At 42.4% G+C, this 72,089-nt stretch overlaps 1 protein-coding gene across 1 annotated transcript; it reads right to left on the bottom strand.

The window, feature by feature from the left end:
- Positions 1 to 13,965: 13,965 nt before the first annotated feature.
- On the bottom strand, positions 13,966 to 55,991 carry dipk1c (divergent protein kinase domain 1C). Its single transcript, XM_078540057.1, has 4 exons — positions 55,450 to 55,991; positions 31,042 to 31,737; positions 26,634 to 26,798; positions 13,966 to 14,909 (listed from the first exon to the last, which is right to left on the bottom strand). Exons 1-4 carry the CDS (start codon positions 55,633 to 55,635, stop codon positions 14,706 to 14,708), a joined length of 1,251 nt encoding a protein of 416 aa, XP_078396183.1. The 5' UTR covers positions 55,636 to 55,991; the 3' UTR covers positions 13,966 to 14,705.
- Between the last annotated feature and the right edge of the window lie 16,098 nt (positions 55,992 to 72,089).

Below are 72,089 nucleotides of genomic sequence, written 5' to 3'. Positions count from 1 at the left end.
TTTTAACGCAAGGAGTCTTACAAGTGAGGCAGATGAATTGAGGGTGTTGATTAACACATGGGAATATGATATTGTTGCTATCACGGAGACATGGTTGAGGGAAGGGTAAGACTGGTAGCTCAATATTCCAGGGTATAGAACTTTCAGGCATGACAGGGGGAGGGGGAGGGTGTAAAAGTGGAGGTGGCATTGCCCTATTGATCACGGAGTCAATTACTGCAGTAAGGAGGGATGGTATTTTAGAAGGTTCCTCAAATGAGGCCATATGGGTAGAATTTAAAAACAAAAAGGGGGAAATCACTTTGCTGGGAGTGTACTATAGGCCTCCTAAAAGTCAAGGAGAGATAGAGGAGCAGATATGTAGGCAAACCTCAGAGAAGTGTAAAAATAATAGGGTAATAATGGTAGGGAATTTCAACTTCCCCAATGTTAATTGGGATAATCTTAGTGTGAAGGGTTTAGAGGGGGTAGAATTCTTAAAGTGCATCCAGGAGAGCTTTTTTAGCCAGCATGTAGAAACTCCTATGAGAGAAGGGGTGCTACTGGACCTAATCTTAGGGAATGAAGCCAGGCAAGTGGTAGAAGTGTCAGCGGGGGAGCATTTCGGGGATAGCGACCATAACTTTGTGAGATTTAAGGTAGTTATGGAAAAGGACAAAAATGGACCGGAAATAAAGGCTCTGAATTGAGGGAAGACCGATTTCAATATGATAAGACAGGATCTGGCCAAAGTGGACTGGGAGGGGCTACTTGTAGGAAAGTCTACATCAGACCAGTGGGAGTCATTCAGAAAGGAAATAGGGAGAGTTCAGGACCAACATGTTCCTGTAAAGGTGAAGGTTAGGACCAACAAGCCCAGGGAACTCTGAGTGTCAAGGGGTATAGAGGATTGGATAAGGAATAAAGGAGGCTTATAGCAGATACAATGGAACAATGGAAGCCCTAGAGGAGTATAGAAAGTGTAGGGGGGTACTTAAAAGAGTAATTAGGAAAGTGAAGAGGGGGCATGAAAAAACACTGGCTGGCAAGGAAAAGGAAATCCCAAGGCATTTGATAAATATATTAAGGGCAAGAGGATAACCAGGGAAAGAGTCAGGCCAATTAAGGACCAACATTGCAAGCTGTGCATGAAGCCGGAGGATATAGGTGGGGTTTTAAATTATTACTTTTCATCTGTATTCACTATGGAGAAGGACTATGTAGGTGTAGATATCAGGGAGGGGACTGTGATATACTTCAACAAATTAGCATTGAAAGGGAGGAGGTATTAGCGGTTTTAGTGGGATTAAAAGTGGATAAATCCCCATACCCAGATGAGATGTATCCCAGGCTGCTATGTGAGGCAAGGGAGGAGATTACAGGGGTTCTGACACTAATTTTCAAATCCTCTCTGGCCACAGGAGAGGTGCCAGAGGACTAGAGGACAGAGCATGTGGTACCATTATTCAAGAAGGGTAGTAGGGATGAACCAAGTAATTACAGGCCAGTGAGTCTAACATCAGTGGCAGGGAAACTATTGGAAAAAATTTTGAGGGACAGGATTAATCTCCACTTGGAGAAGTAGGGATTAATCAGGGATAGTCGGCATGGCTTTGTCAGGGGGAGATCATGTCTGACAAATTTGATTGAATTTTTCGAGGAGGTGACTAGTTTAGATGAGGGTAGTGCAATTGATGTAGTCTACATGGACTTCAGTCCGGCTTTTGACAAGGTTCCACATGGGAGAATGGTCAAAAAGGTAAGAGCCCATAGGATCAAGAGCAATTTGGTAAATTGGATCCAAAATTGGTTTCGTGGCAGGAGGCAGAGGGCGATGGTCGAAGGTTGTTGTGCAATTGGAAGCCTGTGACAAGCAGTGTACCACAGGGATTGGTGCTGGGACTCTTGCTGTTTGTAGTGTACAGTAATGATTTAGATGTGAATATAGGAGGTATGATCAGTAAGTTTGCAGATGACATGAAAATTGGTGGTGTCGTAAATAGTGAGGAGGAAAGCCTTAGATTACAGGATGATATAGATGGGCTGGTAAAATGTGAAGAGCAGTGGCAAATGGAATTTAATCCTGAGAAGTGTGAGGTGATGCATTTTGGGAGGGCTAACACGGCAAGGGAATACACAATGAATGGTAGGACCCTAGGAAGTACAGAGGATAAGAGAGACCAAGGTGTACATGCCCATAGATCTCTGAAGACAGCAGCACAGGTTAAAAAGGCATATGGGTTACGTGCCTTTATTAGCCAAGGCATAAAATATAAGAGCAGGGATGTTATGTTGGAACTGTATAAAATACTAGTTAGGCCACAGCTGGAGAACTGTGTGCAGTTCTGGTCGCCACACAATAGGAAGGATGTGATTGCACTGGGCAGGGTGCAGAGGAGATTCAAAGAACAAAGAACAGAGAAAAGTACAGCACAGGAACAGGCCCTTCAGCCCTCTAAGCCTGCGCCGATCATATTGCCCATCAACTAAAACGTTTTGCACTTCCGGGGTCCGTATCCCTCTATTCCCATCCTATTCATGTATTTGTCAAGCTGCCTCTTAAACACCACTATCGTACCTGGTTCTACCACTTCTCTGGCAGTGAATTCCAAACACTCACTACCCTTTGCGTAAAGAACTTGCCCCGCACATCTCCTCTAAAGTTTTCTCCTCTCACCTTAAATCTATGTCCCCAAGTAATTGACTCTTCCACCCTGGGAAAAAGCTTCTGACTATCTACTCTGTCCATGCCATTCATAATTTTGTAAACTTCTATCAAGTCGCCCCTCAATCTCCATCGCTCTAGAAAGAACAATCCAAGTTTCTCCAACCTCTCCTCATAGCTCCAGACCAGGCAGCATCCTGGTAAACCTCCTCTGCACCCTCTCCAATGCCTTCATATCCTTCTGGATATTCACGCAATATTCCAAGGCCTAACCAAGGTTCTATACAGCTGCAGCCTGACTTCCCAGCTTTTATACTCAATACCCCTGCCGATGAAGTCAAGCATGCCATATGCCTTCCTGACTGCCTTATCCACCTGCGTTGCCACTTTCAGTGACCTGTGGACCTGTACACCCAGATCCCTCTGCCCGTCAATGCACTTAAGGGTTCTGCCATTTACTGTATAATTCCTACCTGTATTAGACTTTACCTGCATTACCTCGCATTTGTCCGGATTAAACTCCATCTGCCATTTCTCTGCCCAAGTCTCCAACTGATCTATATCCCGGTGTATCCTTTGACAATCATCTTCACTATCTGCAACTCCTCCAACCTTAGTGTTGTCTGCAAACTTACTAATTAGCCCAGTTACATTTTCCTCCAAATCAATTATATATACTACAAACAGCAAAGGTCCCAGCACTGATCCCTGCGGAACTCCACTAGTCACAGCTCTCCATTCAGAAAAGCACCCTTCCACTGCTACCCTCTGTCTTCTATGACCAAACCAATTCTGTATGCATCTTGCCAGCTCACCTCTGAACCCGTGCGACTTTACCTTCTGTACCAGTATGCCATGAGGGACCTTGTCAAAGGCCTTACTGAAATCCATGTAGATAACATCCACTGCCCTTCCATCGTCGATCATCTTTGTCACTTCCTCGAAAAACTCGATCAAGCTAGTGAAACACGACCTCCTCTTCACAAAATCATGCTGCCTCTCACTAATACGCCCATTTGCTTCCAAATGGTAATAAATCCTGTCACGAAGAATCTTCTCCAATAATTTCCTAGCACTGACGTAAGGCTCACCGGCCTGTAATTTCCTGGATTATCCCTGCTACCCTTCTTAAATAATGGAACAACATTGGCCATTCTCCAGTCCTCTGGGACCTCAACGTAGCCAGTGAGGATACAAAGATTTCTGTCAAGGCCCCAGAAATCTCCTCCCTTGCCTCCCTCAGTACTCTGGGGTGGATCACATCTGTCCCTGGGGATTTATCCACCTTAATATTCTTCAAGACGCCTAACACCTCCTTTTTTTTGATCTCCCCATGATCCAGGCAATCTACACATTCTTCCCTAGACAAATCAACTGCTAAGTCCTTCTCTTTGGTGAATACTGATGAGAAGTACTCATTTAGTATCTCTCCCATTTCTTCTGGCTCCACACACAGATTCCCACCTCTGTCCCTGCGTGGGCCTACCCTTTCCCTGGCTACTCTCTTGCTTTTTACATATGTATATAAGGCCTTGGGATTTTCCTTAATCCTGGTTGCCAATGACTTTTCATGACCCCTTTTAGCCCTCCTGACTCCTTGCTTAAGTTTCTTCCTACTTTCTTTATATTCTCCACGGGCTTCATCTGTTCCCAGCCTTCTAGCCCTTACGAATGCTTCCCTTTTCTTTTTGACTAATCTCACAATATCCTTCGTTATCCAAGGTTCCTGAAACTTGCCATACTTATCCTTCATCCTCACAGGAACATGCCAGTCCTGAATTCTTATCAACTGACGTTTGAAAGCCCCCCACATGTCAGTTGTTGATTTGCCCTCAAACATCCGCCTCCAGTCTAGATTCCTCAGTTCCTGCCTAATATTGTTATAAGTAGCCTTCCCCCAATTAAGCACCTTAACCTGAGGACTCCTGTTATCCTTATCCACCAGTACCTTGAAACTTACTGAATTATGGTCGCTTTTCCCGAAATGCTCCCCTACTGAAACTTCGACCACCTGGCCGGGTTCATTCCCTAATACCAGGTCCAGTATTGCCCCTTCCCTAGTTGGACTATCTACATATTGTCTCAGGAAGTCCTCCTGGATGCACCTTACAAATTCTGCACCATCCAAACCCTTAGCACTAAGTGATTCCCAGTCAATATAGGGAAAGTTAAAATCACCCACCACAACAACCCTATTGCTTTTACATCTTTCCAAAATCTGCCTACATAACTGTTCCTCAATCTCCCGCCGGCAATTGGGAGGCCTATAGTAAACCCCCAACATAGTGACTACACCCTTCCTATTCCGGAGCTCTACCCATATTGCCTCGCTGCATGAGCCCACCGAGGTGTCCTCCTGTCGTACAGCTGTGATATTCTCCTTGACCAGCAGTGCAACTCCCCCAACTCTTCTACATCCCTCTCTGTCCTGCCTGAAACATCTAAATCCTGGAAGTTGCCTGGACTGGAGCGTTTCAGCTATGAAGAGAGACTGGATAGGCTAGGGTTGTTTTCCTTAGAGCAGAGAAGGCTGAGGGGGGACTTGATAAAGGTATACAAAATTGAGGGGCATAGATAAGGTAGACAGAAAGAAACTTTTCCCCTTGGCAGAGGTGCCAATAACCAGGGGACATAGATTTAAGCTAAAGGGCAGGACGTTTAGAGGAGATTTGAGGAAATTTTTTTACACCCAGAGGGTGGTTGGAATCTTGAACACACTGCCTGAGGGGCTGGTAGAGGCAGGAACCCTGACAACATTTAAGGGGTATTTAGGTGATCACTTGAAATGCCAGTGCATACAGGGCTACGGGCCAAGTGCTGGAAAATGGGATTAGAATAGATAGGTGCTTGATGGCCGGCACAGACATGATTGGCCGAAAGGCCTGTTTATGTGCTGTATAACTCTATGTTATAGGTGTTATAGGGAGAAGACAGAGGAATGGTACTAGGTGAGTCGCTCATTCGAGAGATCCAATGCCCGATGGACCAAATGGCCTCCTTCTCTGCCGTAACAATTCTGTGATTCTGTTGCTGACAAGTGGCAGAAGTTAAAAATTTTCCCCATAGTCTTTCTGCATACACAGTGAATTCTGTTTGATAGATGCACTACGAGAGCCCAAAACTGCTTGAGTCTTTTTCTTTGTAGCACTTAAAAAGTTGGCCTTAACTTTGTTGTAGTTATATTTTAACAGAGCAATGCTAAATCAGCTTGATACTAACTGCTTCTGGTGATCTGAAACCTATTCAATGTGCAAAGCAATATTGGATTCAGTTGCTTTTCTTATTCTGTGTCTTATGCGACAATATGAAGCCGCCTTTGAAATTGTGAACATTCTGTAGATTTCTTCTTTCTCAAAACATCTATAAGTTAAATTTGCACTTTTCTGTCAGATTCCAGTTTAAACAGGCCTGGGCAAGCGGGGACAAGAGACTATTTATTTTATAATGGAATGGAGACATTGGCCAGGATTTTACAGCCCTCGCAGTGGCATGTCTCCCACCCCAACAGATGCGGCGAGCCATTTAAATCTCCATTCAGCTCGGCAGGACCGCAATAACCTGCCAGGCGGGAGGGGCCGTAAACTCCTGGCCATGGGCAAATTTAAACCCCCAAGGTGGGGTGGGAGGTAAAAGTTGGTGGGGTTGAGGGGGTGGAGAGGGTGCAGCAACCAATCCGCTCTCAGGAGGCAAGTCGATTAGTGAAAGTTTTGAAGGATGCCATGTGTCTCCATTTTAACAGCATTTTTATTGTTGACCCATGGAAGCTGGTTTTCCCAGGGCTCAGGAAACCAGGCAGGTAAAATAATTGGGAAAGGCTGAATTTTACATGCGTTTACAGCATTGCCTGTAGGCCAGGAGAAGCAGGGATGTTTCCTTCATGGTCAATAAGCAAACCTCTTTACAGACCCTGTGATCTCTTACTCCCTCAACATTCCTGATCTCTGATTTTCCCCTAACCAGCCATGATCTCCCTCCCCATCCCCACTACTGACCTCCCCAATAGCCCACCAACCTCCATGATAGCCTCTGATCTCCATGATCTCTGCCCTTTACCCTCCATGATATCCTCTGACTTCTATGATGGCCTATCCTATCTCCACAATCTCCCTCCAGAACTCCATCGTATCACTCTGACCACCAAGATCTTCCCACCATCAACCACCCATTATTTCCCTCTAACCTCCACAATCTCCCTCCCAACATCCACAATCTCTCATCCAACCCCAATCTTCATGATGTCCCTGGTACTTTCTGGTTTCCGATCCAGAAAACCTCCCCTGGCCCCACATCCTCCTTCATGACCCCGTGTAAATATCTGGGCTGTGGTGGGTCAAAATCCTGGAACTCCCTCTCTAACAGCACTGTGGGTGTACTTACACCACAGGGACTGCAGCGGTTCAAGAAAGCAGCTCACCACCACCTTCTCAAGGGCAGTTAGGGATGGGCAATAAATACTGACCTAGCCAGTGATACCCACATCATGTAAACAAATAAAAAAATCATCTCCCTTTTTGGCTTGTATCCTGTCCTTTATCCTGCTATTAAAAGTGTTTTAAACCTATTGTTGACTAATTAATTTACACATTTAAGAGCATCATCACTTAGGGCAGGATTTTCCTGTCGGCTAGCTGGGGGGGGGGGGCCTGCTCGCCGATACGTAAAATGACGCGTGGTGACGTCGGGCAGAACTGCCGACATCACTGCAGCCCATTTAAATTTTCCGGTAGGCGGGGGTGCAGCAAAATCAGCTGTGCGCCCGCCGACCTGTCAATGGCCAATTGAGGCCATTGACAGAGTCATTTAGCTAATTAATGGACCTGCCCGTCCAACCTTAAGGTTGGCGGGCAGGCCAGGAGTCCCGGCGGGAATTAGAAAAAGCATGAAACCTCATCCACGGGCAGGATGAGGTTTCATGTAGGTTTTAAAAAATGTAATTAAAGCTTTTGTAAAAGTTATGGACATGTCCCAACTCATGTGACAGTGTCACATGAGAGGACATGTCAGGAATTTTAAATTTTTTAAATTTTTAATGTTTGTCACAGAACAGCCGATCTCCCTGAGGGCCTTCGCCTCAGGGAGATGAGTGCGCTCTTTCCTGCGCATGCACGACATGGACCTCATAGCGCTTCCGTGTGGACGTCGCACTGGGTGGGCCTTAATTAGCCCGCCCACATAAAATGGCACCGCACCCTGGATCGGGGGCGCTGATCGGAGGCGCATCTGCACACCCGCCATTCAACTTCGCCCCCGGCAGGGGGGGATATCCTGCCCTTAAGGTTTGTGATATCATTTTAGAGAAAACTATTTCAAAAAGTGTTCATGTACTTACTCTTTCCCTTATGGCTATGGCTGGTTATTTGTCATTGAAAATTATTTCAATAGCACAGTTAGCTAGATAACATGTAGTCAAACTTTCCAAACGTCAGGGCCAAATAGGACTGAGCAACAGTTCTACCCACTGCTGCAGCTCTGCTGTATTACAACCATGTGTTGTAAACCAGTTCAGTCAGTTCGTCAAAGTAACCAACTCCAGATCAGGCAAATAAAAAAAAACCTTTTAAAAAATCACTGGGGCTATTTTGAGCAACACATTCAACCACTAAAGATCTGCCAAGGTGGTCAAATAAAATCTCAAGCTGAAAAGTTGGTTTAGCACACATTTAGTGTAACACGCCATTTTGGTAAAAGAGCTGAAGTGTGCGCTTGGAACAGCTACTTGTTGGATTGCTAAATAGCTGATTGCCACTTAAGATGCCTGCTAATGTTCATTAAGGGGGCTGCACAACATTTTTCAATTGATGTAACGACTTTTCCTAACAGTCACTAGCTGATTGGAAGTAAACTAGTCTTTGCTGAGGATTTCAAGCACTATTTAAAGGTATACCTTTGAATATCCATTTGCTGCTGGAAACTTGAAGAGGATTTATTACCAAGTATAATTTATTTTGCCAAGCATAATTTATTTCTCAAATTCAATGAGGAGTTCATCTAAAAGTTGTATGTACTATGCGACTCTGTCTTAACGGACACCAGGAGAAAGGGAGTATGTGATCGTGGGATCTTGCTGGGAAGAATGGGAGGATGACATGAGGTCAGCAAGACTAGCACCAACTGCAGCAGGAGAGAAGGACAGGAGGATGAGATGATCTCCTTCTCCCTGCACATACAGGGCATCCTTTCTCCTCAGGACCTCTTCCATCAGGGCTTCCAGTGCCACATCCTGGAATCTGTGCACCTTCCCCTGTTGATAACTCAAAAGAATTTTTAGGAGGTGTCAGCTGTGGCTCAGTTCATAGCACCCTCGCCTTTGAATCAGAGGGTTGTGGGTTCATGTCCCACTCCCGGAAACCAAGAACTATGATTGTACTTGAAAGAGTTGCAATCTGTGACTGTTGATAACTCGAAAGAGTTTCCCCTGTAGTCCTCCATCCTGAAATCTGCAACTGTGTACCAGACAGACCACTCCACACGTTTAGTGGAAAGTGGTGTGGAAAGAGCTGACATATGTTGTTCCTTTAAAATTGCAGTTAATCAGCTCTTGAGTACTAAAGCTGCATGTGTCTGGTTTAGCACCTCCAGGCGAGTTCAAATTATGATAATCAGTAATTAGAATCCAAATTATGTGCTAAATCCAGACTTCTAACAGACTAGTCCTATTAGCACAGCAACCATTCAGTTTCACCCTTTGGCTAAAACAACCCCGATATTGTTGTTCTTGATTCCTGCTACTCTTTTGCATTGATTCTCTACCTTAGTGCCAGCTCCTGTGCTTTTCTTCCTCTGATCTTATCCAAAAACACTTGTAATTACAAATACCGTAGGAATTATCATGGAAATGAGATTGTCAAAAATCACTAGTTCAGTTTAAAGCATGTTCAAATAGCTTTCTGCTCATAGAAAATGGAGCTGGAATACAACTGCTGGATCGCATGAACTGGCTAAGATGAGGAATTCGTCATGTAGAATGCTGTGTTAATAAACCAAAAGCAGATTTGTTGTCCATATATGTGGATTTGTCGATATTTCTTCAATAGTCATTAAAGTCAGGTTCCAAAGAACCATGGACAAAATGATTGTTTTATTAATGATTCTGATGTAATACCAGCAATTTGCCAATTTAATTTTCCTCAAGTGCAGCAAATGTTTATGGAAAAAGCTACTAACTTGAGTACATAGACTGTGTGCACCAATTGACAGCAGGGCAATCCCTTTATAAATAGGTCAGCGATAGTGATCTTCCTCCAGCATTAGTGCTACATTTATACACACATTAATTATTTTTTTTTACTCTTTCATCACACAGTTATACACTGAATGCCTTTAATCCATATTCAACTCACAGCTTGCTTTCAATTCCAAGCCATTAAATGTTTCTAATTATATCACAAAGCATTCTGGCCACAGAACATGCTATTCTTTATAAGAAATCTACAAATTTGCAAAAACAGCATTTTCTCTGCAAGCTCCTTGACTCTTTCCTTCTGTTATCCTTATACCAGCCCCCTCTGCCACATCCCATCTTTTCTCTCTTGCTTTCTAGTTTGGCTTTAATAGTAATGGGAAACCTAAATCCTTTTGGGGATACTTTCAAAGTTTCGAAGTGAAGTTAAAATGAATCAATATAACACTTTGTGTAAATGATTTGCTGTTTCCTTGTTAGTCACTCTGGTTCTTTTGCTCATGTTGAGCTGCGCTATGATGTAATTCACCTCTTTAAGGAAAATAATGGATAACAAATCAAACTGGCCTTTTAACAATTAAAGGCTAGAACAATCTTCCACAAACAATCTCCATGGCCTTTGAGGATTCATTTAAGGAAAATCTGTTGAGCTTTTTAAATTAATGTGACCATTGACTACACTCATTGCACACCTCCTGTGAAAATCCCCTGGTGGGAGGCCATGAACCTTACCAAGTTAACATTGTGATTGAGGAAATATTATAGGGTTTAACATCTTGAAAGTGGATAAATCCCCAGTCCCAGACTAAATGCATCCTAGGCTGTTAAAGGAAGTAAGAGAAGAAATAGTGGAGGCTCTGACTATCATTTTCTGAATGTCTCTGGCTACGAGTGTGGTGCCAGAGGACTGCTAATGTTGTAGCATTGTTCAAAAAGAGTAAAAGGGATAGACTGAGTAATTTCAGGCCAGCCCACCCACCATCAGTGGGTAAATTATTGGAAAAAATTCCGAGGGACAGAATACATCTTCATTTAGAGAGACACGGATTAATCAAAGACAGTCAGCATGGATTTGTTCAAGGAAGGTCGTATCTGACTAACATGATTGACTTTTCTGAGGAGGATCGATGAGGTAGTGCATTTGATGTTGTCTATATGAATATTAGCAAGACTTTGATAAGATCCCACATGGCAGACTGGTAACCAAGGTCTCCCTCTCTTTCTTCCTTAGGCAGTCCTTTGGGATCAAGGATGGCTTACTTCCACTCAGTTCGATGGGTTCTCAGATGGCTGATAAATCCAATCTGCGGTCTGTGGACTCTGCCACATGTGGGGCCAGTGGTGCTTGAAGGGTTGAGTAGATGGGCTGTTTGGAGGTTTGTGCACTCCCTTCAATGCCTCGGCTTTGTCTCTGCATGTTCCTGATGAAGTCCTTTGATGTGTTTGGTGCCTTCCTGAATGAGCCTTCTTCATTATTTCTGTGAAATCTTACAGAAATGAGCCCCATGTTTTACACCTTCAGTTTTGTTTCAAAGCCTTGCAACATCGATGCCTATTTTGCAATCATTAAACATGATTTCATTTTCAGGGGAGAATACTTTTAACCCCACGAATGACTGTTTCCTAAATCAGATTCCATAAAACAGTTACTAATGAGAAAGCCACATAGAAATCAAATAGAATCTTTATTTTACTTGACACCAACAACATTGGAATACGTTAACTGCAGGCCTTTGTTTTCTTGAAACATGGATGCCATTCCTCTCCGAATGCCATGTATTGAGCATATTTTTTTTATTTTGGACTGGAGCCTGTAGGAGCCATCATGAGCCAGGTAGAAGCTGGGATCCATTAATGCTTCAGAGTCGAGGGGGTCTAAAAATCTACAGACAAGTTAAACACTTTTTGTTGCATATGCTAAGTGCAGGTAACCAGACTTATAGTTCTCTGCAATGGGGATTTACATAGTACAGAGTAAAGCCCAGCTGGTCTACAGTGACTGGCACATAATGATAGTTCTAAACAGAGGAGGCCCAGGCACAATGGTTGTTATCCCCAAACTGCAACAAAACTAATCAATACACAAAAGCGCCTTTGTCCTTTAATTAGTGAGTACTACTGTGTATTCAGCCAGCTGGTTTGGCACACTCTCTGAATGCATATTTTTGAGCATGTAACTGTTATAAAAACTATAATAACAATGAATGTTTTGAACAATTGAGAAAAGTTTCCATACTCAGGTTGCTTTACCAGGACCAGTTATGAAATCTAGCAATGAATAATCACCACAGAAGCTAACATAAGAACAAACTGAAGCTTCAGGGTGAGTCAAGCCAATAAGAAAACCAATTTTAGTACGGTGTTGTGGCATAAAACAGGAACATTACAAGAACTTCTCTGCTTTTCCATTTTTAGAAAGCCAGCCAATTGGCTGAATTCACACTTGCAATATTAGCATACAAATAAACATTCATATAAAATTAATCTGTTCTCATTTAACTGAGGTATTAGTTGGTGTAAGAAAAAGATTAAAATACGCAGGTCGAGACCACTATTAAAGTAATGGAGAAAGGAACATTATGTGGCTCCATTAATGGAACTGTAATGTGACTCATTACACAGGCATATTTAACTCTGCAGATTATTGCAGACAGAGAATCAGTAATAAGTCAAATTGATGCAGGATCAAAAACAGCCTGATGATTATTACAAAAGCATCAGAGCAAATCCATGACATAAAGCTGTGATTCATCATTCTGAGTTGAATCATTCACAGTTAATCTGAATATTTAGGTAGAAAACTCAATCCCTAAACCTTTAATTTATTGCAGGATAAAAATAATAATTTTAGTTTAATTACTGTGTCTTAGAGTGCAGCATTCACAGTAAAACTACAGATAACTTTGATGCCAAACTGGCTGCAGGAAATACAGTTACTATAAAGAGTATAATTTTAACAGTACCCAATACTTTTCAGTTCCTGTACAAGTTCAGTACTTGTAAGCTGCACACAAGATACTTCCATCAAACACTGAGGTTTGTATTTTATAAATATCTCATCTGCCCATATTTGACAATCACCTTATACGCAGAAACTCCCTTCCAAGAAAAATGCAATATACATATAAAATGAACAATATTGAATAATAGCTGTGGTATTAGCCCTGCTTGAATATGCATTCAAATGAAAAACTGGCACAAACTTTAGCTAGTGGGACATGAACTTTTTTTCACCAGCTGGATAGTCTCCAAGATTCTTCAGGCAATTCAGATAATCCATTAAGACTGTGGATAAGACACAATGGAGATAATTTTCAGAGATGTGTAACAAGTGGTTGATCGGATGTTGACTGTTTTAAAACTGTTGCTCAAAGTCAACTGTGCTTTTTCCAGTAGTCTCCGATTAGAGAAACTGTTAGGTGACATTAACAGATTATGCTGTAAAGCTCACAAGCACACATGCAGAAACTGATGATGTGAAACCAAGTTTTGAATCAATGCATGCAGAGATGGGAAGCATCACTGGCACAAGGCCCAATCAATTATATTTGCCAGGCCTTGTTCTCATACGATTGAGGTGGTCGATCAATCTTATGAGCAGCAGGACACCCTTCACCCTTTTTGTACAATTTCTGGTGAGCTCCCAAGCTAGCATACTTTAAAGGATGAATGCACCTCTTAAAGAAAGGCTGTATTCATTGAATTTAAACACTGTTTTGTGTTCAGTTTGATTCTGTTGGATAGCTGGATGGAAGGAAAACGTTGGCTCAGGTTTTTAGATATTTCCCTGGAGATGGTGTTGGCAGTGGTCACACTGTACTGCTCTTACTCTCACTCCTAACACACCTGCTGTTTGCTTCCTTCAATGGTTTTACTAACAACGTACTCTTCTCATCTGATAGCTATTACAGAACTTGCAATTCCTGTGTTACACCTTCCCTAATTCACACTTTTATTACAAAAAAAATTGCTGGAAAAACTCAGCAGGTCTGACAGCATCTGTGGAGAGGAAGACAGAGTTAATTAACGTTTCGAGTCCGTATGACTCTTCATCAGAACTTAAACTTTCGAGTCATACGGACTTGAAACTTTTAACTCTGTCTTCCTCTCCACAGATGCTGTCAGACCTGCTGAGTTTTTCCAGCAATTTTTGTTTTTGTTTCAGATTTCCAGCATTCGTAGTATTTTGCTTTTATCACACTCTTATTAGCTCTTCAACGTGTCCTTATTCTGGGATGAAGCATCAACTTCATGGTCTTCACCAGTTGGAACATGAGGCACAGTAGGACACCATTGGAGATGGTAAAGTTGGTAATTTCTCTCAGCTCAGTGACTGCTTATCATTTGGACCCCATTATGTGCCACAAACAATTGTACCTCCAATCAAGTTCAAACCTCAAACAGTATGGTCAAACCCTTCAAGTTCAGCCTGCCATTGCCATCCTAACACTTGTCCCTTTCCTCTTTCCTTTAGGTTCTCCCCAGCAACAAGAATCTCCCCCAGAACCTTTTGAAGAGGAGCATAGTCCTCCTGAGGAAATATCGTCAAGTGTTCCATGCTTTCCAAGCAGTAGTGCAGAACTGGCACCCTGGGTGGGTTAGACAGAAAATTTCAGAGGCTTGCACCTGGTGAAACACACAGTACAAATGAACAGGAGCAGGTAGTGGTGGCAGCACCTTTTAGCTGCATTGATATTGGACCTGAAATAACTCAAAATAGTTCATTTTTGACTCTCAGTCAAGTTTGTCGCCCATCCTTACTCTAAAAATAACGTTTTCCCTGAAGTGTAACAATGATCGTTAAACCTGCTTGAGAGGGTTCACATTTCAACAGCAAATTCCAATGGTCAGCTCTTGGATAGTCAGTTTGTTATTTTAATTTTATAGATCTCTTTGACAGGCCTTAAACAAATTGTATAGTTCAGAGAAAGTAGCCTCCATTGTCTCCTTGTCCATACTGACACTGTTGGATAGCTCAGCACACCTCTGTACGGCTTTAGAGAGCTGGGATTGCAATGGATGATACACCCTAAGTTCACTCAGCCGTGGCGAAAACAAGGGACGGAAAATTTTATCACAAATAACCTGTAAGAAACAAATAAACAAATTAGTCATTACATCTGAGCTTAGATAGTGGTTTCATAAGGACATACCCATTGCTGAAACACATCAAAAAATTAGGCAAAGGAAAGGTGGTCCAGTGACCAATAGATAGCAGTATAGTAAGGCTGAATGAGAGCCATAATTGTGATTCTCACTGGCTGTTGGAAACACTGTCTAATTAGAGATAAACCATTGGATTGAGGGAAAAAAAAGGCTGTGAAAATTAATCTAGACTGCACAGAATCAAGCTTCCACAGAATCAGTTACATAGTAATGTTGAAAGAGGAAAGGACTGATGATGTGTAAGAGGACCCCACGTAAGGGAGAAAAGTAATAATTTCTCCAAGCTTTTTCCTAGAGGCGCAATTTCTTGTGCCAGCAGCCATCAGGTATCTCATCTGGAAATTGTCTCTTATGCATGAGTCTCAACATTAAGTGTTGATCAGCTATTTGATCTGGGGGAGGGTGCTGTTATGACACAGCAGTTGTTAAAGGCTGAGTTATTTAAAGTCCCAGAGGAAAACTTTAAACAACTGTCATAACCTATATTTTCAATTGGTATGTTTTGAGTTACAGTTCTAAATTTAGGAACAAGACCACCAGTTCTCAAGAGGTTTTTATATCAAACTAAATGAAACATTTATTAAGTTACAACAAATTAGGCACATACACATGACTACAAATTACTACTATCATAACTTTTAACAAATTCCCAAATTAATCTCCACTAAGGCAACAATAACCAATAGACTTAAACATACACCAGGCAAAGCATTTTTCACCTTATGAATTCAAATTGAGGTTCCTTTCAATTTGGTTCCTTTGCAGACAGTTGTAGGCTTACAGCTGTTTAGATATTACACGCCTTTGCCCTCCTCACACAAACACCTTTCTGTTATACCCAGCCTTTCCCTTCAATTCAGATTCGCATTGTATCACCAGGCCCTTTGAACTCCACCTCTTCTAACAATAAAATCCCTTTCATAGTACCAATTTTATTAGTAATATAAACATATTACTTGGTGTTTCCTAGCTAAATGCAAGATTTCACCCCCAGTCTTTGAATGGTTTATTCAACAAAATCCAAACGACCCCTTTACCGTACTGTTTATATCTCAAAACTACTATACATCAAAGCACCCAGACTAGCTGTCTTTAATCCAGTTAACACAGACACAGATTAAACCTCTATTTAAAAAAAAAAATTCCAGTAACATTATGTACATTAATATCTCTTCCTGACAGTGCCTTAGCTGAGCCTCATTTGTCTGATGTTCACACAGTCACAATTGCCACTGAAATCACTGGATACCAATCAGGAGCAGGAACCCTGCATCATATTCCTGCCTGCTCTGGGAATAGTAAAACTAACAACATTTCTACTACTATTACTACTACTTGAGATGTGCCAAAAAATAACTTTAAAATAAGAAAAATATTAATTTAAAATTTAATCGAGAGAAGTTACAAGTGAGATGTACAACTAATGGTATTAAGCAGCTCACCATACCAGGGTGAAAAGCAAACTATTCCTTTAACTAAATCAAGTATTTTCCCCTTAAAGAAGCAATCTTTGATCTCATGGACCACTATCCCCCAAATCAGAAAGTGCCAAAATCAGGCCTGTGAGTCAAGCCCAGTGCATTGGCTCTTTTAGAAAAAGTGCCTCGTCTTTTCTCGGCACCTTTAAGAAAACTCACTCTTGAGATCAGGATCTTTTGCTAAATTAGGTGGAATCATTCTGGATTTGCACTAAGTCGGGTAGCGGGTGGGAAAAGAACGTTTACCCGCTGGCTGCAATGGCGGCTTTTCATGCTGTAACGTCCCAATGCTGCCTCATTGATCATGCATTCCGGGCGGCCTCTGATTCGTCGGCCATGCCATCACTTCTCTGCTTCCTCATGCCAGGTGCCATATTTAAAGTGCAGCCATGCGCACACCTCTCAGTGCTTCCAGCCCAGGGCTGCTGCAAAGAAGACATGGCCCCAAAAGGCAAGAAGACTGCAGCACCCCCGAATTCAGCGGCACATGCTTAGAATGACTTTTGGACACAGTGGAAGCCTGCCATGATGTCCTATACCCCCACTCTGGCCGCAGGAGGGGCAGCAACATCATCAACCCAGCTTGGGAGATGATGGCAGCAGTGGTCAGTGCCAATGTCCTGCAAAAGAGGATAGCACCCAGTGCCGAAAAAGGATAAATGATCTCCTCTGTTCTGCTAGGTTAAGTCACTCTTCTCATCACTCTCAGCTCACACACTCATGAATCCATCACACATCCACAGGGATCTCATTCACTTCCAGTTCAAGGAACATCACCATTTACTCTCTCACACACACCTCCATTGTCCTCATCCCATCCATGGAACCAGTCACTACCCACACATGCCAAGCATACTTATCATCTGGCCTGGCAGACGCCCTGCTTACACTCTCTCCCTCTGTATTAATTCAGGACAAGCTGGCACACAGCAAAAGGGAGAGGTCACAGACTGGTGGATTAATGTCTGATATCAAGGTCTTCGTGGACATTGAAAACAGAACCATCCAGCTGGCCAGCGAAGATCTGGGCCATTCCTTTGCTGATGTAGAGGTCGGCGGTGCTCAACCAAGTGGGGATCCAGCAGTGCAACATCCATCAGATAACCATGTGAGTGATGTGTCCTGTTTCACTGGCTACTGCCATGCATTAATCACCTCTCCTTGCTTTCGCAACCACAGTTAGGACACAGTCGGAGGAGTCCATGATCCAGGTCCTCAACTCAAACCCCAAATACACCTCGGAAGAAGAATCTGATGACACCCTCATTGAAGACTTGTCCCAATACTCACCAGTACCTTCCACCAGCACAGAGCCAAACACCTTGGTGGGACCAAGCTTCATAGTAGCCTCAGGATCACAATCTGGTGAGCACATCGCACTGTCTGATCCATAGCAGGTGGCGGCAGGGACTTCCCAGGTTACCAGCACTGAGAGGACTGCTGGAGACCAGTAACTTGCTGAGTCCGAGTCAGATGACAAGCCTCTGGACCCGGTCATACTTCAGTTGCTGAAGCTGTAAAGGCAAGCTCGGGATCATCAGGAAGGGATATCCACTGCACTCCTCATATTGCAAGGCATGCTGGAGGAACCCTCCACCTTCAGTCTGAGGTGATACTGTCAGTATGCCAATGCACCAAGGTGAACACTTGTAGGATGATGGCTGCCATGGAGACCTTGGTCCAGGACATCGGTCCTGCACTGCTGCACAGGCTGGAACTCCATCACTGACACCATATTTGGCCTCCAACAGTGTCAACGTGAAAGGGGTGCGGGCAGCTCGATCTCACTTCAACTTCCCCTTCTCCTCAAGGAGTCATCCGGGGCCCTTGGGCACCCATAGGGAGGAGGATTAGCACGAGGATCTGGGGCCATCCACCCAGGTGACTCCGGGAGTGTCTGGCCCATCCGAATCCCCTCTTCCTGTGACCCAAGCAAATCCATCCCACAGCCACACAGCAGGACTCCAAAAGCAGGCTGGGGCCCTCCAGGTCTCAGCCGTCCACAAGCCGCCAGTCAAAGTCATCACAGACAGGGCTTAGCAGTCAACAAACTGCCTCCACCTCTACTGTGCATACCGGGGGTGGGGGAGGGGGTGGGGGGGTGGGGGGGGGGGGGCGCGGGTGGCGGGCACCAAGACATAGCAGCATGGTTAGGAAGGTTAAGAAGGTGTAGTTGCACAGCCTGAGCACGGGTGTTATTCACTTGTACATAATATATTCTTTGTTAATAAACTCTCAGAAATGTCTCCCTGCCTATGGCTCCTTGTTCTGATGAGCCGCAGTGTTTGTGCCACTCAGATGTGAAACCTTTCTGCACAAGATAAAGGCAGGTATTTCAGTATTTCAGTCCAGGGCCTCTTCCCTGTGTTTTATGCAACACTGATGGTGCGCCTTCACTGTCACTGGTCACATCAGCCATCCCTGCACCTCAATGGGGCTTATCATTGCTGCCAGAATGTCCTGGGCCAGAGTTCCATCATTCTCTCTGTGTGCCCCCAGCCTCTTTGAGCTGCGGCTGCCCCCGCATCTGTGTCCGGTGACAGTGTGGTCCTCAAGGGTTCAGCTCACGAAGGATGCCATAGGATCAGAAGAAGTTAAAGTTTCCCCGCTACATCTCCATGATATGGCCCTGCTCACAGAGTGCAAGCGAGCTGCCATCAGCGAGACAGGAGTCAGACATTCACATAAGCTGTGTGAGGATCTATGGAGTGTCCCCAATGCATGTTGTCATCATCCTCCTGGAGTGTAGGAACTATGGGCAACCGTTGCATCTCCATGACAGGAGCCTTATCACAGAGGGTATGTGCATTGCCATCAGCCAGACAGGAATCAAACATTCATAGATGCAATGTGGGGATCTATGGTGTCTCCTCACTGCATGTCGCCATCATCCTCCTCAAATCTAGCAGCTATGAGGGCCTCCCGAGTGCACCTGCCTCATCTGGCCAGTGCGATGGCCTCATTGATGTTATCCTTGCCTTCGAGGACCTCCTCATCCTCACCCTTGTCGACATCCTCCTTATCGGAGGAGACATGCAACTCTTCCATCTCCTCTTCAGGCAGCTCCTCCCCCCATTGCAGCACCAGGTTGTGAAGGGCACAGCAGGTGACGACGATGCGTGATACCCTCTGGGTACTGTAACGCAAGGCTCCACCAGACCGGTCCAGGTACCAGAACCTCATTTTCACTATTCCAAAGGTTTGCACCACCAAAGTGCAAGGTGCAGCATGACCCTCGTTGTACCGACTCTCTGCTGCTCTCTGAGGCCACTGCACGGGTGTCAACAGCCACATCCTCTGCAGGTTGTTCTTGTCCCTGAACAGCCAACCCTGCAGCCTCTGTGGACCCTTGAAGAGGTCAGTGATCTGAGATCTACTGAGAATGTAGGAGTCATGGACACTCCCTGGGAACTGTGCACAGACCTACAGGATGTGTTTGTGGTGTCACACACCAGCTGAACATTCAGTGAGTGGAAGCCCTTGCAGTTGACATAGTTGACCACTTGATACGACGGAGATCTGAGCACCATGTGAGTGCAGTCAACGGCACCCTGCAGCTGTGGGAAACCAGAGATCTGGTCAAATCCAATCGCTCTTGCATCCTGGTTGTCCTGGTCCCAAGAGAAATGCACAAAGTTGTGCGCCCTTGGGAAGATGTCATCTGTGAACTCATGGATGCATTTTTGCATGGAGGCTTGAGATATCCCACAGTGGTCACCTGTGGAGCCCTGAAAGGAGCCACTGGCATAAAAAATAAGCACTGTAGTCACTTTCATAGCCACTGGCAGTGGATGACCTCTATGCCCTGTGGTGCCAAATCCTGCAGTAGCTGACAGATGCAACTGACCAGTTCCCTGGACATGCGCAATCTTCGGTGACGCTGGTTCTTGGTCAACTGCATGAATGACAAGCGCCATCTATAGCATCTGGGTCTAGCTAGGCACCGACCAGTGACAGCTCGCTGTAGCTTTTCAGCGGTATGCACGGGAGCCCCAGCCGCTCCTTCTTCCTGAGGATGCTGCCCTTCCCTCTGCCCAGCCAGGTGCCTCCATCACTCTCTTCTCCTTGTCTCCGCTCTCTCATGAGGAATACAGCTAGGTCACCAGGCTCCAATCTCCTTATGCACTTCTCCTGCAGGATGAAAGAGAGAGATGCATGGGTTAGCTTGGGTATACTAAGAACCTTTTTTAGTTAAGTCAGAAGGCCCCTTAACGCATGCCAGAGAGTGCTGGCCACCTCTTGGATGGCCAGGTATTACTGCACTGCATGGCTGCTTGAAACCCCGCCCTCCTCCGCCCCACTCCACCTGACCCATTGACAGCAGCTTTGCCCATTGGACTGCATGTTGTGCTCTCAGCTCAGGCGCAGGCATTCTCCTAACCGACACTGCGCTGTTAGCTTGGACCATGGGGGAAACTGGTCCGAACCTAAATGATAACATTACACCTTCACCAGAGACTGCTCCACAGCCAGCTTTAACAAGGAGATTGTACAACGTGACCAGTCGTCCAACTGTTCTGCAGTCTACTAAAATGCTCATTAGTTTGTAGTCTGTGCCCAAGGGATGAAAAGCTCTGGAGCATTTGGTGGCACTTTCATGCCTCTGTGTTGCTTGAATGGGCAGGTAATCTAGGTGCCCGACTCCAGGCTTGTCAATGTGGCAGTGCCTGGGTTGTCTCAGCTGCGGAGGAATGGTCACTTTATACAAGGTTTCCCTAATGCCTGGCCACTTCCCTCCCACCCCCGCCCCCTGTACATGCTTGTGCGCTACCTTCACCCGCAGGGCAGCCCTTGCCCCGTCACCACACTGTCAGCCAGCCGGGAAAATGCAACTTGCCCGTGCCCTCGCTTGTGTGTGTGCTGCCTCAACCTTGAGGTGCAATAGGCGACGCTCGCGAGCACTGTGCAACGTTACTGTGCGCTCACCTCTGGGTTCCCCTCGAAATGCATCTCTCCAGGCGCATGCCTTATAAATGCTGTTGTGAAACTGCAAACGTGCCCAGATGCTCCAGCCCCACGCTGGATGTTTCCAGCGAGCAGGGTTTCTTATGGCATGGTATTAAAATGAAGTTCCCAATGTGCGGTGGAGGGAAACGCAGCCCACCATTGACGGGTGGAACGGACAATTGCAAACTGGTTTCACAATGTTGTGGAACCGATTTTTGGCCTTCCTGCCATATTGTTCACTCACGCCTGCCGTGACGCCCGACGCCAGCGGGCACAGAAAATTCCACCCATTGTCTCGGGCTGCACCCTGCTGTCACTGTGTTACATCATGAGAGCATATCTGCCTATGTACCTTATCATATCAGGTATATCTTACTAGGGTTAGACAAGTTCAGGAGAAAGTACACAAAAAGGATCTTCTCAGATCGGAAACTATCATGGAGAACTGAGCAAACTCAGACTCTTTTCTCTGGAAAAAAGATGAATAGGAAAACTGTTGGACATCTTTAAAATCATGAAGGGATTTGGTGGGAGGGATGCAGAGAAATTATTTCAATTTATGAATGGGTTCAGAGCAAGAGGGCGTAAATATTAGAGACACTAACAGATCAAGTAAAAAGAAGAGAAATTTCTTTCCGCAGACTGGTGAGTATGTGAAACTTGCTCACTGTACACTATCACAGAAGCTTAAAATTTCCCTCTATTTTTTTCTGTCTCCCCTTTGCATCTTTCTATTTGTCTTCTGTTCTTTTCTGTTTCTTCCTCTGTGTAACTCTCAGACACTTCTCGCATTGTCTCTGCCTGTTATTTGTCTCTGAAATTTTGTTTCTTCAAATTTTTTCTTTCTTGAGTGTTAGAAGCAGACAGCTTAAAGCATACATGAAGGACAAGGGAATAGAGGAATATGGGGCTAGGGTGGGAAGAGGTAATTAGAGTGGGAGGAAACTTGTGTGGAGTGTAAACAATAGCACACATCATGTGTTCTGAATGGCATGTTTCTGTGCTATAGATTCAATGCAATTCTAACTAACTTCTTCCGCTAACTAATACAGAGCAAGATCAGGCAAAACATATATGACAATGTAAAGTTTGAAATTTCCGTAATTGTTTGTTATATTATGAGGTTTGACTGTATGTTTTAACAGTAGGCAAACATGCAAAAGTAACTGTTTGGTCCTGGATTTTTAAGGATCTTGAGGCAGAAATTACATCCAATGGAATCGAGTATCAGACGGGATGATTTGATACCAGCCATTTTGCGCCACTGCCAGAGACAAGTTTCTACTTCCTTGTATTGATTTTCTTGATGTAAGTTTAACATCTCTACAGTTCAGCTGAGTGACATTTTAAGGTCACATGATGAGGATGGGAAAGCTGGGGTACCAGTGGGATCACAGGAAGTAGGGACAGAAATAGGCCATTCTCTCAAGCTTATTTCAACGTTCAACTAGACCATAGCTGATCTGTACCTTAACTCCAACTATCCCGCTTGATTTGATAACCCTTAATCCTCTGACCCAACAAAGATCTATCCATTTCTGTTTTGAGATTTTCAATTAACCTAGCCCCAACAGCTTTTTGGGGTAGGGAGTTCCAAATTTCTACTACCCATTGTGTGAAGAAGTCCTTTCTGTCATCACTTCTGAATGGCCCAGTTCTAATGTTAAAATGAATCCCTCTTGTTCTGGGCCCTCCCACCAGAGGTAATAGTTTTTCTCTATCTACCCTATCAATTCCTTTAATCATTCTAAACACCTCCATTAGATCACCACTTAATCTTCTATACTCAAGGGGATACAAGTTTAGTCTATGCAACCTGCCCTTGTAATTTAACCCTTTTAGCACTGGTATCATTCTGGTGAATCTGTGCTCCACCCCCTCCAAGGACAATATATCCTCCGTAAGTTCTGGTCCCCAGAACTGAATGTATACAGAATCTAACTGCAGCTCTGTGCAACTTCCTGGCAGGCAACCAGTTCTGGGCAATTAATTTTAATTATGGTCCAATTAATGCCCCATTCCCACACCCACTGAGATTTTCCAGTTAGCAATGCAGGTGGCCAACAATAGCCTGGACCAACGCGGTGGACCCAGGGTGGGAAGTTGGGGAGGATGGTGGGGGCAATGGATCGTGTGAGGGAAACCTCCCCCCACCCATAAAAGCGGCTGGACACAGAAGCAGCCACTGGTTGCCCCATGGAGGGGTTGTCCCTCCATGATCACAACCAGGCAAACTACAAAATAACTAACCTGTTCTTCAGAGGGCACATCCATGTTGCCATTAGTTGGTCCGACCCTTTAAAAATTCTGGTGGATCTGTCCGGAATACGCCGTTTGGGGTTGGGACCCAGAATTGAAGCAGCAGCTGAGTTCCTGGCCCAGAATTGAAAATCCTGGCCATAGATCGGAAACATAAACCTTATTTTCCCCTCTGCAGATGCTGCCTGGCCTGCTGAGTACTTTAAGCCTTTTCTATTTTTATTTCAGATTTCCAACATCTGCAGTGTTTGATCCTTTGATCTGACTGAGACTGGGTGCAAAGCCTAAGCCCCTTTTTCTATCAGTGAACGTCCAAATGTGTGTTCAGCCAGTGTGGCCCCTGGACACTGAGGAGAGAGGAACCTTGAAGCCATTTTTGATTTCCATGCTTGCGTCAGCTGTAGGTGCAAGAGTTTTACTCCATCCTTCTAAGAGGGCTCTCAGATCCGGCATTATGGATTAGTGTTAAATTTTCTTCTGCTTTACTACCAGGAAATATGCTTTCCCCAGGTGCAAAGCAACCAAAAATTAGTCCTACATCTATTACACCATGTCTTACACTGTAAATTTGAACATAGACCAACATGCAGACAACAGTATACATTCCAATAGCTGGGCTCACCATTATACCATAATCCAATCCAACAACTGTGTTTGTTCATTCCTGGCTGAACATGCAAAGTAGGATTTTTTTATACTGCAAGTCCATTTCAGTTTCCGCCAGTCTACCGAGGAACACTATGCTGCTCTGGACTGTTACATCTGCTTCAACCTCAGCTCCAGTGGCCTTAGAGATTAGGCATTCCTTCACTGACACATTATTACAAAATTTAGTCCACCCTTTGTGGACTTTTTCTTTCATAAAAAGGCATTAGAGTTTGGATCTTGCTGGAGCGGGCCGTCTCGTCGTGTACACCAATGGTTAGACTTATTCCTGCACCCTTCAGCTTGAAATTCTTTTGCACAGCAACTCGCTAGAAGAGTGAAGGTAACAGGGCTTCTGGGGTCTTAGTGAACAGCAAAAAAAAAGTCCTTAATTAATGAGACTCAAGGGTTGAGAAAGAAACAGGTACAATGGAGGAGGAGGGTGAATTAAAGTCAGTCAATCAGGTGCAGAATAAGAAATAAAGACAGGGAAAGAGAAAGTGGATTAAGAGAGAAAATGATAAAAGGGACAGAAAGGTAAAATTAAAATAAATGTAAATTATTACCTTAAATCTCTAGCAACGATTCACTACTTGAAGGAAAGATTTAACAGCAAACTCAACAGTTCAAATTGTTCCCTTTCTGAGCGAGAGAGGTTGTCTAGCATTGCATTAATAATGATCATATTGTTCAACGGGCACTTAGGCTCTTAATTACGAGACTTGCTGAGGTGAGTTTAGTGGGCAATTAATGTGCAAATCCAGCAAGCTCTTAAAAATAACTGGGAGACTAAGAGCGAGATATGCAGGTGGAATAAATGGTGGAGCACTGTAAATCAACCAGCAAGTTCTGAAGATTTGCAACTCATGGTGTATCTCTTAATCCCCTGAATTTGCTTGCTGAATTGTAAATTAATAAAGGAATGCATCCTTAGCACACAATTATTTCTCCACCATGATCCAGACAATGATTCTACTGCCTCCCAGTGAGCTCTGACAGAGAGAGTAATAGTTTCTAAAGGCCAGTTATATATACTTAAAATGTTACCATCTGCTTTAATTTCAGTTTTACAGTTTGTTAATAATATAACATTATAGAGTTAATGGTGCTGATTAAGTCGTGCTCTGGGGAATTACACTGGTGTACATGTGGCAGCATGTTTAAGTTCACAAATTATCTACCTTATTAATCTTTCCTGTTTCTTGTCAATTTTACTGGTTATATGAAGTTTTAATGATTAGTTGCTCTTGTTGACTTCTGTTCTTTTCAACATGTAATTGTTACACATTTGTAATAATTTGCAAATTACAAGTCAATACGATGAGGAACAGAGTTTATAGAAAATAAACAATGGAGTAATGTATCCTTCATGATCGGTTTATATCACATTGTTCTCCACTGCTTCAACATATCAATTTAGGCCATCTGTAAAGCTGATTTCCTTTTAAGAGCAGAATTGCTTTCTTTCAAATGAAAAATGTTATAGTTTATCGAAAACATTTTAATAATAAGTTTGGAAGAGTGTGAATTGATTTGCCTCTGCTCCGCTCTGTTGAATTCAATATGATCACAGGCATCTATGAAACATTGAGGGATTAAGATTGAGGCATCCATGAACAATGCACAGGTACATCAGACCTATTTTTACAGATGGGTAACTCTTGGTCATTGTGGTTTCAGTTCACATATGTATTAAAACTTAAGGAATTCAAATTTCCCATTGGTCACCATGGTTGCCCACAGAGCAAGCAGAATGTCAGCCAACAAATCTGCACTAAATAAGAAGTTATCTCAGTTTAAGGTTTGTTCCAGTTACATTCCCTAAGTTGGCTTTTGTTTTATTCTTTCACGGGATGTGGGTTTCACTGGCTAGGCCAACATTTGTTTCCCATCCTTAAATTGTCTTTAAGAAAGTGGTGGTGAACCACTTCAGTCCATGTGGTCCAGGTACACCCATGGTGCTGTGACAGCAGCCACAAGCAATGTGAAATAAAAGGCAATGAAGGGAAGAGAAATGGGGATACATAAACAATGAAGAGGAGGGGTGAGCAGAATGCCAATTGTAAAGATAAGAAAGAGAGAAACAAACCTAGAGAAATACTGATTGGGTTTGGAAGACAATGAGTATTGAGCTGCAGAGAAAGGTAGAATTAAGATTTGTGAACTGATATGCTAATTGTATCCTAATGGTAACCACTGGTCATAAAGCACAACCAATATTTCATGTACAATATCACATCAATCAAATAACCAGAGGTAGATGGGCATTATAGACAATTATTGATTAAATTCAATGTAAAAAATTACAACTGACCTGCAGGTTGTTATTTGTGCGTTCTGCTCTGCATTTTTTAGTCTTTATATTACACCTAGAGAAACAGTCAAAGAAGTTGCAGTCTTCATCACCTGTACAATTTTGTTCAAGGATGTCACGCATTTTGGGTTCAAAAAAGGCCATGTCCACATCAATTGCAACAACCTGCAACAGTAAAATGGAAAAACAGCTTATATCTCCAAATTAATTTCAACAGGATTTAATTAATGCATTCTCAATTATAAAATCAGTTTCCATATATAAGGATAGAAAATGCTGCAAACAATATTAGCAGGTAAAACCTAAAAGTGTTCAGTAACATTCCTGTTTGCTCTTTTGATGGAAATGTTAACCCATGTATTTGAAGCTTAGAGAGTAGTTTTATTAAGGGCAGAAACTGAACTAGGAAATGATTCAAAGTAATCAAGTCAAGACTGTGGTAACTCAATGAAGTTCAAATAAATTTTAACTACTCATATAGAACAGTTGGCCATCATTCACCTATTCACACCTGGGATATTTGACATAGACACATGGGGAGGATTTTTCCCTCGTCGGGCTCAGTGGGGGCGGGTGGGCACAGTTGGGAAGCCGACCGCTACCCACGATCGGGCCAGACCGTGATTTCACACTGGCGGGCCAATTAATGCCCGCCCAATGTGAAATGTGAGTTGCAGCGTTCAGTGGGCGGGGGAAGGAGGGCGATCGCAAACTACACGCATGCGCGCGGGTGTGTGCTGGAAAAGCTCCCTGGGGCACAGAGCTACCTCAGGGAGATGAACATTTTTCAAAATAAAAAAATAAATATTTCTAAAATGTTATAAAACATTTCCCCTCATGTCACATGAGCAGCGGCATGTTATAAATGAAATTTTAACGTTTTTATTTTATTTTTATTTTCTGTTGGAAACCTCATCCCGCCCGTGGATGAGGTTTCCTAAAAAATGCAAAGGCCGCTTGGCCTTTTCGCCTGCCCGCCAACCGTAAGGTGGGACCGGCAGCGAAAAATTTCTTTCAATTGCCTTTTTAATGGCCTTAATAAGCCTTTTAATTGTTGGTGGGTGCGCTTCCGACTCTGGCGCTCACATGCCGACCGAAATATCGCGCGAGTGCACGATGACATTGGGAAGCTCACCCGACGTCATCACGTGTCATTTTACATTTGGTCGGGTCGGGCATGCGCCTGCCCAACAAGCTAAAAATTCTCCTCATGAAATGCTTGCACAAAAACACATGAGCTAATGTTTGTAGCTAACATTTGTATACATCCTGCTTCAGAGCATTAATTTTCCTAAACTTGCACATATGTAATTGCATTAACAAACATTTTTATGGTGGATTTGATTCTTGATATTAAAGATTTAAAATATAAAAATTGAGACCAGCAATCACTATAGATGCTAGTGGGTTAAATAAATACCTTCCATTTCGTTGTTACTATTAGGTTATTTGCACTTGTTTTTTTAAATATATTATCTATGTGGGTAGGATGATAATATCTGAGTTCAGGTGCGGTTCAGGCTTTTAATCCTGATGTCATCTCTTTCTAATGCATGAAAGGTCCTACATGAAATGTTTATGCAGTCTCCAACCAAGTTCATGGTGAGAACAGGACCATAGCATAAAACCATCCAGGAATTGCCTGTGTTTTGCAATAAGTTAGCATTGCTGTTCAATCAACTTTACTCACAGAACCTCATTCCAGGATATAGCTTTAGGATCCTAACAGCCATCACCACATTTTGGAACAGACAATCTTTTATATCCTTCCACATCTTGGAATGATATCATCTTCACTGATACACCACATTGTCCCAGCTCATTGATCTTATTCCCAACTATTTTTAGCTGCTCAAAAATTGTCATGCATAGTGAGAGAGTTGCCTTTAATGGTATTACGACTGGTGATGGACTACTGTAGTTTCCAATACACCTAACATTAACTGTGAATATAGGATTTTAACTTCCTTTCAGAAGTCTTTACCCCCAGCTGATCCAAAATTCTTCTTTCTCTAGTGGAGCCACTTTCCAAGGAGAACACAGCATTTGTCTCTTCACTCAACATGGTCTGGGGAATGGAAAAACAAAGTAGAATAAAGGCGAATGTACATTTTGGGGTTATCTGGTCTTGGTCCACATCAAATGGGGAGGGCGGGGGGGGGGGACTTCCTTCTCCTTAGAATTCTTCATGACCAGAGAGCCGTAACTTTATCTGTAGTTGACATTTAAAAGCCTGGTTAGATCACCATCTCTTTCTATTTTTGCCTTGGTGGACACTTCATGGGCCTTGTCTCTAAATTTCTTAGGAGTCTCCAGTCCCATCTGCATTGTACGTGTTTCAGGATACCTGCTAATCTTGCAGACCTGAACTGCTAAATCCTGTTCAAATATCTTGCTTTATTTATCCTGGATTCTATCCACACATCCGGAAACGGATTCCCTGGCGTTTTGGAATTCCTGCCCCTTAAGTCTGGCTCCTGCACTATGTTCTACTGCGAGTCAGAAGACACCATCAAAGCTCTCTATAAGCATATGCATATTTCCACCATGTGCAGACAGATATTTGCATATACATCTTCACTTATGGGACTGAAAATCAATGGTCGTTCCAACAGAGTTCCATTGATGTAAGCGAGTGGGAACTCTTCTAAGTTGGGAGTTGTTGCGCCTTCCTTCAGGACCTGGCACTGGGCCAGGTCCCTTCATGGGGAATTACAAAGCATACCCTCCCTCCATGATCTGTCCTCCTGACACATCAATATCACACTTTCAGAACCGAGAAGACAGCTGCAATTTTCCACAGTGTTCACTGTGCTTAAAGAGAACTGTTGTATGATAGAATTGGTTTCATTGGGACCGGTGTGAAAATGCCAAGTTTTATTTACCTCTGATCTGTAACAAGCTTTCCATTAACATCCTGAAGACTAAGGTATAGTTAGGTAATGTGAGGATGAAGATAGTCTCTTGTGCATTGTTAGATTACAAGAAAATGAACACAGAGCCTGGTATTATACTTAAATTGTTCAAATATCTTGCTTTATCTATCCTGGATTCTATCCGCACATCCGGAAATGGATTCCCTGGCGCACTCAGGCTATTTGAAATTATGGTGAATTCCATAGGTTCCAGCCTCAGCTCCAGCCCCAATAACATATATCATTTTAAAATTCAATTTGGCTGTTTACATCCCAAACCAACTGAAATGGTTGCAGAATTTATACTGCAAATGGCAAGAAAATATCATCCTTGAAGTTACTGTAAATTATGCTACCAAAGAAACACTTTGGCTACCCTGATTCCTCTCCCTGATAATTTAAAGGCAGTATTAATCCTTTTAAAATAAATATATTATCCTTCTATTAAAATAATGGAGTGAGAAATTGGAAATGAATGAATTAACATTTTCAGAATAATTTCACTTACAGTAATTGTCAAACTTAAAAATTACTTTTGTCCTTTATTGGTATTAATAAAGATCTGAAAACTGAATAAATCCTGAAATCAGTTCAAATAACTTGCCTCGGATCAATTTTCTCTTCCCTTCTCTACTAACTCTCCACTGCTATCCTCTCCTGAAGATGTTTACATAAGTGAAGCTTAGGCATTGGATGGGCTAAATAAATAAAGGGGAGAAATCATCGCGATGGCCAATTCCATCTTCATTTAACATTCACACACACACACACACACATGCACACATAATTCCAGCAGAAATCATTGAATACTGCTCAAGAGCTGGAACACCACACAATTCTGCCCTTTACCAAAATGTTTTGTGAGCATTTCAATCTATACCTTTGAAATCTAGGAACATGGGAAGAGAAATAGGTCTTTCGGCGACTCGAGCCTGTTCTGGACCATTCAATTAGATTATGGTTGATCTATATGTAATTCAACTCCAATTCCTCACATTTGTCCCTTATTCCCTGATACCCTTAATTACCTTAGTGCTTCAACAGATTTATTAAACACTGTGGAGTTATTTCCACAGATTTGATGAGGTTTATTTTATTCTCCTACCATCTTCTTTTATTGCCATTCATGAGCTCACATGAAATAGGAACATGTTGGAAGCATACAGCAGGTCCACCAGCGTCTGAAAAGAGAAGGGACATTTCAGAGATTACGTAAGTGTTCTGTGGAAGGCTTGACAACTGTAATGTTACCTTCTCTTTTCCCTTTTCACATACTGATGGGCCTGATGTACCTTTCCAGTACTTTCAGATTTGAAATCTAGTAGACGCTGCAATAGTCTAATAGAAGGATTACGATCCTGAATATCATACACCACCTGAAATGGACAACCGTGTACTTTCAATTTATGATGCTTTTTAAAATCATGTATGAATGGAAAAACAAATTAAACTGTCTTTTCAATGCTGCCTCCTGTTCTCTAGTCATAAATTACCGTTAAATCATCCCTAATGGCAAAGTTTTCTGGCTTGATGTCACAAAGATGAAGTTGGTGAGAAAAGTCATTCTCAAAGTGCCTCGCCAGTTCAAGGAAGCTCAGTGCAATTCCATTCGTCATCCGCCACAATGCTTTCCTGCTACTGCCTCGCCAGGAAGGGGTAGCCAGCTCCTTGAGGGAGAAAAGGTTGTGATGCCAAGCATGACCAGCTGTAAGGTACTCAACAGCATAGAAATGCCCACATGAACCCACCACTCTGAGAACATGCTTACTCAGATCTTGTAGCAACTGGAAAAACACATATTCCTCCTGCTGAAAGAGGGACCACATACTGGCTAGCTCCGCCCTCGAGAATGAACCTCTTCTGTCTTTTAAGTGCTTGGTCCATAGTTGTGGTACTGTGACATTCTTCACCTCCAGACCCAAGGAATGTTTGATTTCCAGTGCAGTAAAGACGAGAATATCAATGTCTGAAATGGGCCTGCTTTCTCGCTCGTCCAACAGGTACAGATTCTCGTAGCTCAAAAAGTTTTCCAGTTTGGATTTCAGAATTATTGGCAGACCATTCCAATCAGCCTGGATGACTTTTTTTCCGTTATCATAGTAAAGACAGCGTTTATAAACCATTGTCTGCGTGACACACAAATCCTCACACAGATCTCCTGTCAGGACTCCTTGCCTGTAGTCATGACACTGGAACAAACATAGAAATACACAATCAGCTCTATTGTATTTTACTGAAACAAAGAGCACCAAAATATGAGTGTTTAATGCTTTTAAAGTTCAATTAGACATCAAAGAATCATGCACTGAAAATCTTTACTCTGAAATATATAACAGGTAATACTGTTTCTGGAATGATTGCTAAGACTTTCAACTTATTAGCTTTATCGTTGTTCTCCTCTTATGTTCAAAACTTCCAAATATTTTTCTACAATTTTATAAAAATTATAACAAAAACTATGATGTATTGGCAGAAACATAATTAAATAAACAATCCCTGAAACATATGTTATACATTAGACCAACTTAAGAAAATAACTTATCCTCCAATAAAGAAGGAAAAAAACAAATCGGGCAGAATCTTTGGCTCAGTGAACGGGAGCAGGGCCTGCTCGCCGACGTGTAAAGTGACAAGCGGTGACGTCGGGCGTGCATCCTGATGTCACCACGTGTCATTCTGATTTTCAATTCAGCGGGCACACACCGGAGTCGGCTGCGCGCCCGCCGAACTGTCAAAGGCCAATTAAGGCCATTTAAAAAGTAATTAAATCTCTTAATATAGCTGCCTGTCCAACCTTAAGGTTGGTGGGCAGGCGAAGAGCCCAGGCGGCCATCGCATTTTTCATGGAACCTCATCCACAGGCGGGATGAGGTTTCACGAATGATTTATAAGTGAAATAAAGATTTTCATTAAAAGTCATAGACATGTCCCAGCTCATGTCACTTTCACATGAGGGGGGACATGTCCTGAATTTTTTTTCCTTAAAAATTTGGAAAGTCAAACTGATCTCCCTGAGGCAGCTCTGTGCTTTAGGGAAATTTCTGCGCTCTTTTGCGTGCATACGTGGAAGAGCGCAGGCCCCAACTCAGCCTCCTCCCTCCGCCCGCACAGGGAGACCTCAGCGCTTCTGGGTGCACATCACGCTGGGCGGGCCTTAATTGGTCCGCCCACATAAAATGGCGGCGCCCAGCTCCGGCCCAACCCCACCCCCTCCCGCCCCACCCGACAGGGAGAAAATTATCCCCATTAGCTTACATGATGGTTTACTTTAAAGCGTAGTTCTCTGTTATGTGGAAAAGCACAGCAGCCATTTTGTGCATAGCAAGATCACACAAGAAGAAATCACTGGTCAACTTACATGCTTTTGGTTGTGTTGTTTAAGGAAAATATTTGCCAAGACATTGGGAGAACTTACCATATGCTCCTATAATGCAATGTTACAGACAGTCAAGGGTGCTTGGGTTTATTTGAAGAACGACACTTCAGACAATGAAGCACAACCCTCATCACTGGTTTGTTCAGCTGAGATGATATTGTTCCTCAGTGTATGGTTGAAATAGTTTAACAATATTAGTACTGTAGTATATGAGCTACAACATGTGATTTTACTTTATGTCCATTCCCTGCAGAACTAATTTAAATTTAGGAGCAACAGCCATTTAGATCACAGCTATAATATAACAGAACTGTGGCTACACATTGATAAGCAACAGTGGCTGGCTGATTAATAAGCTAATCACATTCTGGTTTTAAATAGGGAAACTTAATCCTTTTGTTCTGTGAGAAATGTTATGCTCAGAGAGTAAAGGTCAGAATGAGGAAGGCATAATTTGATAACAGGGCCTTCGAAGCCCTTGTGGAAGTTGTAAAGGGGGGGATCTCGTAGAAAGCTATAAAATCCTAACAGGACTAGACAGGGTAGATGCAGGAAGGATGTTCCCGATGTTGGGGGAGTCCAGAACCAGGGGGCACAGTCTGAGGATATGGGATAGACCATTTAGGACTGAGATGAGGAGAAATTTCTTCACCCAGAGAGCGGTGAGCCTGTGGAATTCACTACCACAGAAAGTAGTTGAGGCCAAAACATTGTATGTTTTTAAGAAGGAGTTAGATATAGCTCTTGGGGCAAAACGGATCAAAGGATATGGGGAGAAAGCGGGAGCAGGCCATTGAGTTGGACAATCAGCCATGATCATAATGAATGGCGGAGCAGGCTCGAAGGGCCGAATGGCCTACTCCTGCTCCTATTCTCTATGTTTCTATGTAAAGCAGCCTAGCCCCATAATTTATGGCTGCACCAAAAGCCCTTTGCTCTGCTGGAATAAAGGGGAAACTTTAGTCCCCAAAAAATGTAAGTTCAGTTGGGTGTGTTTGGGAGGGTGGGGGTGGGTGGGTGCTGTCGTGGAGGGGTATTTAAAGTGTTCAGATTCCCAATCCTGTCCACACTCACCTTCAACTCAGCTCCAATCCACTGCTTCTACTTTTACCAGAGCTGGGACATTGGGGCAGGTGGCTAATCTATTCACAGGAAGCTGGATGACACTTTAAATATTATAATAAGGCTGCGTGCCTGTATTTTTATTCACCGATTGAAATTTAACTCTAGAGGGCCTGTTTTCCTGAGCCTCGGGACACCCTTCAGCTAAACCGAGGCGAAGGACTGCTAGTTAAGGAGGCAAAGGTCAAATCTCGCAATAGGACACCCACACCCCAAACCCTCTGCACTCCCACCCCATTTCCATCATAAAGCCTCTAACTGCCCCTCAATGCCGCTGACCTCCCCTCAAGGATTCTGATCTCCTCTCTCAGGATTCTGATTTCCCACATGAGGCCTCCAATCCCATCCCTCAATAAAACCTCTAATGCAGCCCCTGACCTTTGACCTCAGGCTTCCAAATTCTCTTCCCATTGCTGAACTCCAGGATTGGACAACCCCATCTCTTAAGGTTTCTCCCATTCCCCCCTGGGGTCAGCCCCTATCCCACCACTCAGGATTAACCACCCCCCCCCCTCCTCCGCCCCCTGCTCCACCGACTTGCTATATAATTGATTCTTTGATTTCTTTAGCACAATGTGTCTTCTTTCCAATGTAAAGACAGAAAACTTTGTCCTCAGGATATTTACCAGCATATGCCATTGCTCTAATAGTGATTGTGCAATGTATGGAAATGAAAAGTGTTATGATCACAGTCATGGATCACTTATGGACATATTGAACTTTTAAGTAAGACCTGTGCTTTTCAAAAAGGACCTATAAGCAAGAGCTGGCTGAGACTGTAAGGTACCCACTTACTAGAAAATTCCTATGTGGATCATACTTGACCAACTAGTCCAGAGAGAACAGAATGTTGCACCTAGGAAAGTGTAACATGGCCTACTTCAGACAGAGGCAATTCAAAGCTATAGATGCAATGCAAAAACTGAACTGTAATATCCTGTGGTTGCGGAGATAATGAAAGCTGATTGTCATCTCAGCAGAAACCATCTCCTATGAGTTATATCTCAGACTGTGGACATGATGTGAGTTGAAAAGAAAGCAGATGGTGGGTGAAAGACATGTTTGTTTTGTTCTTTCCAGGAGTACACAGAAAAGGAGTTATAAAGCCAACTGCAACCCTAATTCTGTGTGCTAGTTTTGATGTTCTGTTTTGGTGCTAGTGTGAAAGTCACAGATGAAGAATATCAGCTAAGTATCCCTGCACTTGCAGGTAAAATGTCCCTTCTTCTGATTGCTGGAAGGAAGTCACAAGTCAGCAAAGTCACAGTTGAAAAGGAAACAGGACAACTCCTTTCAGCTAAACTGTAGAACCGAGAAGCTCCAACCCAACTGCTCAACTGTCAAAATCAGCTCCACCAGAATCACCCAACTTACACCGCAACATTGCCATCTACTCATCACAGGCAAGTCAAAGGACTGATTTGCATACCTTTTTTAATTTTTATTTTTGGACTCGAATTCTCATTTCTGATATGTGTATACGTGTGTTGCATTTTAATTATTTTTTTCTCGTGTTTAGTAACCAATAAACTCACTCTTTCTTTGACTCAAGACAGCCTGGTTAAATTGGCTCCTTTTAAAACATAAATACATTTGGACTTGGAAAAGGTATCCAGGAGGGAAGGGATCCTTTTTAAATTAACCTTGCTGCGACCAACTGAGGGGGTTGAGTGAAGAAGGGGAGTCAGTTCATCCCTCCTTGCCAGGGAGCATAAAGATTTGGGGTGCCTCGTCCAGGATCATAACAAATTGGGGACCTTGGCCAGGAACAGTCATAACAAATGGAACCACCAATTAACAACAGTGAGTGGTTATAGAGATTCTTAATGATAACTTTTCTATGTTGTTCACTACATTGCATTACAGGGAATTTGAATATTGATGTGATGTATCAGAGCAAGGCATATAACTGTCACAAAATAATTAACAGTTCCCAAGAATGCATTGAGTTACACTGAGAGCTCCCAAGTTACAATGAAAAATCCGACAATGTCCTTGCATCTGGAGACCCCTCGATCCTTAACTCGGTGCCAGTCATCGTTCCCTTGCATCAAGGCCTCCTGCTGTGCTAAATCACAGACAGCAGCCTCATCATTCCTTCTGGGAATCTCACATTTCAAAATGGTTTTCAACCTGTTTCAGCCCTCTTATGCTTCACTTAAGTTCGGAGTTGTGCTTGAATCCTTTATGTCTGGCTTCTGCCCATATCTCAATACTGAAACCAACCCAGCCAAAGTTATGAATCATATCCTCCATATTACATTGACCATGGTGCAATATCTCTTTGTATCCTCCTTGTTCATGTTGTCTTCCTTTCCCTGCCTCACATCCATTGTTCAGCTCCATAAGACTGCCCTTACTTCCACTCCTATCTATCCACACAGCCAGAGCATCTCTAGTAATAGTTTACTTCCCTCACTGCCACCCTCGCTGCCACTTTTAAAGCCCTCAAGGATCTACCCATGCAGCACTCTCCACCCCTTTCCTCATCAATACACCCTTGTTTGGTGATATCATAGGCAGACAAGAGGTCAGTTTCAAGAGATGCTCTAAGTAAGGTTTATCGCAACTTGTAAAGTGTGTTAAGTATTAGTCGGAGTTATTAATACTAGTAAGGTTTATTAATAGTTGTAAGGTTTATTAAGTTAAGGCCAAGTGCAGTTAATAAAAGCAAACCAAAATAAAATAAAGTTATTGTAAGTGAAGTTAAGTTAAGATATGGCAGGGCCGCTTGGAATGCACATCCTGTAGTATGTGAGAAGTTGTGGACGCTACCGCTGACCTAGGCCACCACATGTGCAGGAAGTGTCACCAGTTGCAGAAACTTGAACTCTGGGTTTTGAAGCTCAAGCGGCGGCTGGGATCACTGTGGCACATCCGCGAGGCTGAGTGCTATGTGAATAGCACATTCAAAGAGGTGGTCACACCGCAGGCTAGGAGCATGGAGGCAGAAAGGTTAATGCCAGTCAGTCCAAGAGAACGAGGCAGGAGGTGCAGAAGTCCCCTAGGGTCTTGCTCACTAATCGGTTTTACGTTTTGGACACTGGTGAGGGCGTTGGTTCCTCAGAGGAGTGCAGTCAGTGCCAAGCTCGTGGCACCAAGGGCGGCTCAGCTGTACAGGAGCCTTTCCAGGAAGGCTGTACAGGAAGAAGAGGGGAAGAGCAGTATTGATGGGTGATTTGTTAGAAGAGTGGACAGACATGACTCCAGGATGGTGTGTTGCCTTCTGAGTGCCAGGGTCAAGGGTGTCATGGAGCGGCTGCAGGACATTCTCTTGGGGGAGGGTGAACAGCCAGAGGCCATAGTCCATGTTGGTACCAATGACTTAGGTAGGAAGGGGTTGTGGCCCTGAAAGCAGATTTCAGGGAACTAGGAAGGAGATTGAAAAGCAGGATTTCTAAAGCAGTAATCTCTGGATTATTTCCAATCCCATATGCTAATGAGCATAGCAATAGGAGAATTAAGCAATTGAACATGTGAATGAAGAATTGGTGTAGGAGGGAAGGCATCAGAGTTCTGAGGCATTGAGACCAGTTCTGGGGCAGGTGGGATCTGTACAAGAAGGACATCTTAGCAGGACTTGAGCTAACATCCTCACAGGGAGATTCACTAGTGCTGTTGGGGAGTGTTTAAACTAGATTGGTGGGGGATGGGAACCTGAAAGGGAGCTCAGATTCAAGGGAAGCAAAACTGGTAAAAGGAGGTAGAAAAATAGAAAGCAAAGATAGAAGACAGACAAAGCATAGGCAAACATCAAATAGTATCAGAATAGAGAATAAAGTTTAAAAAACAGAATTAAAGGCACTCTATCTGAATGCACGTAGCATACACAAAAAGGTTGATGATTTGAACAAATTGAGGTAAATGAGCATAATTTAATTGCAATTACCCAGATGTGGCTACAGGGTGATCAAGATCGGGAACTGAATATCCAAGGATGTTCCGCATTTAGGGGGGGATAGGCAAAAACTAAAAGGAGGTGGGGTAGCAATCTTAATAAGGGACGAGATCAGTACATTGGAAAGAGAGGATCTCAGATCGAAGAATCAAGATATAGAATCAGTTTGGGTGGAGCTAAGAAACTGCAAGGAGCAGCAAACATTGGTGGGAGTTGTTTACAGGCCAAACTATTGTGTTAATGTTGGGAATGATATATTCAGGAAATTAGAGATGCATGTTACATGAATAATACAGTAATAATGGACGACTTCAATTTACACATAGACTGGGTTAACCAAATCAGCACTAATGTTATGGAGGAGGAATTCCTGGAGTATTTACAAGATGGGTTTCTGGAGTAGTACATTGAGAAGCCAACTAGGCATCGGGCTATTTTGGATTTAGCGTTGCCTAATGAGAAAGGGCTAATTAATGACCTTGATGTAAAGGAGCCTTTGGGAAATAGTGACCATAATATGATAGAATTTTGCATTAAGTTTGAATATATTTCATTCTGAAACTCGGGTCTTCAATCTGAAGAAAGCAAATTATGAATGTACGAAGGGCAAGTTGGCTATGGTGGACAGGCAATGGCTAGTATTTAAAGAATACTGCACGGTCTACAGCAGGTATACATTCTTCTAAGGCACAAAGGGAAAGGTAAACGTAAGGGAAAGGTAAAGGCCAAGCCCAGTATAGCCGGGGTCCTTGCGGGGCAGGTCAGGAGACCCCGCCATGCGAGCGCATGGGTGAAGCTCAGGAGCTTTGGGAGCCGCGCGCCTTGCTGGCCGAGCCGCCATTTTATAAAGCTGAGTTTGAGAGAGTGGAGGGCAAGATGTCCACTGAAGAAATGGCTACCGAACATATGAATGGAAATGGTACAGAAGAGCCGATGGATGCTTCCACTGCCATTGTTCAATCAGAACACTATCAAACTTTATTAAGCGCTTGTTTACCAAAAAACAGTACCAGACAAGCTAGATGAAATTTATTTAGCAGGTTTGGTTTCTCATAGTGATTTAGACGAGAGAGCAATTGATGCCTTGAGGGAATTCAATGAAGAAGGTGCATTGTCAGTACTACAACAATTTAAGGAAAGTGATCTTTCCCATGTTCAGAATAAAAATGTCTTTCTATGTGGAGTAATGAAGACTTACAGAGTGGGAAGGATCTAAAGTGACAGATGCTAATAAAGGTCCAGATGAGACAAAAATTAAGACCCTCTTAGAAAGAACAGGATATGCACTAGATGTCACTACAGGGCAAAGGAAGTATGGTGGTCCTCCTCCACTTACAATACATTCAGGTCCTCAACCTAACATTGGTACTGAGATATTAAGGATGTGATTGCACTAGAGAGAGTGCAGAAGAGCTTTACCAAGATGTTGCCTGGGCTGGAGAGTTTTAGTTATGAGGAAAGATTGGATAGACTGGGTTTATTTTCCTTGGACCAGAGGAGATTGACGGGGGACGTGACTGAGGTGTGTAAAATTATGAGGAGCATAGATAGGGTAGACAGGAAGGAACTTTTCCCCTCGGTGGAGGGATCAATAACCAAGGGGAATAGATTTAAGGTAAGGGGCAAGAGGTTTAGAGTGGATGTGAGGAAGAATTTTTTCACCCAGAGGGTGGTGGGAATTTGGAACACACTGCCTGAAAGGGTGGTAGAGGCAGAAACCCTCATAACATTTAAGAAGTATTTGGACGTTCACTTGCAATGCCATGGCATACAAGGCTATGGGCCTAGTGCTGGAAAATGAGATTGGGGAGACTGGGTCTGTATTCTTTTGAGTTCTAAAGAATGAAGGGTGACCTCATTGAAACTTTCAAAATTCTTACCGGCCATGATAGGGTGATGTAGATAAGATGTTTCCCCTGGCTGGTGAGTTTAAAACCAGGGGACTTAATCTCAGGATGAGGGGTAGGCCATTTAAGACTGAGATTAGGAGGAATTTCTTCACTCAGAGGGTAATGAATCTTTGGAATTCTCTACCCCAAAAGGTTGTGGAAGCTCAATCATTGAGCATGTTCAAAACAGAAATCGATAGATTCCTGGAGACTAATGACATCAAGGGATACAGAGATATTGCAGGAAAGTGGTGTTGTGGTAGATGATCAGCCATGATCTAATTGAATGCCGGAGCAGGCTCGATGGACTGAATGGCCTACTCCTGTTCCAATGTTCCTATGTTAATGGACATTAACCAGCTCAATCTCTCCTCTTTCCTTGACCTTACGAACACTTCTGCGCTATCAGACAGTGTGTCCAACATCAAGTCTTGGATGAGCTACAACCTCCTTTAGCTGAACACTGGAAAGACTAAAACTTTAATATTTGGTGTTCTTTTTGAACTCTACACCCTTGGCTGTGCCTCTGATTCTCTGTCTAACCTCCCAGCCTGAACAACTGTGCACAACTTTGGCAGCCTTTTTCACCTGAACTGAGTTTCAAACTTCATATCCCAACCATCACTAAGAGTTCTTACTTCTATCTCCTCCAACACTGTCCACTTCTGGCCCTTGCTTAGCCCCACCAATGCTGAAGCCCTCACCCATGCTTGTGTAATCTCCAGAATTTGATTTGTCCAATGCCTGCTGACATTCCTTTGTCCATGCTCCATAAACTCCAATAGGTAAGAAACAAAGCTGCTCATACCCTGCCTAACAGTAAGCTTGCCTATCCATGACACCAGTCCTCACAGATTGATGATGGCCATAATTATTGTCCTCTTCTTCAAATTGTTCCTCACACCACTCTATATCCATATGTCTACTCTATGGGCAACACTTTCCCCCCTGTTGGGGGGGTAAGAGTGGGAGCAGGCATGAGCGGGCGCACTTCTGATCGGCGCCCCCACTTGGGGGTGTGCCGCCATTTTATGTGGGCGGCTAATTAAGGCCTGCCCAGCGTGACGTGCGCCAGGAAGCGCTATGCGGCCCCTGTGTGGGCGGGGGGGTGGGATTCCCTCAGCCGGGAGTGCACTCTTTCGTGCATGCGCGCGAATGAGCGCACAGATCTCCATGAGGCAAAGTGCTGCCTCAGGGAGATCGGGACCGATTTAAAACTTTCAATAAAGGTTTGAAAAAAATTTCCCTGCCATGTCCCCTCATGTGACACTGTCACATGAGCTGGGACATGTCCATAACTTACATTGTAAAATATTCTGCATTTTTAAAATCACTCATGAAACCTCATCCCGCCCGTGGATGAGGTTTCATGTTTTTTCACAAGCCTGCCTGGGCCCCCAGCCATTAATGAGTCCAACTGGATTTTTAATGGCCTTAATCAGCTGTTGACAGGTCGGCGGGCGTGCATCCAAGTTGGATACGCACCCGCCGAACTGACAAACTAAATGATGCGGGGTGACATCGGGAAGCATGCCCAACATCACCCCGCGTCAATTTATGCGTCGGCGAGCGGGCCCCGCCCCTGCTTGCCGACCGGAACATCCTGGCCTATGTCTCCTCCTTGTGGCTTACTTTCTCTCCGTATTTTATTGTCATTTGACTTTGGTCTACTGCCCATCCCATCCACCTCCAGCCCTGCCCAACTGGTGGAAGACTTTTTAGCTCCCTCCTAAATCCTCCCATCTTTTTACTTCTCTCTACTTTAAATAATATTTGCATATTTTTTCAAACATACTTCCTGAAATTCTCTTCACCTGGTGTTCTGTTCCTCATGTTACAGCTCTATGAAGTAGCTTAGGACATTATGTAAGACAGTATATAAATGCAACTTGTTGTTGTCATTGTTGCTACAAGTTACATGAAATATGTGACATCAATGAAATGTTCCTGAACAGTAAATCTGCACTACTAACAAGCAAATGGATAAATATGCTATACAGAAGAAATTGTTGTCAATTAAATCAATTATTGCGAGAGGAGTTGGGAGTTGAAAAGGAGCTGGGAGAGCAGAGGTGACTGAGGGAGTTCAGTGAGGAGGGAACAAGGTGACCCTTTGAGTACCGTGAGTACGGTCGGATAAGTATTTACTACTTTTATCGCTTATAGTTCTTAAGGTCTTATTTTGTGGTTCACTGTTTGTAAGGGCTATATTCTGTAACAATAAGGAGCAGGGAAGTAGGGCCCTAGAGTAATTGATATTATTTGATATTAAGTATCTTCCAAAAGATTTAATTTAATTTAAAGGGGTAAGTCATGGCAGGAAATCTCAAAGCCATGGTGCGCTCCTCCTGCTCAATGTGGGAAGCCGGGAACATTTCCAGTGCCCGGGGTCACCATATGTGCGGGAAGCGTCTCCAGCTGCAGCTCCTGGAAGCCATGGTTTCAGAGCTGGAGCGGCAGCTAGGGATACTGTGGAGCATCCACGAGGCAGGGAGTATCGTGGATAGCACGTATAGAGAGGTGGTCACACCACAGGCTAAGAGTCCATAGACAGGAAGGGAATGGGTGACCACCAGGCAGAGCAAGAGGACCGGGCAGGCAGTGCAGGAATCTCCTGTGGCTATTCCCCTGCAAAACAGATATACTGCTTTGGATACTGTTGAGGGGAATGGCCTCTCAGGGGAAAGCAGCAACAGACAAATTTGTTGCGCCACAGTTGGCTCTGCTGCACAGGGGAGGAGTGAAAAGTGTGGGAATGCAATAATTATAGGGGATTCAATAGTAAGGGGAATAGATAGGCGTTCCTGTAGCTGCAAATGAGACTCCAGGATGTTATGTTGCCTCCCTGGTGCTAGGGTCAAGGATGTTTCAGAGCGGCTACAAGACATTCTGAAGGGGGAGGGTGAACAGTCAATGATCGTGGTACACATTGGTACAAAAAACATGGGTAAAAACAGGGATAAGGTCCTAAAAGCAGAATATAGCGAGTTAGGAAGTAAGTTGAAAAGTAGGACCTCAAAGGCAGTGATAGCAGGATTACTACCAGTGCGATGTGCTAGTCAGAGTAGAAATAGCAGGATATGTCGGATGAATACATGGCTGAAGAGATGGTATGAGGGGGAGGGTTTCAGATTCCTGGGATATTGGGACCAATTCTGGGGGAGCTGGGACTAGTACAAACTGGATGGGACTGATGTCCTAGGTGGAATATTTGCTAGAGTAGTTGGGAAGAGTTTAAACTAAAATGGCAGGGGGATGGGAATCTATGCAAGGAATCAGAGGAGGGGGAATCAAGGACAAAAACAAAAGACAGGAAAGGAAATAAGAAAAGTGATAGGCAGAGAAATCAAGTGCAAGAATCAAACAGAGCTTCAGTGAAAAATAGTGGGAACAGGACAAGTAATGTTAAAAAGACAAGCCTTAAGGCTTTGTGCCTTAACACGAGGAGCATTCACAATAAAGTGGATGAATTAACCCCGCAAATAGATGTAAGCAGGTATGATATAGTCGGGATTATGGAGACATAGCTGCAGGGTGACCAGGCATAGGAACTGAACATCCAGGGGTATTTAGTATTTAGGAAAGACAGACAAAAAGGAAAAGGCGATGGAATTGTATTGCTGGTTAAAGAGGAAATTAACTAAATAGTGAGGAAAGATATTAGCTCCGACGATGTGGAATCTGTATGAGTAGAGCTGAAAAACACTAAGGGGCCAAAAACATTAGTGGGGGTTGTATATAGACCCCCAAACTGTAGTGGTGATGTTGGAAATGGCATTAAACAGGAAATTAGAGACGCATGCAATAAAGGAAAATCTGTAATTATGGGTAACTTTCATCTGCATATAGATTGGACAAATCAAATTAGTAACGACAACATAGAGAAGGAATTCCTGGAGTGTATACGGGATGGTTTTCTGGACCAATACATTGAGGAACCAACTAGAGAACAGGCCGTCCTATACTGGGTATTGTGTAATGAGAAAGGAATAATTGGCAATCTAGTTGAGTGAGGCCGCTTGGGGATGAGCCACCATAATATAATAGAATTCTTCATCAAGATGGAGAGTGACATAGTTGATTCTGAGACGAGAGTCCTGAATCTTAATAAAGGAAACTACGATGGTATGGGGCATGATCTTCCGGTCGGCGAGCAGGGGCAGAGCCCGCTCGCCGGTGCGTAAAATGACGCGGGATGACGTCGGGCAGCACTCCCGACGTCACCCCGCATCATTTCCTTTTTCAGGTCGGCGGGGGCACAACCGAATCAGCTGTGCGCCCGCCTGTCAACGGCCTATTGAGGCCATTTAAAAAGTACTTAACATAATTAATTGACCTGCCCGTCCAACCTTAGGGTTGGCGGGCAGGCTGGGAGCCCTGGCGAGCTTAAGAAAAAGCATGAAACCTCATCCGCGTTTCATGAGGGTTGTTAAATATTTAATAAAGGTTTCAGCAAAGGTGATGGACATGTCCCGACTCATGTGACAGTGTCACATGAGGGGACATGTCAGGGAAATTTTTATATCGTTTCTTTAAGATTTTTAAATTTGGAGCCGATTTCTCCGAGGCAGCACTTAGCCTCAGGGAGATCAGTGCGCTCTTTTGTGCGCATGCGTGAAAGAGAGCACTCCCCCCGCCCACACAAGGAGCACATAGCGCTTCCTGGCGGACGTCACACCGGGCGGGCCTTAATTGGCCTGCCTACGTAAAATGGCGGAACGCCCCCTAGCGGGGGTGCCGATTGGAGGTGCGCCTGCCCGCGCCCCCTCCTGCACTTCCCCCACAACGGGGGGAAAATTTTTCCAATGAGGCACGAGTTGGCTATGATGGATTGGGAAACGTTACTTAAAGGGATGATGGTGGATAGGCAATGGCAAACATTCAAAGAGCGCATGGGTGAACTGCAACAATTGTTTATTCCTGTTTGGCGAAAAAGTAAAACAGGAAAGGTAGCCAAACCACGGCTTACAAGGGAAATTAGAGATAGTATTAGATCAAAGCAAGAGGCATACAAAATTAGCCAGAAAAAACAACAGACCTGAGGATTGGGAGCAGTTTAGAAATCAGCAAAGGAGGACCAAGGGATTGATTAAGAAGGGAAAATAGAGTACGAGAGTAAGCTGGCGGGGAACATAAAAACTGACTGTAAAAGTTTCTATAGGTTTGTGAAGAGAAAAAGATTGGTGAAGACAAATGCAGGACCTTACAGTCAGAAACAGGGGAATTTATAATGGGGAGCAAAGAAATGGCTAACCAACTAAGTACATACTTTGGTTCTGTCTTCACAAAGGAGGACACAAATAACATACCAGAAATGTTGGGGAACACAGGGTTTGGTGAGAGGGGGGAACTGAAAGAAATCAGTAATCAGCATTAGTAGGGAAATAATGCTGGGAAAATTGATGGGATTGAAGGCTGATAAATCCCCAGGGCCTGATAATCTACATCCCAGAGTACTTAAGGAAGTGGCCCTAGAAATAATGGATGCATTGGTGGTCATCTTCTGAGATTCTATAAACTCTGGAACAGTTCCTACAGATTGGAGGGTAGCTAATGTAACCCCACTATTTAAAAAGGGAGGTCGAGAGAAAACAGGGAACTATAGACCAGTCAGCCTGACATCGGTAGTCTAGAGTCCATTATAAAAGATTTAATAGTTCAGCACTTGGAAAACAGTGGCAGAATCAGCATGAATTTATGAAACAGAAATTATGCTTGACAAATCTACTGGAATTTTTCGAGGATGTAACTAGTAGAGATGATGAGGGGGAGCCAGTGGATGTGGTTTATTTCGATTTTCAGAAGGCTTTCGACAAAGTCCCGCATAAGAGATTGCCGTGTAAAATTAAAGCGCTTGGGATTGGGGGTAGTGTATTGAGATGGATAGAAAATTGGTTGGCAGGCAGGAAACAAAGAGTAGGAATAAACGGGTCTTTTTCTGAATGGAAAGCAGGGATCGGTGCTGGGACCCCAGCCATTCACAATATATATTAATGATTTAGATGAGGGAACTAAATGTAATTTCTCCAAATTTGCAGATGACACAAAGCTGGGTGGGAGGGTGAGCTGGGAGGGTGCAGAGATGCTTCAGTGTGATTTGGACAAGCTGAGTAAGTGGGCAAATGCATGGCAGATGCAGTATAATGTGGATAAATGTGAGGTTATCCACTTTGGTAGCAAAAGCAGGAAGGCAGATTATTATCTGAATGGCTATACATTGAGAGAGGGGAATGTGCAACGAGACCTGGGTGTCCTCGTACACCAGTCACTGAAGGTAAGCATGCAGGTGCAGCAGGTGGCAAAGAAGGCAAATGGTATGTTGGCCTTCATAGCCAGAGGATTCGAGTACAGGAGCAGGGATGTCTTGCTGCAATTGTACTGGGCCTTGGTGAGACCACACTTGGAATATTGTGTGCAGTTTTGGTCTCCTTATCTGAGGAAGGATGTTCTTGCTATAGAGGGAGTGCAATGAAGGTTAACCAGACTGATTCCTGAGATGGCAGGGCTGACATATGAGGATAGATTGAGTCGGTTAGGATTATATTCCCTGGAGTTCAGAAGAATGAGGGGGGATCTCGTAGAAACCTATAAAGTTCTAACAGGACTAGACAGGGTAGATGCAGGAGGGATGTTCCCGATGGTGGGGGAGTCCAGAACCAGGGGTCACAGTCTGAGGAAAAGGGATAGACCATTTAGGACTGAGATGAGGAGAAATTTCTTCACCTAGATAGTGGTGAGCCTGTGGAATTCACTACCACAGAAAGTAGTTGAGGCCAAAACATTGTATGTTTTCAAGAAGGAGTTAGATATAGCTCTTGGGGCAAAATGGATCAAAGGGTATGGGGAGAAAGCGACAGGAGGCTATTGAGTTGGATGATCAGTCATGATCATAATGAATGACGGAGTAGGCTCGAAGGGCCAAATAGCCTACTCCTGCTTCTATTTTCTATGTATGTTTCTATGTAAATCTTCATAGACCAGCTTCCTTTGTTGTACAACATTCTTTGCTACCTGTGGCTCCAAAGCAGTAGGCTTCTCTGCCTCCACCTCTGTTAAAGCTTGGAGCATCTTCTCAGCATCTTTCTATTGTGCTGTTATGAAGCATGTAGCGCACCACAGTTTTTTCAAAACCCTCTCTGGGATATATTTCAATGCCTTACTTCTTATGTTTAAGCATATGAACTGTTGTCTCAGAATTCTAAATGACTGCTTACTTACAGCCCTTGTTCAGAAATGCACTCCATAACGTTTACATTCTGTCAGGCTACATAAGGACAACAACTGGGTCACTAGCCAGCGATGCAGGGTCATGCAAAATCCCCAAGAAGTAACATTCCAACTGTATCCCTCTTTGAACAATTTTGAAATGAATTTTTGTCTAACAAGACAGGCATCATTACTGATTTTAAGTCAGCCTGCCTGGCATAAACAGGGCATTAGTGACCTGAATAACTTAGCAGCTCACCTTCCCCCATTTACTCCAACTCCCACCATCTTTTTATGGGGCTATGAGAGGAAGGGGTGCTTCTTCAGGCTCACCAAGAACACTGATTTTCTGCCACATGTAGCTTGACCCCCTCCATGATCAGCACACTCCTTGCATGGCCCTACCTACCTGCCAGCGGTTGGAGATCTAGGCTGACCAGAATCCCTCCAGTAGCCAGTCAGCAAGAAGCAGCTCACTGGAGTCAAGTGAATGAGGCCTAACCCTAAAAATGCCTGGAGCACTTCTGCTGGTCCAATGGAAAGGCAGCCTGTGCACTTCACTGGTCAGCTGCCCAAAGGTCAAACAAAACCTATGCCCATGTGTATAATAGGTGCACATTGAAGTCCAAATGGGTACACATTTTCTGCAAATTATGCCCTTCAACTTTGAAAACTCCACATCATGGATGCATTTGGTTCATGTGTTCTGCTGCTACCGACAGCCATTGTGGAATTGTATGTAGGAGTTGCACTGCTGAAAGAAGGCATCTCTCACATTTAATATTGCAGCAGACAGCAAACCGGCTGATGTCAGTGAAGTCTCCAAAAAGTGCCCTAAATGACCCAGCTGTACGGAAGCTCAAAGCAACAATAATGTTTACATCCAATGGGAGTGCAATGCTGACGTGCAAATATTCCCCCGGGTAGATGTCAGTGATTACTTTCAGGTGGTAATGGAGTCTGTAGAAGCATTATTTTATTTTGAGAGGTCTATATAATTATTACTAGTATAATGTTCAAAATGCAAGGGGTGTGTCTGGGATCTATGGCTCCATCTCACCAGCTTCTTGGCTCCTGCAGCATTCTATTCTGCCCCCTTCTACCTCCTTAAATCTGTTACTTAAGCATTGCATACAAGCCCCATACAGCTGGCAACAAATTGTTGTTTCTGAATTTATACAGCTTCACTGTTCTACTAGACAGTGTTATTGGCCTTGAATGCTGCTGGTAAATCTACTTTAAATGGCTTTGGTAGATGTACAAAATGTGCTTTGGAAGGATATGGAATTTCACAAGTTTTAAAAAGTTACTGAACAGATGGTATGTTATTAACAAAAACAGAATTACCTGGAAAAACTCAGCTGGTCTGGCAGCAGCGGCGGATAAGAAAAGAGTTGACCCTTCAACAGAACTGAGCAATATCAGGAGAAGGGTGAAATATAAGCTAGTTTAAGGTGGGGGGAGTGGGGGGGGTGGTGGGGGGAGAGAAATTGGTTGGGGGGGTGATGGTTGTAGGGACAAGCAAGCAGTGATAGGAGCAGATAATCAAAAGATGTTACAGACAAGGGAACAAAGAGGTGTTGAAGATGGTGATATTATCTAAGAGAATGTGCTAATTAAGAATGGATGGCAGGACACTCAAGGTACAGCTCTAGTGGGGGTGGGGTGGAATGACTGACAGGGCATTACAGGTATAGATTTAAAAATAATGGAAATAGGTGGGAAAAGAAAAATCTATATAAATTATTGGAAAAAACAAAAGGGAGGGGAAAGAAATGGAAAGCGGGTGGGGATGGAGGAGGGAGTTCAAGATCTAGAGTTGTTGAATTCAATATTCAGTCCGGAAGGCTGTAAAGTGCCTAGTCGGAAGATGAGGTGCTGTTCCTCCAGTTTGCGTTGGGCTTCACTGGAACAATGCAGCAAGCCAAGGACAGACATGTGGGCAAGAGAGCAGGGTGGAGTGTTAAAATGGCAAGCGACAGGGAGGTTTGGGTCTTTCTTGCGGACAGACCGCAGGTGTTCTGCAAAGCGGTCGCCCAGTTTACGTTTGGTCTCTCCAATGTAGAGGAGACCGCATTGGGAGCAACGAATGCAGTAGACTAAGTTAGGGGAAATGCAAGTGAAACGCTGCTTCACTTGAAAGGAGTGTTTGGGCCCTTAGACGGTGAGGAGAGAGGAAGTGAAGGGGCAGGTGTTGCATCTTCTGCCATCCCCACCCCCTTTCCGTTTCTTTCCCCTCCCTTTTGTTTTTCCAATAATTTATATAGATTTTTCTTTTCCCACCTATTTCCATTATTTTTAAATCTATACCTGTAATGCCCTGTCAGTCTTTCCACCCCACCCCCACTAGAGCTGTACCTTGAGTGTCCTGCCATCCATTCTTAATTAGCACATTATCTTAGATAATATCACCACCTTCAACACCTCTTTGTTCCTTTGTCTGTAACATCTTTTGATTATCTGCTCCTATCACTGCTTGCTTGTCCCTACAACCACCAACCCCCAAACTTCTCTCCCCCCTCCCCCACCTTACACCAGCTTATATTTCATCCTTCTCCTGATATTGCTCGGTTCTGTTGAAGGGTCATGAGGACTCAAAACGTCAACTCTTTTCTTCTCCGCCGTTGCTGCCAGACCAGCTGAGTTTTTCCAGGTAATTCTGTTTTTGTTTTGGATTTCCAGCATCCGCAGTAGTTTTTTGTTTTTATATCTGGTATGTTATTAACATTGGCAGTCACTGTTGCAGGAGGTAAATTTCAGTTGAAGTGCTAAGCAGAGCATTAATTCACACCTATCCAATAATACACATTGAATTGATGTGCTTAACATCAGGAACACCTGAGGAAGTTCTAATAATATGTAAACATACAATGTCTGCTCATTCAGTTCTTTCACATTTGATAGGTGCAGCGTTTTACTTACCTCGAATGCTACAGAAATGCAGTCAGCCAAGCACCTCTTAGCATATTGATGCTGATAAACTCACTTGTCTGATGATAGACAGATTCCTTAATAATTTTTTATAGAAGCCAGTGATTACCTGGGAGTAAATTACAGGGCCATCAATGAAATGAAGAGTTTGAATGAATTGTAAATAAAACAAGGGATGTTTGAGCAGTACAGGAACATCAGCTCAAGCCCTAGTTCTGATTTGTTGTTTAATATTATTTCCCAGGGTGAATATTTTATTTCCAGTTTTTGTGGGAAAAATGTCTGCTCATTCATATGAGTGCTTGTGGTTTCCCTCTGAAGCTGCCCATTTGAATTTGCTGTTTAATTTGGTGTCACACAATAGGGAAACACATTCACTCCAGCTTCTGTATCTCAAACAAAGCAATGGAGAAGCGTGATAATGACAAACCCAGAACCGAATTGTTTTTTCTGGCTACTGTCATCTGTCACCAGCTCCCATAAATAAAAGTCGATAGTTTCCTACTTCTGTACCCATCAATCCAGCTTTTAGTCCTTTGTGACTCATTTCACATCCCCTGCCTCCTTCCACTACCCTCTCCTTTGCTTCTTACTACCCTCCCCTTGTTCCTATTGCATTTGCTAGCCCTTCACCTTTTCACTATACTTTGACCACTTTTCAGCGGCAGTTCAACTTGAAATAAATATTTATTCATCAAAAAGCTTTCAAGGAAACAATATTATAAGTTCAAATATAGGCACAAAACTGGAAAATAAAATGAAGAACTCTCTCATAGAGTCATAGAATGATACAGCACAGAAGGGGTCATTTGGTCCACAATGCCGGTTCTTTGGTTGAGGTAGCCAATTAACCCCACTTCCCTACACTGACCCATGTAAATGTTTTCCCTTCAAGTATTCTTCCAATTCTCTTCTGAATATTACTATTGAATCTGTTTCCACCAACCTTTGCTGCAGTGCATTCCATATCACAATAACTCATTATATAAAAATGTTTCCTCATGTTAACTCCTGATCTTCTGCCAATCACCTTAAATCTGTGTCTTTTGGTTACTGACCCTTTTGTGACTGGAAATAATTTCTCCTTCATGATTTTGAGCATGTCTCTAAAAACTCCTCTTAACCTTTGATCTAAGGCGGATAACCCCAGCTTCTTCACATAACTGAAGTCCCTCATCCCTGGTACCATTCTAATAAATCTCTTCTGTCCGCTTTCCAAGGGCTTGACATTCTTCCTAAAATGTGTTGCCAGAATTGAACACAGAATTTAATATAATCCAGCTGAGGCCTAGCCAGTGCTTTATAACAGTCTAACATAACTTCGTTACTTTTGCACGCTATTTTTTTTATTAATAAAGCCAAGAAACCTAAATGCGTTTTTAACAGCCTTCTTAACTTGTCCTGCTGCTTTCAAAGATTTGTGTACATACATCCACAAGTTTCAGTTCCTGCCCCATCCATATCGTCCCCTCTATTTCTCCCATCAAAATATATCCCTTCCCACTTCTCTGTATTAACTGAAATCTGTCATGTGTTTGACCATTTCATCAGCCAGCCCATGTTTCCTTGAAGTCTGTTATTACTCTTTGCTACATTTTCAGTTTCATATCGTCTGCAAATTTTGACATTATGCCCTATATACTCTGGTCCAGGTTATTAATATATATAAAAATAAACACAATGGCCCTGATTGTGACCCCCAGTGAGCACAACCATGTACCTCCCTTCAGTTCATGGGTGAAAATCCTGGAACTCCCTTTCTAACAGCACTGTGGGTGTACCTACACCACATGGACTACAGCAGTTCAAGAAGGCAGCTCACTACCACCTTCTCAAGAGCAATTAGGGATGGGCAATAAATGCTGGTCCAGCCAGCGAAGCTCATATCCCATGAGTGAATAAAAACAAGTCAGAAAAACATTAATTACCTCTACGCTTTACTTTTATCCCTTAGCCAGTTTTGTATCCATGCTGCTACTGCCCTTTTAATTCCATGGGCTTTCATTTTGCTATAGAGTTTATTATATGGAACTTCTTCAAACACCTGCTGAAAGTCCATGGGCATAACATCAACAACAGTATTATTATGAACCTTATCTGTTACTTTATCGAGTAATTTTATTTAGCTGGACAAGCATAATTTGCCTGTAACAAATCCATGTTGTCTTTCATGCATTAGCACATACTTCTCCAAACAAATTAAATTTGTCCCAGATTATTGTCTCTTAAAAGTTTCCCACCACTGATGTTAAGCTGACTATGGCCTGTAGTTGCCTGATTTATCCCTCTGTCTTTTTATAAGATGGGGTGTAACATAACAATCCTCCAGTCCTCTGCCACCACCTCCATGTTCAAGGAGGTAATGAAAGCTTGTGCCCAGATTCTGCACAATTTTCATCCTTACTCCCTCAGTAAACTAGGGCACAACCCATCCAGACTGGGTGATGTTTCTACTTTGAAGGCTGCCAACCTATTAAGTACTTCCCCTTTATCTGTTTTTATCCTACTTAGTATTGCTACTGCCTCCTTCTTTACTGCTACATTGGCAGCATCCTCTTTAGTGAGATCAGATGTAATGTGTGCTTTTAGTACTTCAGCCATTGCCTCTGTCTCCAGAAGAATATTTCCTTTTTGAGTCTTAATTGGCCCCAGTCATCCTTTGACTAACCTTTTACTATTTATTAAAGGGATTGTTAATATACTCTCTTCTCCTGATTTATAATTATTCTGTATATACTGTAATTTTATCTATATGATCTGCTAGCTCTATGCATCAAACACAGTAAAGTTTTAAATTGATGCTGTTTGAGCCGACTGGTATGTGCTTTCATCGATGCAGGGCAGAATATCTAAGTATATATATATATATTAATGTATATAAATGCAGGACATGTCCAGGTCAGAGAGGTTATCCTTCTCTAGGGAAAAAAGGGAGAATCCTATGGTGCAGGAAAATGGGCCCAAGGCAGCTAAGAGATTTAGAAAACAGTTTTTTTGAAAGATGTGCTCAGTCGTATAATTTTCTTTTCATTGGTTCCTGAGAAAATTGAAGTAATTAGGATTTCAGGTGTGAGGAACACTGTACATGCAATGAGCACACATTATCTGAAATGCAATTATATAGGGAGATACGCAGTGGTTTGCCCAGGTTATTGCAATACAATAATCAAGTACATAAAAAATACACCTGGAATTTCCACAAGGGTTCTTCCTACCTTCTGCTATGACTCCCACATTGCAGCAGGATATCATATCCACACCTCCAATCCTCCACCAGAAATCCTAATCCATAATGTTTCCTTACCCAAAAAGTTGAGTTGATAAGTAAGTATATAAGTTTCTGCACTCAACATGCAATACCAACAAAAACAATTCCCTTACTGTATGATTCGTATATCAGTTGGCAATTCAGGTAAAAAAATCAAAAGCTCAGACTTTGCTTTGATGGTTTATACAAAATCAACAAAGCCACAGCTACCTGCAAAGTATTCACCCATGACTTCTCTAGTGCTTATCGCTGTCAGTCTTTTTCCATCACTTAATTTACAAACAACAGGTATTTAGTATGTGAGATGAATTGTTAGTCTAACTGTGGATTGTAAAACAAAGCATGTTTGTTATACACCCTCAGCCCTGCTGCAAAATGGAATATTCATTGCACTCAACAGGTAGGCAATCTTAACTGAAGGTTTTGCTCACAGGATGCTTTGTAAAGAGTGGCACTGCTAAAGCCTGAAAAATGTAATCTGCTACTTGTTGGAGCTTCTTAATTAAGTTAATAAGAGTATTTGTTGTTGAATCAAATAAGTACCGGTGGCCTGGACAGTGGGTACAACATTACTGGAGAGATTTCTCAGAAAAAAGACACATTTAATAATTTATAAATCATGTATCTTTACCTTGCATTAGAAATCACTATGCCCCTCGCTTCTGGTGCTAGAAAAGACTTTCAAAATAAACTTTGAGCAATGTAATTGGTACCAATTTTCTCCATCATTGACATTTTTATTGATAAAGTGTTCCTGACTGATGATGGTTGATCACTAGCTTTTGGTTTTTAATTCATTCCTGCTTTTCATGGTATGTTGGTTACCTATTCAATTGGGATTTTGCTGATTCATCTTTAAATTAAAATCGGAGTCAAACAGTTGCCAGCAGGACACAAACGTTGTCCCATGATAAGCCTGACTCATGTATGTGTGATAATGTGAGAGAACTCCGTCATATATCGATGTGTATAATATTCAAATATTCCAGGGATCTTTCATTTATAAAGATAAATCAGTTACCATTACTTAATAAGAGAAACAGTGAAATTTACCTAAATCCATTCTTCATATTTTTATAATAATAATTCTAAAATTATCCAAAGTAAATAGGAATCCGGTTCAGTTTCAATAAGGGCTAGAAAACTAACGTTTTTAAAGTATTAAATGTTATTTGAAATCGCCCCTTTCACCAAACATTATTTCACTTCTGACCGATATTAAAATACCTTTTATAATGGGAGCCCTCCAGAGTCCAACAAGTCTCCTCTTAAACTTGCATATAATTGTAAACTCCGCGATTACAAGTGATTTAAGTTGTTAGGTGGGTAGTAATATGAAGATTAAAAATGCCTTACTGTTGTCACTGTTCACCAGCAAGGTTAACCTTTACTAACAGAAATATCTGAAATAACTGTGATAGTGCTGATCATTAATCGTCCCGACACAGGGAGAGTCTGTGCCAGATTGAAGAATGGCTGGGTAGGAAGACCATTAAAACAGCGCTCGGTGTATGAAAAGTTCCCCCCACCGAGTCTTCTTATCTTAAAAAAAAGTTTTTAAATGGCCCACCCCTTGATTGTTTCTACAGCCAACAAAAACACTCGATAAAATGCGCCGGGGCAACAACTTCTGAAAGGCGTAGGATTGTTCAAATCACCTTCAGCCGAGCCACTTGCATTTATTAATCGCTCAATCCTGAGTTGGGTTAGAAAGCTGACTCCAGTCATCTGCTAAACTGGATCCTCTCGCTTCCCTCTGGCAGTTTGTCGAGAGCCCTGTGAGCATTCCTTTTACTCCAAGTCCAAGTTTTACTCCAAGTAATTTCCCAGCCAGGAGACGCACTTTTTAAATAATGTATGCTTCGTTACCTGATCGCTTCGGATTTCATGCCATTTTCCAGTTTATAGCCCGCCGCCATAAAAGAAATGAACAAATACATCCTGGGCAGCAGATCCAGGCTAACATACAACAGCATTCAGAAAACCCGAGGGGTTTTCCACCCGAACTTGATTTTAGTGAACTTTGTGCGGAAAACTGTCGCTTTATTTTAAACTGTAACAGACTTACCTTCAGATAAAAATATTAAATCACAATGTATTGATTAAAGGGTAAGTTCTGTGCAATGTGAAACTGCATCCTTCCAGACATTTCCTACCAATGAGGTGCAGTGTGGACATCTGCTCTCTGCATTATATTATCAAACCTCTTACCAGTCTGCTGAGGATTCCTTTACTTTTCTGATCAGTGCAATATTCGGCAAAAACACTCCTGTGGATGAAGATTGACGTGTTTACAAGAATCCAGCAGGCGATCCACAAAAGGAAACACAGCACAGCGGATTTCCTGACGGTCTTCGGTCTAATTTGCCGAAAAGCAGGGGTCCAGGTGACTGACATCGCTTGGGTTAAGTTGTCAGCCCTTCAACCCAACTGAACCGAATGGGTGGTGGAATCAAAGCGGGATGTCTGACCGACCCCGCTGCTGGACCCGGCATCTCCTTGGGAGCGTGCTCAGCCTCCACAAAGACATGCCCCCGACCCCAGATCTTCTCTGTGATGCACCAAAGTAAAGTAGCAAGAAATCAGAGCGGCGGCCCGAGACCTCCCCATGGTCTGAGGTGTCAGCCGCACCCGCCTGTCAGCCCGCTCTGCCCCTCTGGCCAGCGCACATTTACATTCCAAGATGCCATACACAGGAAATCCCAACCCCGTGTCACGTTTATCCCCAAGTGTTTCACTTTCTGGAGGTTCCCAGTTTGCTTTTGCATTTAAGCCGCGTACTTCCGCATTTTTCCCCCCTCTGCTCTTGTCGCTCGCCGAGTGTCAGAAACAGGCAGCGTTAGGGCGAAGTTTGAATATAATAACCTGGAAAAAAACGATTCCAGTGGCAGAATCTTCCCCCGTATGTCACACTTTTTTTTTCTAATTAGAGGAGGAAGAACGAAAGGCAAATAAACTCGATTAAATATCATTGCAATTACACCGAGAGGATACAATGTCAGCATAATGCTTGAAAAATATCAAGGTTTGTGCAGAATTGAATGCAGCCATTTAGTAGTGGACTATTAATAAAATCAACATGGGAGGAAATCTAAAGAACATGGCATAATCTGAAAACCTATGAATTTTTCACAGCTAATATGAGCACAGACGATTTCACTTTAGAAAGGTTTCCATCTTTCATTAAGAAAGCCTGAAGGTTAACTACACAGAAAAAACAAAGCATCCTTTGCAAATTCACTGAGACGGTTTTCGACCTGACCACAGAAATATCCAGAAGTTCTCTTTCACTTGTGGTCCAGTCCACTTCCTGCCCGTTGGTCCCTGCCCTCCTACACTGCTGCAACCAAGCCCAGCTCAACATTTATAAATATTGTCTTTTCATTTTTTTCCTGGTGTATTCCCCGATTCTCTGGTCTGAACAGTGACTTTGTCAACTCCAAAAATGGGTCCTCCATTTCCCTGCAGATCTTCCCATTCGCATCCCCTGAACTCGCAGCTGCTAGGCTGACTTATTTTTTTCTGCCTTTTAACAGGTTGACTGAGGTGAACTTTAAATGGTGTTTAGTCCTTTGCACTCTTTTTTTAAGTGTGTATGAAACAACCCTCTATATAAGAGTAGGTTGCATTTGTGTACCCTCACCATTACATGGTCTCTTTCTTTTGTCCTTCCTTTAAAGGAGAACTGGGGTCCTTGTTAGCTCTGAGAAAGGGCCCTACTTATTTACATTGACTTGTCCTCTGTAAGCAGGATTGAGAGTTCCATATGATATATTGTCTACTTGGTGCCAGGATGAGGGACATCTATGTTGTATGTCTGTTCAGTAGGTCTTGCAAAGAGTTTCTGAGTCTAGTATGGTTGAACATTAAGTGTTGATTGATAATACATAACAATGTACATATATACAGGGTATAGCCCAAGCTATGAGCTAACTCCATCCTTGCTTCTACACAGGTCTCTGTCCAATCCACAATTGACTCTAGTCTCAGATCATGTGTCTCTTTACATTGCACCATGGACAGTACTGTTTCTTGGTCCCACATTAACCCTTGCTATGCCAGATACCCGTATACTACAACCTATATACAAACATACAAATTAGGAGGAGTAGGCCATATGGCCCCTCAAGCTTCTCCACCATTCAATAAGATGATGGATGAACTGATTATGGCCTCACCTCCACATTCAGTCTACCACCAATAACATTTGACTCCCTTGTTAATGAAGAATTTATCTACTTCTGCCTTAATTTTGAAAGGATATTGGACAGGGTGGTGGAGGATCCAATAATTGTGATCTATGTTAGGACCAGAAACAAAGGGAAGAGTTTGCAAGAGTTTCTGTTTGGAGAGCACAAGGATGATGAGCTAAATTAAAGAGCAGGACCTCAAAGGCTATAATTTCAAGGTTATACCTGAATCATGTGCAAATTAATGTAGGATATACAGGTGAACACGTGGCTGAAGGAATGGTGTGGGAGGAGGGGTTCCATTTCTTGGGATTCTGGCTCCAGTTTTGGGAAAGGAAGAACAGTTCCATTGGGATGGGCTCCACCTGAATCAGCCCAGGACCAGGATCCTAATGGAAAGGATAAATCAGGGATTCTAAACTAGTAAATGATGGTGGGGGCGAGCTCAGGTGGAAAAAGTTAGTATAAATGATACTTTGAAAATGAACTAAAAGGACAAAAGTAGCATAACAGTCAGAAGACATGCTTTAGACATGACAGGTCAAAATAAAACTAAAAGACATAGGCCCAGACCTTCTGCTATATGATGTAAACTGTGGCCTTACCTTTTTGCACTGGAAATTTATGTACTTCCTGCCCTGGCTAAGGGACACAGCTATCAATGAAAGCAGCCACAAGGGGTAGTGGTGAGGTGCAGTAGTGTTGAGGTCATGCCCTATTTGATATCAGCAGCACAAGGATGCAGTGGCATAGTTGTATTGTCACCAGGCTAGTAATCTAGGGACCTAGGGTAATGCTCTGGGGGTATGGGTTCAAATCCCTTTCACTTGTAAATTTGCATTCAATAAAAAATCTGGAATTAAGAGTCTAATGATGACCATGAAATTGTTGTAAAAACCCATTTGGTTCATTCATATCCTTTTGGGAAGAAAATCTGCTGTCCTTACCTAGTCTGGCCCACATGTGACTCCAGACCCACACCAATGTGGTTGGTTCTTAAGTACCCTCTGAAATGGCCTACTCAGCCCTCAAGGGCAATTAGAGATGGGCAATAAATGCTGGCCTAGCCAGTGATGCCCCCATCCCATGAACAAACAAGAAAAAGGTCTAGAAGTTTGCAGTGTAATGATGAGTCTTTCAAAGTTCTTAAGTTTTTTTTTAAACTATTTTTAATCTTTCAAAGGCTTTTAATTGCTTTTATGAATTTGTATAACATACAAACATGCGAACAAGGAGCAGGAATAGGCCATTTAGTCCCTTGAGCCTGCTCCGCCATTTAATAAGGTCATGGCTGACCTGATAGTAACCTCAAATCTGCATCTGCCTACCCTGATAACATATTACCTCCTTATTTACCAAGGATCTACCCACCTCTGCCTTAAAAATAATCAGACTCTGCTTCCACCACCTTTTCAGGAAGGGAGCTCCAAAGACTCACAATCATTTGAGTGAAAAAAAAATTGCCTCATCTCGCCCCTTATTTTTAAACTGTAACCCTAGTTCTAGATTTTTCCACAAGAGGAAACATCCTCTCTAAATCCACCCTGTCAAGGCCCCCCAGGATCTTATATGTTTTAATCAAGTTGCCTCTTACTCTTCTAAACTCCAGTGGATACAAGCCTTGTCTTTCCAACCTTTCCTCATAAGACAACCCGTCGATTCCAGGTATTAGTCTGGTAAACCTGCTCTGACTGCTTCCAAAGCATGTACATCCATCCTTAAATAAGGTGACTAATACTGTACACAGTACTCCAAATGTGGTCTCGCTAGTGCCCTGTACAACTGAAGCATAATCTCCCTACTTTTGTATTCAATTCCCCTCACAATAAATGATAACATTCTATTAGCTTACCTAATTACTTGCTGTACTTGCATACTAGCCTTTCGTGATTCATGCACTAGGACACGCATATCCGTCTGCACCTCAGAGTTCTGCAATCTCTCACCATTTAGATAATATGCTTCTCTTTTATTCTTCCTGCCAAAATGGACAATTTCACATTTTCCCACATTATACTCCACTTGCCAGATCTTTGCCCACTCACTTAACCTATCTATATATTTTTGTAGCTTCCTTATGCCCTCTTCACAACTTACTTTTCTAACTATCTTTATGTCATCAGCAAATTTGGCAACCATCCCTTCAATCTCTCTATCCAAGTCATTTATATAAATTGTAAACGGTCGAGGTCCCAGCACTGATCCCTGTGGCACATCACTTGTTACATCTTGCCAACTTGAAAAAGACCCATTTATGCCTACTGTCTTCTTCCTGTTAGCCAGCCAGTCTTCTATCCATGCCAATGTGTTACCCCCATACCATGAGCTTTTATTTCCTGCAATAACCTTTGATGTGGTACTTTATCAAATGCATTCTGGAAATTGAAGTACAGTACATTCACTAGTTCCCATTTATCCACAACACATGTTGCTTCCTCAAAGAACGCCAATAAGTTGGTTAAACATGATTTCCCTTTCACAAAACCATGTTGACTCTGCCTGATAACCTTGAGCTTATTTTATCCAAGCACCTTGGTATAATTTCTTTAATAGCTTCTAACATTTTCCCTATGACAGATGTTAAGCTAATTAGCCTGTAGTTTCCCACTTTCTGTCTCCCTCCCTTTTTGAATAATAGAGTTATTTTTGCTATTTTCCAACCTAATGGGACCTTCCCTGAATCTAGGAAATTTTGGAAAATTAAAGCCAATGCATCAACTACCCCACTAGTGCCATGAAACTATTAATGTATATAATGTTATTGGAAAATATTTTTCTTTTAAAATAGAGGTTTAGTCTGTGGGTGTGTCTTAATTGGATTAAAGCCCACTAGTCTGGGTGCTTTGATGTGTACTAATTTTGATATATAAGAGAGATAGTGTCCATTTGCATTTTTTGAATAGAGCATTCAAGAAGTGGAGTGAAAACTACACCTGCCTAGCAGATACCAAGCCATATGTTTATATTACTAATAAAATTGATACTATGAAAGGAGTTTTATTGTTAGAAGAGGCTGGTGACACAATAAGAATTTACATTCAATGGGCAGTGGTAGGTATAACTTCAGCAGTTTTCGGGTGTGTGGAGAGAAGTAATGTAACATCAAAGCAGCTATAAGCCTCCATCTGTCTCCACAGGAACCAAAATGAAAAGAACCTCATTTTGAATTCGTAAGGTGAAAATGCTTTGTCTGGTGCCTGGTTAAGTCCATGAGTTGCTGTTGCCTTAATAGAGATTAGTTTTGGAATTTGTTAAAAGTTATGATAGTAGTTTGTAGCCATGTGTATATATATTTCAACCTGTGTAAATTAATAAAATGTTTCATTTAGTTTAATGTAAAACCTCGAGAACTGGTGGCATGATTCCTGAATTTAGAGTCACATCTCAAACAAAACAGTTAAATTTATAGGTTATGACAGTTGATTAAAGTTTCCTTCTGGGGTTTTTAAATAACTCCGCTTTACCATAGCATAACAATTGGGGGCTGTGCCAGGTTAAATTATATTTCTAATTCCTTGATTGGTTAGGAATTGGTGAATCTTAAGCTTATGAGTACGAGAGGCACTTTGAATTGAGGAATTGGTGGGGTATTTTAGAAGTGGTGAGACTGCAAGATGGCTTTGGCAATTGCTAAGGCTTGTCTGGGAGTAGAAGAGATAATTCTGATTGGGTTGGAGAAAAAAAGCCAAAAGTAAGCTAACAGAGTTTGCAGATAAGTTAAAATTGGGGTTACCTGTGGGGCTAGGAAATCAGATATAGTTAAAAGTGTAGCACAGCATCTATAGTTGGAAGAGAAACCTGACACTCGTTAGTCACAGCTGGAGGTAGTGAGACTTCAGTTGCAAATGGAGACGCTTGAATTTGAACAAGCAAAGGAACTGAAAAAGTTTGAATTTGAAGCAAGGGAATTAGAAATTGTGAAGTTGGAGAAGGAGGAAAGAGAAAGAGAGAGACAAAATTCCAACTGAAAATTTTGTAAGTTAGAAAAGAGATGTCAATAGGTGAGGAAGGATTTATTTCTAGAGTAGAACCCAGTGGGGATATGTTTAAATTTGTGCAAGCTCATCCAAAGTTTGAGGAAAAACATATTGAAGCATTCTTTATTTCATTTGAGAAGCTATCTAAACAGATAAAATGGCCACAGGAAAACTGGACGTTATTATTACAGTCTAAGTTGTTAGGTAGGGCACATGAGGTATATGCTTCACAATCAGAAGAAATGTTGGTGAATTATGATATGGTGAAAAAAGCTATTTTGAGTGCATATGATTTGGCTCCTGAAGCATACAGGCAGAAATTTAGGAATATGAGAAAACAGCCTGGGAAAACTTATATTGAGTTTGAAAGAGTAAAACGAAATAATTTTGACCGGTGGATACAGGTGCTAAAAATAGAGATAACCTATGCAGCTCTTAGGGAAGTCATTCTTTTGGAAGAATTTAAAGATCCAATCCTTTCAGTAGTGAAAACTCACGTGGAGGAACAGGGGGTTGATTCTGTAAGACAAGCAGCAGAGATAGCTGATGATTATGAGCTAGTTCATTGAGCTAAACCTTTTTTCCATCACCCTTTCAAATTGGAAAATGATAAAAAGTGGGAAGGTGAAAAGAAAGTCGGTATCAGGGAAGTGAAGGAGTAGCTGGAAGTTCCCAGGAAGTTTTTCTCAGAATGAAAAGGAAGGTGCTGAAGGTAGAAGTAACATTTGAAAATGGAGGTATTTACATTGTAATAAAGTGGGGTACATGAAGTGAGTGTGTTGGAGGTTGCAGGAAAAACCTGTAGGAATTATTGGGGTACAGAAAAGCTTTAGAGCTAAAAGTATTGTGGATTCTGAGGTTCAGGCACAGGAGAAACCAGTGGTTTGCGTGTAAGTAAAACAGGGAGAATTAGTGATAGGTAAAGAAGTGGGAATGTGTTCACAGTTTACGCAAGGGAATTCTGGGGAGCAGGTTGCAGAAATGTTTAAAGACTTTGTATGTGCAGGGAAAATCTTTCCATTTGTACAGGGTGGAGTAGGTAAAGATGTTAAAATTTTAAGACACACAGGGGCTAGTCAACCCTTAATGTGGGATAGTGATGTTTGTTGTTCAAAGGGAGTATTGCAGGAGAAGGTAATAACAAGTGGGCTTCATGGAGATGCTAAATCTATTCTGTTGTGGAAGGTAAATTTAAAGAGCAAATGGAAGACTGGTGAAGTTATAGTTGGTGTGGTGGAAAAATTGCCCATTGCAAGGGTTCAATTTATTCTGGGTAATGATATAGCTTGATCGCAAATGTGGGTGATGCCTATGGTAGCTGAGCAGCCCGTACAAGTGTTTTCAACAGAAGTGCTACAGAAGGAAGATCCTGGATTGTTTCCTGATTGTGTTATAATGAGACTAAAGGCTCATAGGGAAGAACAAGATAAACAAGATAAGCAGGCAGTTCAAGGGCAAGAAGAAGGTGTTGAAATCCAAATAGCTGGCACTGTATTTGATAACATTGTCAATATGGCAATCACCTTGTTAAAGACAATTGCTAGTTAAACAGGTGATGGGCATTGATTATCCCAACTAAATATAACAAAAAGATACCGCTGGAATACTTTGTGTGGAAGTTACTTGGAAGTCAGTAGCACTGAGGGATTGTCTTGAAAATAAACCAGCAAGACCAGCCTGGATTAATTCTTCCACCACAACCTCTTATTGTGACTAACATGTTAGCAGAGGATCAATTTTAAGCTTTGCTGATTGATTGCTGCATGTGAAGATTTCTGTCTCAATTCTCTAATGGAAAATAAGTGTACTGTTGCTGACAATTTAAGTTACGGAGTAGTGGAAGAACGGTGTAAAATCGCAAGCTTTGACTATCCACCAATTTTTTCTGACTCTGAACTTATCAGCGATGGAAGGCTGAAGTTGAAATGTGGGCCCAGATTACTTCTATACCCTAGAAGAAGCAAGGTGTGGCTTTGGTGTTATCATTACCAGCCAAAAGTAAGATAAGGAGTAAGCTATTTTCAGAGTGGAAAGTGGATGATTTGGATCATGAAAAGGGATTAAACCTTCTGTTACAATTTTTGGATAATTTTACAAAAGGGATGAGTTATTGGAAGTGTATGAAGCTTGGATGATCTTTGGTGGGTTTAGGAAATCAAATGATCAGTCCATGGAAGAATATAATCACGGATTTTGATAAATGGTACAGGAGACCACAGAGATTTGAACTTAATTCCGGAATCGGTATTGGCATTTAAATTACTGGACTGTGCTCGCATTTTCCACACTGATAGTCTTTTAGTACTAACAGGGCTTCAGTTCTGGGGGGGAGAATCTCTCCTAGATCAAATGGCTGCTGCCCTAAAAAAGATTTTTGGGGAAACAGTCGTTCCCTGCCACTCTTTTAGCAAATGCGAACAACCACGCTGTGAAACAAAGGATAGAGGATTCATTGGTGACCGAATTTCGAGGTCGACCAAATTATACGAAGATTCCAATACAAAGACGGGGGTTAATGACATAAGGTCTGAAAATGATCGTAACCCTAGCCAATTTGAGAGTCGGGACAAAAAGTGTGTCTGGGATGGTGATCGTAGACGTTTAAAACCAAAAAATACATGGGGAATGGTTAATCGGTGTTTTCGGTGTTATTCCCAATATCAATATGCGATGAACTGCCCACAGCAAAGGAATTATGATTTTGAGGTGATCCACGAGACGAATTCATCTGAAACTGAAAATGATGATGGTGACTACCATGATGGAATTGTATTGATCACCTGAGAGTTTGAATCCGGTGATGAGTATCTTGATGGTAGATTCCTTCAACTGTGCAGTTCTGGACAGTGGTTGCACTTCTATGGTGTGTGGCATGGGCTGGCTTGACTGCTAGCTGGAGTCTCTCGATGAGGCAGACTGGCGGAAGGTCAAGGAGATGCTTCAGGTTCGAAGATGACAATACATTAACATCCTCCAAACGGGTGGTCCTCCCTTGTAAGATAGCAAGGATCAAACTGTTTATTAGTACTGATGTGGTTTCTAGGAAGATCCCGCTATTGTTGAGCTGATCTGCGATGAAGAAGGCTCAGATAATGCTAAATATGAAGAATGATAGGGCAGTCATGTTTGGAAAAAATGTGGATCTACATTTTACACAGTCAGGCCATTACTGCTTGCCACTAAGGAAGCCAGAGGTTTCTCATCAAAAAGTTCATGATGTTTTGTTAACTGCTGAGAATAAGAATTTGGTGGACAAAAAGAAGATCATTTGGAAATTACACAGACAGTTTGTACATCCGGCGCCACAGAAACTGAAGACTCTGCTTTGAGATGCGGGAGTGGTCAATAAAGGAAATGATGATCTTACTGAACAAATCATTGCCCAGTGTGAAATTTGCCTTAAATATTGCAAGACATCACCACAACCTGTTGTGAGCTTGCCACTAGCCAGGGAGTTTAACAATGCAGTGGCAATGGACTTGAAAGTTTGGGACGAGGAAGGGGTACTTTTTTTACTACACTTCATAGATATGGCAACTAGATTTAGCCTATTTACTGTGATATATAGTAAAGACAAAAGGAATATTGTCAATAAATTAATGGAGAAATGGATAGGAGCAGGATTAGGAACAGCAACGAAGTTCCTCACAGGTAATGGTGGGAAATTTGCCAATGAGGAATTTCGAGATATGTGCAAAAATTTAAACATCATAGTTATGCACACTGCAGCTGAGAGCCCACTTAGTAATGGTGTTTATGAAAGAAACCATGTGGTCATAGCTGACATGTTGCATAAAATATTAGCTGATCAAACAGATTGCAAATTGCAAATGGCGCTAGCATGGCGGGGTGCATGCAAAGAACTCTCTGCAAATGGCTGGGGGGCACAGTCCCTACCAGTTGGTGTACAGAAGAAATCCAAAGTTACCTTTGGTGTGATCAGATGCTCCCCCAGCTCTAGAAGGGACAAGCATTAGCTCCACTTTTTCTGCCCATCTAAATGCTTTGCGTGCGGGCAGGAAAGCTTTCATTAAAGCTGAGGTTTCAGAGAAAATTCGGTGGGCCCTACGGCACCGCATAAGACCATCGGGAATGCAGTTTAGACAAGGAGACATGGTATATCATTAAAGGGAAGGCCAGAAAGAGTGGAAAGGACCTGGCAAGGTAATAGGGAGTGATGGGAAAGTAGTAATTGTGCAACACAGTAATCAAATTGTTAGGGTACATTCTTTGCGATTAATTGGTATTGACTATACCTTTACAGGTTCTGAACAGGGCATAGAACGCGAGGAGACACCATGCGCTTCATACACACACAAACACACACACACTGGGTAGCTATGAGGAGCAGACGACTGCAAATACAGGGTTGATTGACTATGAACAAAGTAACACTGAGGTACAGGATAGCACTATTCATCCAAAAGGGCAACTACCCAAAGTAGGAACAAAGGTGTGTGGAGAGATGTGTGGAGGGATGCCACCATCATAGGGAGAGCAGGAAAGGCCACTGGTAAATACAAACATTGGCTAAATGTGCAGGATGAAGGACAGGAGACAAGGCCTATCGATTGGCAAACAGAAGTAAAGATATGGAAACCCAGAAAACGCAGTAGGAGTTCTGACCGTGGACCAGAAAGTGGTCGTGACCCTAGAAAAAAATCACGGATTTGTGAACGGGCTTCTGCTTGCACAGGAGAAAGATCAAATAGTAGTAGTCCAGAAAGGGAGAGGAATGTGAGTAGAGATCGTGGTTTAACAAGAATGAGGACCAGAGAGCAAGCAAGGAATCTCAATAAGAGTAGAAGTCCTTATGACCAAGAGATTCTAGTAGCTGCTAATAAATTGGAAAATGAGCTGATAAAGGAAGCCAAATGGAAAGAGTTAAAAAGTTGGAAAGAATTTGGGGTATATTCTGAAATACCTGACAAAGGACAGCCAGCTTCATCTCACAGATGGATCTGTACAGAAAAAGTACTCCCAGACGGCCAAAGCAAGATTAATAGCCCGAGGCTTTACAGAGAGACTAGGAGATCAGGATGTCAGAGTGGACTCGCCCACTGCGGGGAAATTGAGTTTGAAGATTTTTTTAGCTATTTTGGCATCCTATTCCTGGGAGTGTAAATTTATTGACACAAAGGTTGTGTTTTTACAGGGGGAGAGGTTTCAAAGCGAAGCTTTTTGCAACCACCCAAAGAAGCTGGGGGTGTAGAAGGAAAGCTATGGAAATTGAATAAGTGTGTTTATGGATTGAATAACGCATCAAGAGTTTGGTATTTTTCCGTGAAGTCTGTCCTGTTGAAAACGGGTTGCATTCAGTTAAAGGCAGACCCTGCGATGTTCTCCTGGTGCCATAAGGAGGAACTAGCTGGGATCTTTATCATGCATGTTGATGATTTCCTGTGGGGAGGCTCTGTAGAATTTGAACACTGGGTAATTGAAAAGATAAAGACGGAATTCCAGGTCGGAAGTCAGGCTTCAGGGGCCTTTAAATACATAGGTTTAGACATTAAGCAGAGCAAGTTAGGAGTGATATCGAATCAACAATCTTATCTAGAAAATGTTAATCACACCCCAATAGCTCAGCACAGAAGAGGATCCTGCTACCAAGGAAGAAAAGAAACAGTTGAGAAGCTTGATTGGGCAGTTGAACTGGTTATGCACTAGCCTAGGCCTGACACTAGTTATGATGTGTTGGAGCTGAGTGCCATGATGAAATATGTTACAGTTGAGCAAATTCTGAGAGCAAATAAAACACTTTAAAAAAATTAAATTCTGAGAGATGTGTGCTCAAGTTTCCTGCCTTGGGTGATCCAGAAGATATGAGGTTGGTCATTTTTAGCAATGCTTCGCATGTCAATCTTCCAGATGGGTACTCTAGCACAGAAGGGTTTATCATATTCTTGGTGGGAAAGAATGATAAATGTTGTCCGCTGGCTTGGGAGGCCAAGAAAATAAAAAGGGTAGTGAAAAGTACCTTAGCTGCTGAAACGCTTGCCTTGGTAGAAGCATTAGATATGGGGGTTACTTATCCAATATACTGACAGAAATATTTTAAGGGGAAATGTGGGAAAAATTTGCCCATAGAATGTTGTGTTGATAACTGGTCTCTTTAGGACAATGTTCATTCCATGAAAAGTGTTACTGAGAAAAGGCTAAGGATAGCCAGCATAAAATAAATGTTAGAGAAGAGAGATCTCTCAGATAAAATGGGTTGACACAAGTCACCAACTAACAAACTGTTTTATGAAAAGAAGTGCCTGCTCTAAGAAATTATTAAATGTATTGGAAGAGGGGTGTCATCATGCACTCGGGCGATATTTCGGGTGGCGGGCACGCGCCGGAGTCGGCAGCGCGCCTGCCGATGATTAAAAGACCTATTAAGGCCATTATAAAGGGTAATTCAAAGAAAATTTTCACCGCCCGTCCAGTCTTACGGTTGGCGGGCAGGCGAAAAGGCAAAGCAGCCTTTGCATTTTTTAGGAAGCCTCATCCATGGGCAGGATGAGGTTTCCAACATCAAATAAAAATAAAATAAACATTTTAAAATTTAATAACATGTCCCTGCTCGTGTGACAGAGTCACACAAGGGGCATGTTTTATAACATTTTAGAAACCTTAATTTTTAATTTTGAAAACCCTTCATCTCCCTGAGGCAGCTCCGTGCCTCTGAGATTTTCAAGTGCATGCTTGCACATATGCACGAAGTTCGCTTTTGCCCCACTCACACTCCTCCCCCCCCACCCACAACACAGGCAGCACTGAGCACTGCCAGTCGTGTTTCACGCTGGGCAGGCCTTAATTGGCCCTCTAGTGTGAAATCAAGGTCCGGCCCCGATCAAGGGTGACAGTCAGCTTGCCGACCACCCCCCGCTGAACCTGCCTGGCAAGGGAAAAATCCTCCCCTTTCTGTTTGTTTAAAAAACCTCTTAAGTTTTAAAAAAAATGTAATATAAAAAGAAAAGAGTGGAATCTGTCAATATGGCAATCACCTTGTTAAAGACAATTGCTAGTTAAACAGGTGATGGGCATTGATTATCCCATCTAAATAGAACAAAAAGATACAACTGTAACACTTTGTGTGGAAGCTACTTGGAAGTCAGTAGCACTGAGGAGTTGTCTTGAAAATAAACCAGCTTGAACCAAAAAGACCAGCCTGGATTAATTCTTCCACCACAACCTCTTATTGTGATTAACAACATTGTTCAGGAGGAAGGAATGCAGGACAGTTCAGTTGAAATGTTTAACTCAAAGAGGTTAATGGTGTTGCAGAAAAGTGATTTGCAATTAAAACAGTTATATCAGAAAGCTTATTCAGAAGACAAAGCAAAATGTATTCCAATATGTTATTATCTTCGAGGAAATATTTTGATGAGAAAACGACAGTCGGATCATGTCTCAGCAAATGAAAGCTGGAGGGAGGTGCATCAGATTGTTATCCCATTAGGGTATAGAAATGAGATTCTGAGGATTGCTCATGAAATTCCAATGGGGGGACATTTAGGAATTAGGAAAACACAGGAAAAGATAGAGTTATTTTCTTTAGCCAGCATTACATAGGGATGTAGTCAAGTTCTGTAGAACCTGTTATATATGTCAAGCAACAGGAAAACCACAAGCAGTGATAAAGCTGGCGCCTTTAATCCCAATACCAGCATTTGAAGAACCTTTTACCCAGGGTCATGGTTGATTGTGTAGGACCCCTCCCTAAGACTAAAAGTGGAAATAAGTATTTATTGACAATGATGGATGTGTCTACTGGGTTTCCTGAAGCTATAACTTTAAGAAATATTACAACTAAGAAAATTGTGGAGGAGTTAATTCAATTTTCCACACGATATGGCTTACCTAAAGAAATACAATCAGATCAGGCAGCAGATTTCATGTCACAGCTGTTTAAGGAAGTAATGAACAGTTTGGGGATAAAACAGTTTAAGTCAACAGCCTGAGTCACAGGGGGCTTTGGAAAGATGGCATCAAACTTTAAAAACTATGATAAGAGCATACTGTCATGATTATGCACAAGATTGGAATACAGGAATTCCATTTTTGTTATTTACTATTAGAGACACTCCTAATGCATCAACTGGTTTTAGCCCTTTTGAACTAGTTTATGGTCATGAGTTAAGGGGACTACTGAAATTGATTCATGAGAAATTGGTGGGTCAAAATTCAAACTACTCTCCTGGATTATGTGTCAAATTTCAGGGAAAGATTGCGAACTGGCTAGGGAACATTTAAAGATATCACAGCAAGTGATGAAAATGATAGCAGATAAGAAGGCTAAAATTCGCAGTTATGTTTCTGGAGAGAACGTACTGGTTTTATTACCAGTACTAAGTGATTCATTAAATGCAAGATTTAGTGGGCCTTACAGGATTGAAAAGAAATTGAGTGAAGTAAATTATTTAATAAATACTCCAGAAAGAAGCAGAGGATGTGTCATGCAAATATGCTTAAAAATTACTTTGACAGGGAAGAGGAAGAAAAAGAGGTATTAGTGATGGTGGATGATGAGAAAGAGGTAGAAGTGCAGGACTCTGAAATTGATTTTCCTCTAATCAAATTGGATAAGGAGGGGCATGTCATGATGAAGGGCTTTTAATGTATATAATATTATTGGAAAATATTTTTCTTTTAAAATAGAGGTTTAGTCTGGGTATGTCTTAATTGGATTAAAGCCAGCTAGTCTGGGTGCTTTGTGTACTAGTTTTGATATTAAGAGAGATAGCGTGCATTTGCATATTTTGAATCGAGCATTCAAGAAGGAATGAAAACTGACACCTGTCTAGCAGATACCAAGGCATTGATCCTGGCAGCATATGAATATACTTTCATCCACGGGCCTGGAAATCAGATTGCTAGTATTCTAGATTTAGGTAAGACTGATTTCAATGCAATGAGACTAGATGCCACCTTCAGTAAACTGGGCAAATCTCCCATTAATGGTTAAAAAGACAGAAGATCAGTAGGAAGTGTTCTAAAAAGAAATTAATGTGATAAAGAACAAGTTTTTTCTCCCAAGTGGCAAGAGCTCTACTTGTTAACAAGAAAACAGCTCTGTTTGATCAAAGAGTTATGAGACAACAGAAGAAGCATACAAAAATGCAAAATATAGCAAAAGGGAGAGTTAGGAAAAAATTAGCAAAGGGTGACAAATCAGATAGTAAGAGCTAGTAAGAAAATAAACTTGCAAGCAATATCAAAATCAACACAATTCTTTTAACAATTATACTAGGAAATAGTATCAGGAGCAGTGTGGGGCCTTAGAAGCCGATAACAATGATATTGCCAATGAAAATAAGGAAATGTTGGACATTTTGCATCAGCATTTACAGTAGAGAGAGAGGTTAGCATGCTGGACTTCACAAGGAAACTAATTGAATAAAGAACAGGGACTCATCAAAATTAACATAAGCAAAATAACAGTAATGAAGAAAATAATGGCACTACAGACTGACAAATTTCAGGGCCAGATGGTTTCCATTGCTCCCGGGCCTGTCTTCCGCTGTCCGCCTGACAACTGGAAAATTCTGCCCTGAGAGACTTTGGGGTCCAGGTCAGCTAATTAAATGCTTATTCTTTCATGGGATGTGAACATCACTGGCAAGGCCAGCATTTGCTGCCCATCCCTAATTGCCCTTCAACTGGCTTAATTTAGCAATGATTTCATGGTCACTATTACTGAGACCAGCTTTTATTTAATTGAAGTTAAATTCTACCAGCTGCCGTGGCAGGATTTGAACCCATATCTCCAGTGCATTAGCCTGGGCCTGTGGATTACTCATCTAGTGACATTACCACGATGCAACAACCTCCCCATATATAGTTTATAGTTGTAACATAGCTTCTAAGCCCTTGTATTCTAGTATTCTAGGTATAAAGTCCTAGTTAGACCACACAGAGTGCTGTGAGCAGTTCTGGGCAGCACACCTTAGGCAGGTTATATTGGCCTTGGTGGGACTGCAGTAGAAATTTACCTGAGTTACATTTCAAAGAGTGATTACACAAATTAGGGTTGTATTGCCTAGTTATATTCCCTGGAATTAACGGGTTTTTAAGATATTACTAGGAACAGATAGTGTAGATAGGGAGAAACTATTTCTGCTGGTTGGGGAGTCTAGAACCAGGAGGCATAGTCAAAAAATTAGAAGAAGCTGCAATTGATACAAAATCGATTGTTAATTTTGAATCTGAGATTCACATATTTTTATTAACCAAAGATATTCAGCAATATGAAGCAAAGGTGAAAATATGAAGATAGGTCACAGATCAGCCAAGATCTCATTGAATGGTGAACAAGCTGGAGGGCTCAATGGGCTACTTCTGTTCCTATTTTCCTGTCCAATGTGTTTTCAGGGGCTGACTAACCTGCTGTTACTTGTAGCACTTTCTGTTTTTAACTCAAATTCGTACCTTTCATGGTTTTCCCCAGGTAGCTTCTGTTGTCAATCACTTTCAACCCAGGTCCTACACCTGTGATGAAGAGGTGTAAGTATCCTGGAGTAAATTTCTGGGAAAGTTCAGGGCACCTAGTCCAAGTCTACAATGGCAGGGTCAGTATTGGAGGCATCCACAGGAAATCTGGGCCATTGAATACCAGTTAGCTCTTTGTAACAGGCAGGTATGGAAATTAGAGGCAGAATTTTGAGGTCAGTGGGCGGGCCTGGGAGCGGCTGGGAAA

Source organism: Cetorhinus maximus, chromosome 4 (genome assembly GCF_964194155.1).
Source record: "Cetorhinus maximus chromosome 4, sCetMax3.hap1.1, whole genome shotgun sequence".
NCBI lineage: Eukaryota > Metazoa > Chordata > Chondrichthyes > Lamniformes > Cetorhinidae > Cetorhinus > Cetorhinus maximus.
The sequence above is the reverse complement of the archived record's forward strand: the minus strand, read 5'-3'. Positions and strand labels throughout refer to the sequence as shown.

What these genes read in the sequence shown, in the direction of transcription:
- dipk1c (XM_078540057.1), bottom strand. Translation starts at nt 55,635, where the DNA reads ATGTCAGTCACCTGGACCCCTGCTTTTCGGCAAATTAGACCGAAGACC. An exon ending in CCATTAGGGATGATTTAACG is followed by an intron (nt 26,799 to 31,041) that starts GTAATTTATGAC and finishes TTACTGTTGCAG; the next exon opens with GTTGTTGCAATTGATGTGGA. An exon ending in GCACAAATAACAACCTGCAG is followed by an intron (nt 14,910 to 26,633) that starts GTCAGTTGTAAT and finishes TGTTTCTTACAG; the next exon opens with GTTATTTGTGATAAAATTTT.